Source organism: Trachurus japonicus, chromosome 10 (assembly GCF_045865225.1).
Source record: "Trachurus japonicus isolate A0001 chromosome 10, Traja_1.0".
NCBI classification, from domain to species: Eukaryota; Metazoa; Chordata; class Actinopteri; order Carangiformes; family Carangidae; genus Trachurus; species Trachurus japonicus.
Window position 1 is genome coordinate 1,053,041 of NC_140916.1, and position 61,635 is coordinate 1,114,675.

At 43.6% G+C, this 61,635-nt stretch overlaps 2 protein-coding genes across 2 annotated transcripts; one reads left to right on the plus strand and one right to left on the minus strand.

Moving 5' to 3' along the window:
• Positions 1 to 15,749: 15,749 nt before the first annotated feature.
• Positions 15,750 to 17,466, plus strand: LOC146979238 (E3 ubiquitin-protein ligase TRIM39-like). Its single transcript, XM_085788955.1, has one exon. It carries the CDS (start codon positions 15,750 to 15,752, stop codon positions 17,391 to 17,393), a length of 1,644 nt encoding a protein of 547 aa, XP_085645081.1. The 3' UTR covers positions 17,394 to 17,466.
• A 3,755-nt stretch (positions 17,467 to 21,221) lies between these two features.
• enpp6 (ectonucleotide pyrophosphatase/phosphodiesterase 6) lies at positions 21,222 to 48,126 on the minus strand. The gene is made up of 8 exons (XM_085788950.1): positions 47,877 to 48,126; positions 30,498 to 30,677; positions 28,382 to 28,493; positions 26,455 to 26,596; positions 26,171 to 26,350; positions 23,994 to 24,131; positions 23,590 to 23,713; positions 21,222 to 21,725 (listed from the first exon to the last, which is right to left on the minus strand). Exons 1-8 carry the CDS (start codon positions 48,121 to 48,123, stop codon positions 21,511 to 21,513), a joined length of 1,338 nt encoding a protein of 445 aa, XP_085645076.1. The 5' UTR covers positions 48,124 to 48,126; the 3' UTR covers positions 21,222 to 21,510.
• Positions 48,127 to 61,635: the final 13,509 nt, after the last annotated feature.

The window sequence follows — 61,635 nt, forward strand, 5'->3', positions numbered from 1 at the left end:
AATTGAGCTCTGCTACAAAAATCAAAAAACTACAATACCTATACTGGTATCAGAACATACACCGATTGCACTTTTGGGAAGAGATGCTTTGTGTAGATTGAATTGTATAATAAAATGTACTCCAGACGGCTGTCTGGTGGAAATGCCAAGTGATACTGCTCGTCAATTGTCAATGAAAACAGATGTTGAAGCTTCTTCAGTGTTTTGGATTGGAGATCTCAGTGCAGGACTTTTGGAGCCTGTTAAATTGTGGGAGAAGTTTATTGCAGCAAATATGTCTGATGCGAAGCTTCCAGAGTATCCGCTGCATTGTACATTGAAGTATTTTAAGGATGCTTCTCAGTCAGATTTTGAAAATTGGGTGAATCATCAACCAAAGCAAGTTGAACTCACTTCATGTTGTATCATTTTGGGCCCACAAGGAGCAGCTATGATGATTGATGTGAATGATTATGTGAGTAAAGAATTTGACATCAAGAAAAGTGTGCCGCATGTAACTTTGATGGTGTCTGAGGACTATGAACAGAAACATATAGGAGAAATGATGATTGAGGCAGGGAAAGCTGTTTTTGCTCCAACAAAAGAGAATCTTTCCATTTGGCGGAGTGAGGATCAGCGCTTTCTTAAAATTATGATTTCTGCTCAAGGTCATGGGCGACCACAAACTGTTCGAATGACACATGAAGTAATTTGCAGTGTTAAAGTGGACACAGATGTTATGAAAGAGGAGATGTTGCAGCAAGTACCTGAATGTTTGTGGTCTCGTTACAGCACTGATATAGGTCTTGTGAAGTCAGCTCAACCTGTTAAAGTGGAACTTAGACCAGGGACTAGACCTCCCTGGAAAAATCAGTATCCACTGAAAGAAGAAGCAGTTGAAGGAATTGAACCGCAAATTGAGGGACTTTTGAAAGCAGATGTTTTGAAGATAACTCAAAATCCTCAAAGTAATACACCATTGTTACCTGTGAAAAAGTCTGATAATTCTTATCGCATGGTACATGATTTGAGATTTGTAAATGAAGTGGTTGCTGATTTTCCAGCAGAAGTACCGGATCCGCACACTTTGTTGGCACAAATCCCTTCAACTGCTACACATTTTACAGTGTTGGATTTATGTGGTGCATTTTTCAGTGTTCCACTTGCCATAGAAAGTCAAGGCTTGTTTGGGTTTACATATAAGGGACAGTTCTATGAGTATAAAAGATTGCCACAAGGATTTAAACATAGTCCTCACATTTTCAATAAAGTATTGAAAGATGACCTAGTAGGACTGGATCAGAAATTGAAAAGTACAGTGGTACAATATGTGGATGATATTATAATTTGTTCACCTGATAAAGAAACATGCCATGATGATTCAATTAAACTGTTGCAGATTTTGGCAGAAAATGGTCACAAGGTTTCTCAGAAAAAACTGCAGTATTGTCAGGAGAAAGTAGTTTATTTGGGTCAAACAATAACACACGGACACAGAAGCATTTCTGACAGTCATTTACAAGCCATTCGAGAGGCTCCTAAACCCAGAACAGTAAGAGAAATGATGACATTTCTGGGTATTGCTGGATATTCTTCTGCATGGATAGAATATTATGCTAGTTTAACAGGGCCTTTGAGAGCTATGATTAAAGATACCGGAAGTGTTCAATTACACTGTAATCTTTCTTGGACACAGGATGGCCTTTTGGCTTTTGAAACAGTCAAACAGAGGTTACAGGAGGCTCCAGCCTTGACACTTCCGGATTATTCCAAGAATTTTCTGTTGTATGTGTCTACCTCAGTTGGGGGTAAATATGCATGTGCAGTTCTTTGTCAGCCAACAGGAACAGGGAAAAATCCTCAACCCATTTCCTATTATTCCACTGCCTACTCAGAAGTAGAGTTGGGATTGCCATTATGTTATAGAGCAATGGTAGGAGTTTCTTTGATGTATGATAAAGCATCTTCTGTAACAATGGGATATCCTGTGACAATTCTCACTCATCATAGTTTGAGAAATCTTCTGAACTATGGTAAATATACATTGACGATGCCTAGGCTTAGAGACTATCATAGACTTTTAGAGCAGGAGGATGTTACATTAGTGAGGTGTGTTACAGTGAATCCGGCTGAAAATCTGCCAACTGCAGAAGATGGTGAACCGCATGACTGTGTTCGGGAGGCAGAGAGATATTCAAGGCTGAGGTCAGACTTGCAAGCCCTCCCACTGCGTGAGGCAGACTTGGAGTATTGGACTGATGGATCTTGTTACCGTGTGGGGGATAAATTGAGTGCTGGTTATGCAGTAGTCAAAGCCCAGGGGACAGAATTTGTGATTGAAAAGGCTGAAGTGGTTCCTCAACCTGCATCAGCACAGCTTGCTGAACTTGTAGGATTAACTGAAGCATGTATGTTGGCAGAAGGTAAACGTGTGACAATTTACACGGATTCTGCCTATGCTCATAATGTGTGTCATTTGTTTGGATCAGTGTGGAAAAATCGAGGTTTTAAGAAAACTGATGGTTCCCCAATCCAGCATCATGCTCAGATTATGAAACTTTTGCATGCTATGATGAAACCGAAAGAAATTGCAATAGCAAAATGTGCAGCACACAAACATGACATGTCAAGAGTCACTCAAGGTAACAAAGCTGCTGATGAAGCTGCCAAAGCAGTAACAGGAGCAGACAAATTGGGCAAAGTTTTCTTGGTCACACATGAAGCAGATTTAGAAGATAAAATAACACTTACTGATGTGATCAAGATGCAGGAAGTAGTTTCTGCATTGGACAAACAATTATGGATAGACAGAGGTGCTACTCAAGATTCCACAGGTCTTTGGAGAAATCATGAAGGTCTGATAATAGCACCTCCTGACCTGTTGGGATTGATGATCCAAGAGGCACATGGATTGGCCCATGTTGCAAGGGGGGAGGTTAGGAGAAAGATCATGAAAGAGTATGGATTTTGGGCACCATGTCTATTAGAACAAATTGATCATGTTATAGGCAGATGTACTATTTGTCTGAAAAACAATGTTCGAAGAGGTGTTACAGTTCCACCAGGTTACATTCCAACGCCAAGGGGTCCAATGCGAGAGCTGGTAATGGATTTTGTTGATATGATAAAACCAGTTGGAGGTAAAAGGTATATGCTGGTAGTTGTGGACAGATTTTCCAGATGGCCAGAAGCCTGTCCAACCAAGCGAAAGGATGCTCAGTCAGTTGCCAAGTTTCTGTGCAGAGAGGTCATAAGCAGGTGGGGACTTCCTGATCGGATATCTTCAGATAATGGAAAGGAGTTTGTGGATAAAACTGTAAAGCTAATCTTGCAAAAGTTAGGAATTAAACAACGCCTCGGATCAGTTTACCACCCACAGAGTCAAGGAATTTGTGAAAAAATGAATGGTATTTTGAAAAATCGCATTGTCAAAATCTGTCAACACACGGGTCTAAATTGGATAGCAGCACTTCCATTAGCATTAATGGTATGCCGCTCCAGTGAATTGCGTGATTTGCATATGACGCCTCATGAGTTGGTTACAGGTAGACAGATGCCAACACCTTGCTTGCGTATGACTGGAAAAGGTCCAAGTCTGGGTCTTTTGGAAGATGAAATGCGAGCATATGTAACATATATGGCTACTCTCCATAAAAGAATATCCATGTATGTTTCCGACAGGCAGAGACAAGAGGAGGTGCAGGAGAGACTTGATGAGCAAAAAAGGAGCACGGTGCAACCTGGAGATAAGGTGTTTGTAAAGGTGTTTAGGAGAAAGTGGTATAACGAACGCCGTGAAGGACCATTTGAAGTTGTTCGCAGTACAGGAACTGCGGTTCAGGTTAAAGGGTCCCCAACTTGGTACCACCTGTCACACTGTGTTAAAGCACCCGTTGAAGAAACGCCACCCTTACAAAATGGAGGTGTTGAAGGCTCACATGAGCCAGATGAAGTGGTCCAGGATTTGGATGATGTTGATAATCTTGTGCATGATCCTGATGATGACACAGGTGACTTTCCAGTCAACGAGCAGGAGAAAAGATTTGAGGACATTGATTTCAGGCATGTCCCAGAAACAACAGAGCCAGCGGAGAGTGAAGCATCAGAGAATACAGAGAGATGTGATGCCACTCCAGGACAATTTGAACATTCAGCAAAACAAAGAAGTCCAAGGCCAGTCAGAAGAAAGGTCAAACCCAAACGGTATGACGATTAGAGTTGAAGTACCTTTAGGAGGGTCAGTCCGGCTTCCATGTAAGTGTGGACAGAAAACTCCTGAAGCTTCATTACAGTGGAGAAATAATCAGAATGAACAATTGATGTTAAAAGGTCCTAGAGTTGAAGCTGTACCTGTTAGTAACAGAAAGTATGTTTTGTTTAATGATATGGGCCTGACAAAAACTAAGGAAGAGTGTTCACTCTTTCTGAATTTTGCTGACTGGGTAGATCAAGGTTATTACACATGTAGTTATTTAGAACCTGAATTTGAATTTGTTCCACTTAAACAGCAGTGGAAATCTGGTTATGTGACTCGTAAAATAAAACTTGTAGTTGAACCATTAAAGTCGGATGAAGTATCAAAAGTGGTCAAGGTTAATCAGGAATTGACTACTGAAGTAACTACAACTAAAGTGACACATACTACATTAGGTTTGGAAACAACTAACAAGGCACACACATTGACTCCTACAACAGTTTTAGTTATAACTCCAGAGATAATAACTACAAAACCTATTTTCACTACCCTTGAAAATTCCAAAAGTAATGTGAAGATTGAAATAACTACCAAAGCTACAGAATCTCCAACTTCTGTAGTAACAACATTGAAACCTGATGTGACGACCTTTAAATCCCCTCAGGAGGAATATGTGACACCCAAGTCTGAGACTAATTTGCTGAGTTTGATTTCAGATAATATAGGTAATGAATTGTTGAATTCTGAAGAAGTATCAGAAGAAACAATAGAACAGTATCGTACATTACAGAAAAGAGAAGTTGAATGGAAGGCATATGGATTTGATGCCAAAGCCTTAGAAATTCCAGACCCATGGGCAGGTAAGAATTTGTGGTTTCAACAGCTGACCCATTCTATTAGATCAGTCAGAAGACTTGAGGGTCCATGTGTGGTAAAGATTCCAACACCAGGTACATGGCCTTCAATTTTAGAAGCAGTACCCGAACCATTGGCTCCTATTTGTCAATCTTATGCGTTATCATGGTTATTATATCAACAGCAATCAGCAGGAGATGTGGTCATGGGATTGTCCATGAATCTTTTTAAACCCCGACGTGAATGCTCCTGGTTGATTGATTTGCCATATTTGAGCCTATTTGGCCCAAATGAAGAAATAACGAAGGCTGTTCCTGAGGGAATGGGAGTAACCAGAGCAAAGGCTGAAAGTTGTTTTTGCTCAAATGATACCTTTAAGACTGCTGGGATGTTTATGGGTATATCAGATTGTAACAATTATATGATGCATTTTGGTAAAAGTGAACATAGAGCCCTAAATGATGAGTATTCAGTGACCTTTCATGCTCCAGATTCTGAAAGGAGTAGAACTCTAACTGTGAAAAATCAGACTTTGCCAGCGAATGTGACTATGGGAAATTTTAAAGATCTATGGTGGGTATGTGATGATAAAGCATATATCTTTCTGCCATATGGGTGGACAGGATGCTGTTACATGGCAAAACTGAAACTCCCATATGAAGTATTCACCATACATAAAGGGGAAGCGTCTGATGATCCACAATCTAATGCTGTTTCTGGCCAAAGAAAGAAAAGAGAATTGGCACAATTTCACAAAATGGAGGCCTATCATTTCCGAGTAAGTTTAGCAGAGAAATGGGGCATAGGTCTATTTCCATGGTATGGAGTGACATACTTAGCAGATCACATTGATAATATTACATACACCCTGCAGGGATTCGCAGATCAAACTGTGATAGGGTTTACAACTTTGACAAACACACAGAAAAGTCACAGACTGACATTGCTGAAGCATGACATGGCACTTGATTACATTTTGGCCAAACAGGGAGGCCTATGCATAGCTCTGAATTTTACTGGAGATGCTTGTTACACTCTGATTCCCGACAGCTCAGATAATATGACTAGTGTTATAGATGCACTGAAAAACATAAGAGATGCTTTTGGTGCTTCAGAAGGTGCTGGGAAATCTGCAAATTCTTGGCTGCAGGAGCAATTAGGACCTATGGGTGCAGTGTTAGCTCAAATTATGATAGCAGTAGTTGTAACACTGTGCTTGTTGTTTTGCTTCTGTACAATATTATTGACCTTTGCAAAGGCGATGATATTGAGGTGGGTTGGTGTAGTGTTACCAGGAGATCAGAACCAGATGTTACTGCGAGAAACTGATGTGAATAAAGATGGAAGAGAAGTGAGAGGAGAACTGATGGAGACATATCCATATTGAAATAATGGCAAATGAGACAATAATACATTTTGATGATAATACATGAGTGTGTTAATTTGTGACAATGTTTGAAATGTATTTGCTGTTGCAAAGATACTGGTTTGTTTTCTCTCTCCCTCCTAGAACATATAGGAGAGAGATCACTGTGAAAGTGCCAGGCTGTTCGGGGACCCAGATGTTCTGAGGAGATTCAGACATCCTCACATGAAGAATGTGAATGAAGTGAAGGGCCCTGAACATGGACACTTAAGTATTTTGACCACATTGAAGATTGACACTGTGGAAGAACTGCAGTGTAATTTGGTGTTTTTATTGTATGCATTTTTTGACATTAAAATTTCATGATGATATGTACTCACTACTGTATGTTTTTGCTAGTATGTGGATATTGAAGCCTCAGATGTTTTCTTTTCTTTTTGACGTTTAGGGAGAGTAATGTTAGGCAGGGACAGGTCCAATGGAGGATTCGATGGGTTGACCAGCCTGAAATTGGACACTGTTTTGATTTTATTTGTCTGAGGTTTTCATATGTATCTACTGAATTATTTCATATAAGTTTTAAGAATTTCTTCTTTTCTAATTGGTTTGGAGTGCTAAACAGTGGTTGCCTAAGGCAGAGGGACCGTGAGAGAATTTCCTGTCTTGATTGTTTGATGGAAACTTTAAGGAAGATTGGCTGCCTGGCAGGTTTTCGCTCTCACACTCCACAAATTGTTTTATTGCTAATGATTGTTTCATTATAGACATTATATAAGAGTGTCTGTTTGTTTCATTATGATAATCATTTGATTGTATGTTGTCTTTTATGTGTCGAGACTCTACGAGCCTCGAAGGGGGGAAATATGTAGTGTATTATACACCTTAACTTTCTTGCTTAAATATCTTGTATTATCTTATGTTCTTCTTATTGTGTGTGCTTTCTCTGAACTGAAGGAATGTGTCAACTGATGCTCTGCTTAATGGGTTCCAGATGCTGCCTAGAAGCAACTTTATCTGTTGGAAAGTTGATGATTGTTTTGTTTAGCCTAAAGGCTGAAACCTTAGGTCAGGGGTGTTTTCTTCCGTTGACCTATGGTGGCCCAAAGGTTATCAATTTGGTCAAGAGGTTAAATTCCAGAAAGTAAATAGTCCAGATCAAGGTAGTCTTTGTTGATTGGTTGCATTCCTTAGTTTGGAGAAGGTGGAGTGTTTGGAGTTAGAAACATATATAAGGTCAGAGTTTTGGGCCAGTCGAGAGAGATCTCATTTTGGCCAGAGATGCTCCAGGATTCGGCATTCTTTGTACACTGTTCTTCTTCTTGTTAATAAACTTCTTTTTGAATACAACCGAAGACGTGTCAGCGGTGAACCCTTCTTTTCATCAACACATCAATATACCACAAGGGGGAAAGGAAAACAAAATTAAGAGGGCTCTGTCAAACAAATCAATGATAAACTAATACAAATAAATTCCAAATGAAAACTAAATGAAGAAATTATACCATCAATCACATAACACATAACCAAAACAATATAACCAACCCTTGTCTACCTCCACATTCACACACACGCAGTCCAGGTGAGTGGCTGAAAGTCCAGGTAGAGCCCGTAGCAGCACACACGAGCGGCAGCCAAACACACACACATACACCAACCGGCACCACGCGCAGTAGCAGCGGGAGCAGGGTCAGTAACAGGAAGGAAGTCGGTCAGTAGGCCGACAGGACCCCGAACCAAGCCGAAGCAGCAAGGAGGGCAGAAACATAGTAGCAGCAGAAGCAGCGAAGCAGCGGTAGCATGTAGCCGTGGCTAAATGACGGATAGTGCTCTTCTTACTCAGCTTTAGCATCCAAAAACCCCGGTTCAGTCCGGTCACTCAACGTCCCCTCCAAAGAGGGAGAGGGGTGAAGAGGGTCGGCGTGGCGGGGGGAGTAGGCCACCACGCGCCATACAACCGGCCGGCTGTTAGAGGGAGAGGAGCGAAAAGAAACTTAGCACCTGGCTTACAGCGATTAAAAACAGAAACTCTCAGTGACTCACCTACGCGCCGGTCGGCGGCAGTTAACGACCCATTATGTCGCCTCGACCGCGGCGGAGATGCCGGATCTATTAAGGAGTTACGGTTTGAATTAAATTAAAACAACGCTCACAATGTACACAAACAGCACGCTAAAGTGTGCCTACCTGTGCTCTGCTGGGAGCAGCCATGCAACGACCTGTCAGTGGGCGGGCCGAAGAAGCAGGAAGCGAGAGGTCAGGAGGAGGGACACGGCCTACTTTTATACTCTAGGCTTGAGCAACGATTGGCTACAAGCTAAAAAGGAGTGTCGGTGTAGCAGAACCCTGTGTTCAATATAACAGTGGTGCCTCATATCACTACACAATGAACCCGTAATTTAAACAGGACTCGTGCTTTTTCTTTTAGAACAGCTTCTTGTTGGAAGGCGTCGGGTCTTCTGTCGTCTCATTATTGGGTTTTTCCCGGCCCGGCGACGTGTGTTGTTCACTCTTTTATGTTTGTGCCTGCCTGTCAATTGCGCAGCACCGGGAAGATGCACAAACGGAAGTGGCAACATTTTCAAAATAAAATGACCGGAAGTGTGAAATAGACGAAACAAACGATTTCATTTTTTTTTTTTTCATTTTCATTTCATCTTTCTGCGGCCCGGTACCAAATGATCCACGGTGGTTGGGGGACCACTGATCTACGGTATATGACCAAAAATGTTGATATTTAAAAACTCATATGATGTTTTCACTTTGATAAGGAGGGTTATATTGTGTATATGCAGCTTAAAAATGTTAGATTGAATTAATTTTAATTTCCAGGGTGGAACATGACAAAACCTTAAGATTTTGGAAAAATATGATGACTTTCTAGAGGTACATAGAAACTGTATGTAGGTATGTCTACTGGTTGATTCTCTCATCTACCAAATCAGTTTGAACTGAAAAATGTTGCAGTGTCAAATATTAATATGGGATTACAATGTCATTAATAAATTACAAAGCCTTTAATAAATTAGTTAATTTTTTAGTTGAGTCCCACCACTAATTTGATCTGATGTATTTCTACTGAGACAAGTCTGTGAAATGTTCTTCTTTGATCTTCTTTAATGTGTTTCTACATATTTAAATGTCTTGTTGGACTGATGTTAATTTCTCCTGAGTGGTTCCCAGTCTGTCTCTGCTGCTGGAACATCAGGAGATAAACAGCAGCTGTCACTCACACACTTGACTCCTCCCACCTGTCAGATGCAGCTCCACCTTTGCTCCGTGTTCACCAGAGAAACGCTGCTGTTTCACAACAAAAGCACAGACACACAGAGCTACAGAGGGAGGAGGAGGAGGAGCAACACAGGAAACAGGGAGAGGCTCAACGTCACAGTGCAGAAGTGAAACCTAAAGTGTGAGGGATCGAGGACTGAGAGGAGACAGAAAGTCAAAGTGAGTCCATCAGGAGTTTGTCAGCAACACAGCAGAGTCTCTACCAAACACTGGTGAGTACAGCTCATCATATTCACTGTGTGAGCAGCAGCTTTAACACTGAGCTTCATCTCTACTCAGCTGGAGCTTCACTCTCTTCATGTCACACTGACTCTAGTGAACTGACACTATAGTCCACTGTAACCCTCCTGTTGTCCTCCTGGATCAAGGAAGGAAGGACGAAAGGAAAGAAGGAAGGAATGAAGGGCAAGGGGAAAGAAGGAAGGAAAGATAGAAGGAGGGAGGAAACAGACTGGGTCAAGAGGGAAGGAAGAAGTAAGGACGAAGGGAAGGAAAGGAGGAAAAAAGGATTGTGGAAAGAAGTAAGGGAAAAGGGAAAGAAAGAAAGATGGAGGGAGGGAACAGATTCGTTCAAGGAAGGAAGAAGGGAGGAAAGAAGGAAGGGAAAAGGGAAAGAAAGAAAGATGGAGGGGGGGAACAGATCAGGTCAATTGGATCAAAAGAGGAAGGAAGAAGAAGAATTAAGGATGAGGGGAAGGAAGGAAAGAAGGAAGGGAAAAGGGAAGGATCGGGTCAATTTGACCCAGAAGGACAACAGGAGGGTCTCTGTGTCTCTGCTCAGGACTTTTATAACTCTCAGCTTCTCTCTACACTTCACCTCATTTCCTGGTTTTAGAGCCGTCAAGTTATCACTTGCTACAGCTGCATTACTCTCTACTTCCTGCTGCTCTTTCACAATAAGACCTTTTATTAATAACCTTTTATTTTGAAGCAGCCAGAGGAAATACAGTGTCCTTGTCACTAAGTGCAGCTTTCAAAACAGGAAATATCAGTTTATCAAACGTTTAATAGACAGACGAGTTGTTTCAAAACAAAAACAGTTCTACCTGCAGAGTTCTTCCTCTTATACACAATATATAAATTAAATGTCAGTGTGTGATTTTTATGAAGTATACATGTCTGTGTATATACAAACAAATATACACACACATACACATGCAAAAAAATAGTGGTTAATAAATCACAGTAAATAATATTAAACAATAGGATTTTTTGTGTAGCATTCAAAACAAGAAATATCAGATTATCAGGTGTTTAACTCATTGAGTGCCAACCACGTAATTTCTCGTTTTTCGTTCCCATGCGTTGAGTGCCAAAAACGAGATTTCTCGTTTTTTGCTTTTTTTTTTAATTATGAAACTAGACACTTAAACACACCTTATGTGTAAATTTGGGGACTCTACGACGAGCAGAACTGAAATAGATGACGATCAGAAACTCATGACAGCTCATGATCTGGAAGTTTTCATCATAACTCGGCTTCTGCAAACGGAGTTCTGCATGTGGATGCAGCAGCTGCTCTGCTCTCACCCGCGAGGCTCCAGCAGCTCGGAGCAGAAACAGGAAGCTCTCAGCCGACAGTCCCCCCCCCCCCCCCCCCGATGGTTGTTTTGTGAATAGAACAACAATTGTTGTTATCTTACACGAGCCCTTTGATCCAGAAATGCGAGTGTCAGAAGAGCGACAGGCACAAACAGAGCACCTTTCATAAAAGATCTATCTCCTCTTCTAGAAAAAAAGCAGGGATTTTGGTGAAACCCAGCCATGTTTAGCTTGACTTTTCTCAGGAACAGAGGCACGTAGAAACAAACGGTTTGTGGCCATTTGAAGCAGAAAGTTTCACCTTTCAAATGAGCCACAGTATGTGTTGGTGGCAATAATATAGAATACACTGTGGCTCTACAAAAATCGTCAAAAATGGTCTAAATTGCCGGTACACTTGACTAAAACTTTGGAAAGGAGCGTGGCACTCAATGAGTTAATAGACAGACCAAGTGTTTCAAAACTAAAAATGGTTCTTTCTGCAGCGTCATTACAACTTAAATATTAATTTAAGATATCAGAGAGTGATTTTTTATAAAGTAAATATCTGTGTGTATATACCAACACACACAAAATACATATGCAAAAAAATTTTTTTTAGTAAATATCATTAAATAATAGGAAACAATAGGATTTTTACATCCTATTATCTACACAGAACATTTTTTTGTTAATCATGTTTAAAAAATATGGATCAAATGATAATATTGAAGCAGCTTCTGCTTCTTCATTAACAGCTCAGGAGATCAGTGATTGGTTAGTCTGGTCTTAAAGAGGAACTAAACCCCTAAACCACTTTTTTCTGCTGAAAACAAATATATTTGGGTATAAGGTAGTGTTAGTTGATTCTGGTCCAACTTTTGACATTTTAGTCAAAATATTTCAATTTGGTGTATTTTGTAGTAAAAATGTAGAGTGACTGCCCTCTATGGGTTGAAACACGGCTATTACAATCTAATTTTTCTATTGGCTGAGATGGAGGCAGATGACGTTTTGGAGGCAGCTTTCGTCATCGGCCACTAGCTCCCCGACCAATCAGCACCGGCTGCTGCCTTCTGCTAACGGTTGCTAGGCGCACTAGCTGCTCTGCTGCGGCTAACGGCTGCTAACAGCTGCCTGGATGGGAATCGTTAGCGCGGCCGGCGCTAACGAGCCGTTAACGAGCTAACGAGCCGGCGGATCAGCTGTAGATGCTGTGTCACGGCTCTGGCGTCCTCTCCTAGTAGTGTACGCGCTACTAGTGCTGTTAGAGTAGCTCGTTAGTAGCTCGTTAGCGCTAGCAGAAGTGTCGATGTGTGTTTATTACTTTTTTTTCTCTTTTGTGTGATTTCGCGGGTGTGAATGGGGCGCAGGGGGGAGGGGGGATCGGAGAGTGCTCCTGGAGTCCCGCCCATAATCAAGGCATTTTTTGAATTTCAAGCTTAGAGCACATCATCCAAAACTGAGGGGTTTAGTTCCCCTTTAACTTCCTCTTCTCTGATAGGTTGTTTACATTTCATATTTATTGGTTTGGAAAAGCACAGAATGGAAAAACAGCACATTTTGTAAGACTCTGTGTGAAGGATTAATGTTTAATAGAGTCAGCCCTGCCCCCAAGTTAGAGAACCAGAGTCTTAAAGGTTGGAGATGGTTCTAGCAGGCCACATTTTAGAAACACACAATTCAAAAGTCTGTGCCCCTTTCCTCAGACTTCTCTGTGAAGCCACGCCTCCAGAGCGCAGGAACGCTCAGCGCTTGTTCAGCATTGGATTCATATCACAGTATTGGGTTGCACATGTAGTGGGGAACTCTTTGCCAGTTTTTCATGGTATGGGTAAGAAAACACCTGACATCATAATAATCCATCCAACACCCACCTTAGAGGGACATTCTGGCGTAAATTTAACCCATGGTCCAACGCACCGTAACACAGAGTTAGACCCCCCCTCGAGAGATGAAGTCTGCTAACCACTAGCTTCTCTAGTTGTAGCAACTTTAGCAATGGCCGCACCATAACAAACAGCGCAGTCTATTTCTCCATGCGCAAGCCGTGATCAAAAAATCACTCATAGCCACGAATAATGCTCAGAACAGCACCAAACGGGGGGGGGGGGGGTACAAACAGGGTCCCATCCCATAATACGAGGCATCAAACATCTGTTTGCTTTGCCTGATTTCTATTGAAAAGAGACAAAAACAGCTCACCCACTCTCCTCCAGTTATACGTCATGCAGCAACTTTCTGCGTCCAGGCACTGACAACACACGTCCCCCATTCCGAAGGACCGCCATTCTGACGGTGTCAATCACAGTGTTTTATTTTGAAAATTGACTGGATTCTCTCGTGTTTCTTTGTTTGATTTCCTGCCCGGCTTGACGCGATCGCTCACGGCAAATAGACCAGACGCTGAAATGATCGCTGCAGGGCGTGAGCCGGCCACGGAGGTGCGCGCTGCGGCTCGTCTGGTGTGAACAACACAATCAGCTAGTATAGGCGCCGGAAAGAAACTGGCTCAGCTTCTCTGCGGTTTGCGACTATTCGTGGCGCCTCCGCGTCCGGTGTCTCCCCGGCCGGTTAATAATGTACATAATGAGTGGGCTAATATACAAAACAAAAAGGGTACCAGCATGCGCCCTTCCCGGGATTTGCTCCCTGGTCACCCATGCCAAAGGCAACTGCCCACTGTACTATCACGGCAAGCACATCACATGCTTTACCCAGCACATTTAGGGTGCACTCACACTAGGGAATCGTACTGTGCCCAAGCACGATTGCCCCCCAAAGTCCAGATTTTATTGCTAGTGTGAGTGCAAGTGTTCCGTGCTTGAGTATGGTACACTTCCCTGGCCCGGTACTGTTGGGAGAGGTGTGCTTGAGCACAGTACATTCGATCACGAATGTGAGCACAAGCATGTAATGCGCTTTTGGTTCATTCTCCACCATCTTTCTGCAACCGCGTGTAAACAGCAGTCACTTAACGATTATGTTGTGCCATGAGTATGCCAACACTGCTAGCTAACATCGCTTTGAGTAAGCTTCAAGATAACCATGACAATCGGTCAAACAGACAGTTAATAAAGAACAGTGCCTTTCTTTCTGCAGTCAGGTTAAGCGCGCATCCGCCACGTTGGTAAAGAAATAACCCCTCTATATCAACGTGATGACGTATGTGTCGGAGGCAACCGTGCTTGAGCACGCTTGGGTTCGGGGTAGTGTGAGTGCGGGTCAGCGGGGGACAGGGGAGGGGGGGGCATTCGTGCTTCAGCACAGTACGGAACAACTGGCCCTAGTGTGAGTGCGCCCTTAATTACTACCTTTCGAAATGGCAGACCTTTTTTCAGGTTCGGAATGGCGCCCCTTTTTCAAAAATAATTAAGGGCCGGCATTCCGAAACATGAAAGTAAATGTTTGGGATGGTGCACTGGAACCAAATACGTCAGACTCCTCATGGCAGCACAAACATTCAGTTTAAGCGGCCATTGGCAGGCAGTGACCACACATGACCACTTGATTTCCCCAGCACCTCTGGAGAGAAAAGCTCTCCCTCTTTCACTTTTCTCCTCTATTTCCTTTAGCTCTTCAGCTCCAGTAAACTCGGTCTCAAACTGATAGGGGCGCCCATCGAAATGAAAACTGTTGTTGTTGTTCTCAAACTCTATAAACTCAGCCATGTTGTCCTTTCTGTGATGTCTGCTTGTTACTGCCATGGTTACAGGTAGTCAGCTGGCAATTACGGAGTGAAGTAGAGTCCCGCAGCTCAAGGATGAAAATGTGTGATTATTACTCCATACAATGCTGTCAAAGTTCCTTTGTATCTTGCCTATCAGTTTATAAAAGTTATTATTGAGTGTTCACAGGGAAATGAACTGAATTGGGCATTTCTAACTTTAGATATTTACAGGAGAAAATCACGTAAACAAGCGCAAAATTAGACGCGACATCAGGGCGACCGGAAGAGACAACATGGCTGAGCTTATGGAGTTTGAGAACAACGACGACTGGTTTCATTTCGATGGGTACCCCTATCAGTTTGAGACCGAGTTTACTGAAGACGAGCTAAAGGAAATGGAGGAGAAAAGTGAAAGAGGAAGAGCTGCCTGTGGAGTCTATGTGCTGGGCCTGGGGGTCATGTGTGTCACTGCCTGCCAATGGCTGCTGAAACCAGATGTTTGTGCTGCCAGTCAGACTCGGACGTGAGTTGTCAGTGCCTGGACGCTATTCTGGATGCGTAAAGTTGCTGCATAACGTATAACTGGGGGAGAGTGGGGGAATTGTGTTTTTGTCTCTTTTCAATAGAAACCAGGATGCCTCGTATTATGGGCTGGGATCCTGTTTGTACTGTTGATGACGTTTGGTGCTGTTCTGAGCATTATTTGTGGCAATGAGTGGCTTTTTGATTGTGGTTTGCGTGTGGAGAAATAGACTGCGCTGTTTGTTATCGTGTGTAAAAAATTGTGTAAAAAGTGTTCCAGAAAAAGATCGCCAAACCCACCTATACATGATTTTAAATGAATTTGTGTGTTTTGTCTCCCTCGGTGTGTAGACATGTCTGCTGCTGGTCACCTGAGGTCTGAAGATCAGTTCCTGTGCTCTATCTGTCTGGATGTCTTCACTGATCCAGTCGCCACATCATGTGGACACAACTTCTGTCAGAGCTGCATCACTCAGCACTGGGATGTTAATGACAGGTGTCAGTGTCCAATGTGTAAGAGAGTTTTTGAAACAAGGCCTCAGCTTGAGATCAACAGGTTCATCTCTGAGGTTGTTGCTCAGTTCAGACGTGAAGCTCAACAGAAAACCAGCAGCAGCAGCTCAGAGCAACAAGTTTCCAAACCAGGAGAAGTTCCCTGTGACGTCTGCACTGGAACCAGACTGAAGGCCCTGAAGTCCTGCCTGGTGTGTCTGGCCTCCTACTGTGAGACTCACCTGGAGCCTCATCTGACAGTGTCAGGTCTGAGGAGACATCAGCTGATGGAGCCTGTGGAGAACCTGGAGGACAGGATATGTAGGAAGCACGATAAACCTCTGGAGCTGTTCTGTCAGACCGACCAGACATGTATCTGCATGCTCTGCTCTGTTTTAGACCACAAGACTCATGAGTTTGTTCCTCTGAGAGAAGAATATGAAGGGACGAAGGCAGAGCTGCAGAAGACAGAGGCTGAAACTCAGCGCATGATCCTAAAGAGACGACTGAAGATTGAGGAGATCAAACAACCAGTGAAGATCAGTAAAGCTGCTGCAGACAGAGAGAAAGCAGAGGGTGTTAAGGTCTTCACTGCTCTGAAGGAGTCTGTTGACAGAGGCCTGAAGCAGCTCATCAAGGAGATTGAAGAGACACAAAAAAGCTCAGAGAAACAGGCTGAAGACTTCATCACAGAGCTGGAACAGGAAATCTCTGAGCTGGAGAAGAGAAGCACTGAGGTGGAGCAGCTCTCACTCTCTGAAGACCACCTCCACCTCCTCCAAAGCTTCCCATCCCTGAAAGCTGCTGCACCCACCAAGGACTGGACACAGGTCAGAGTCCGTCCACCATCATATGAGGGGACTGTGGGGAGAGCTGTGTCTCAGCTGGAGAAGACGCTCTGTGGACAGATGAGGAAGATGATGAAGGCTGAGATGAAGAGGGTCCAGCAGTTTGCAGTGGATGTGACTCTGGATCCTGATACAGCAAGTCCCTGGCTCATCCTGTCTGATGATGGAAAACAAGTTCATTATAGTGATGTGGGGAAGAATGTCCCAGACAACCCAGAGAGATTTTCCCATTATGTCTATGTCTTAGGAAAACAGAGTTTCTCTTCAGGCAGATTTTACTTTGAGGTTCAGGTCAAAGGAAAAACTGACTGGGTTGTGGGAGTGGCCAGAGAGTCGATTGATAGGAGGGGAGACATCACACGGAGTCCTCAGGATGGTTACTGGAGGATAAAGTTGACACATGGAAATGGATACATAGCTATTGAGGACTCCCCAGTCAATCTCAATCTGAGGTCTGGTCCTGAGAAGGTGGGGGTGTTTGTGGATTATGAGGAGGGTCTGGTCTCCTTTTATGACGTAGATGCTGCAGCTCTCATCTACTCCTTCACTGGCTGCTGCTTTACTGACAAACTACACCCACTCTCCAGTCCCTTTAATAATGATGGAGGTGAAAACTCTGCCCCTCTGATCATCTGTTCTGTCAATCAAACTGAGTAGACCAATGAAATGACTTATTTTGTTTCTGTCTCATGTTTATTCAAAATCAAACTTCTTGTTACTAAAGAAAACACTTCATTATGTTATTGTGTTGTATTATAAATATTTTTGTTGAAGCTGCAGTGAGGAGTGAAGCCTGATACGCTGAGTCACTGTTAATATATTATTATATAGAAGTTTGTTCAGTGATTCAAACCACTTTGATGTTTAATATTTTATCATGTTTCGATGAATATTGTTCGTAAAATGTCTGTAATAATTCCTTGAATGTGTTAACTCAACCAACCTGAAGAGAGAATTTAAATGGTCACTGTCATGGCCCTGAGTTTGCCGCGTGGCTCGGTTTTTAGTTGTTTTTGGTCTTTTGTCTCTTGTGTTCTTTGATTCTGTATTATTTTTTTAAGTTCTGTGTCATGGTATGTGTCTTTTGGTCCCTGTTGAGTTCCTGTTTTATTTTGTAGTTTTGTGTCGTGTCTTCCTGTGTGCTCCCCTTGTGATTACGTAATGTGTTTCACCTGTCTTGATTGCACCACCTGTGTCTTCCCTTGTGTATTTAGCCTCAGTGTCTCCCTTTGTCTGTGTTGGATCGTCTGCGTTGCTACCCTGTGTTCCCCAGTGTGCCCACTCCCTGATTTTGGTTTGAGTAAACAATAAATCCCTTTTTGTCACTGAAACTTGTCTCCACCTCTGTCTGCATTTGGGTCCTTCTCCACACATCCTGACAGAATGATCCAACCACTAATGGACCCAGCAGACAACTCCCCTCCACGGATGATGACTCTCTTTGAGTATTTTGCCCTCCTGGCAGTCCTCTCTGCAGGAGGGAGTCATCTGCCAACTCCCCTGGGCCCAGCAGAGGAGTCTCCTCTTGCCGCCATCAGAAGCCCAAGCCTCGTCCCCAGCAACCCCAGCCTCTCCTCCATCAACCCACCTGCCCAGCAAGACAAACCCATTCTGGGGGTCCCGTCTGGCACGGGGAGGACCCCTGTCAATTCAACGGGCTGACCGGGCAGCACTAGCCTCATCCAGGCCAGGCAGAGGCTCCTGGCCTGCTAGCGGTAAGCCGGTTAGCCACACACCCATTCCCTCTCCGGCTGAGCTGCAGCCATCTCCTGTTCCGGTTGGGCCGCAACCTTCTAGTTCACCTGTGGTTGGGCCGCAGCCTCCATGTCCCCTACCTGCGGTGAGGCAGTCGGCGGTCCAGCCACTCCTGTTCCGGCGTCGGGGGTCCCGGCAGACGCCACTCCTGTTCCTGTGTCACACGATGCAGCACCCAGCTCCCCTGTGGAGGTCAGGGCACCGAGGAGGAGACAAAGGCAGCGAGGACGCCGATCCTCAGCACCCCCCAGCTCTGGTGTGCCAGAGCTCGGGGTTTCCTGTCTCCCACCTGGTGGCGAGCAGTGTCAGGTTCCCAGGGCCCCCTGGCCGCCCTCCAGACCCCCATTCCCCTTCTCTACCTGTCATGTCCCCTGGCCTTGCCCCGAGTTCCCTCCTCCGGACCCCCTCCGCCCACCCTGATCGGTGCTGTTTGGGCTGTCTGGAAGCCAGCCCGTCATGGCCCTGAGTTTGCCGCCACGCAGTGGCTCGGTTTTTTGTTAATGTAGCTTCTTGTTTTGGACTCGTGGTTTCTTTAGCCCTGTTGTGTTCCTTGTCTTGTGTTAGTGTCATGTCCTTTTGTGGGTTCCCCGGTTTATTTCAAAATCTTTCTTTTTTTTTGTCTGAGTGGAAACCATATCCATAACTTAATACATTTTTTGTTTATATACTTTAGTGACTGTCACCTGCCCTCCCTGGAACGTAGCTTCCGATAGTTATACTTCTGTAGGTCAGGGAGGGGTGTGCTACACCATAGTGAAATGAAAAGGGGGAGGTGAAGGACTGTGAGAACAAAAAAATGAAGTGAGGAGTGGGGGAAGATAGATGTTGAGCTATACAGTAGATATAGTGCATGAAAGAAGGTGCGGGGAGGGTGTGCCTGTGTGCTTGTGGACACTGTTGACAGCCCAACAACTTTCTGACCGATAACCAACAGCCATTAACCGAATAAACCGATGAGATTACAATGCTTGCAGGGGCGATCGTTTTTTTTTTGTTTTTTTTGCCGTTAAATATCTCGTCAACTAAAATGAAAGATTTGAAAATGAATCCTTCATTGCACAAAAAAAGTGTGTGTCCGTGTTCTCAGGATTGGTGACACCCACATATGTGAGTGTGTAAAGTTGCTTCTCTCTATAGTACAAGATCACACTCCAGTGGTCATTGGAGAAACTGCAGTTTTTGACACTTGAGTATTGACTTTAATTTTTCAGCTCTGGAGTTGATATGTGGTAAATCCTAGAAAAACACTGCATGAACTGTGACAAATACATTCTAGTTAAAAAGACTAAAATTGAATCAAAGGTAACAGATTCAGAATCAAAGCACATTTATTCTAACATCACCTTTCACAAACCATAGGTCATTACAGTGATTTATCAGACACAGAGACATGAACATCAGATTTAAAACCATTTCCCCCTACAACATTTTAACAATCTAACAGAGCCTGAGTATAAAAAAGAAGAAAAGTGTCTGGAAGAAAGAAGCTTAAAAACATCTCCTACACATGATTGTGCTTTACTAATTAAAAATAAAGTATAGCTTATACCATTCCCTGTTATGCAAATTCCCACATGGAAATAAGGCAGAATCAGCCTCATTTACTGTATGAAGTTTCAAAAGGCTTTGCTGTGATATCCAAAATAATTCATTCATTCATTAAACATACACACAACCAGAGAATAGTAATGATTGATTGTTATAATTGTTCTGTATGATTTCCAATGAAGGTTCCATGGAAGCTGGAGATATGTGCAGGTAAAACACAGCATGAGTCCTGCTGCTCCGTTGTGTATGTAACTTCATGTTTTATTGTGACAATGAATGGTAATCATGTAAGGCCTTGACCTTACCCTGTAAAGTGCCTTAAAGGACAATTCCGGGCAAATTCAACTCGGGGGTGTATGTTCCTATCATTTTAGGTCTAACAGAAGGAAGGTGATTTTCAGTTTAATGTCAACTGTTTTGCGGTAGTTGTGTCTGTCCCCGCGTCGCCACGGCAGCAATGAATGGGAGCGGATGCAAGTTCTGCTGTTTCCATCCCTCAAAGCCACAGACAGCGTCAGATGGAGACTCAAACATGCAGCCAGAAGTTTATTTACTTCAAGCAAGCCGACATGTTTGTAAAACTAGACCAAATCAAAGTCTTGCGCGAGACCCAAGTTGATGCGCTCGGTGTGTTCAGGTGCAGTGGGAAAAGCTCCCGTTTGTGTCATAAACACAGGAATATCAACTCTTGACTTGCTCAAGTAAAAAAAAACTTCTCTGCGCATGTTTGAGTCTCCACCTGACGCTGTCTGTGGAAAAAAATGTACACTTGAAGCAAGTAAAGAGTTGATATTCCTGTGTTTATGACACAAACGGTAGCTTTTCCCACTGCACCTGAACACACCGAGCACGGCAACTGGGTCTCGCGAGACTCTGGGAGACTTTGAATTAGATCTAGTTTTACAAACATGTCGGCTTGTTGAAGTAAATAAACTTCTGGCTGCATGTTTGAGTCTCCATCTGACGCTGTCTGTGGCTTTGAGGGATGGAAACAGCCTAAACAGCACAACTTACATCCACTCCCATTCATTGCTGCCGTGGCGACGCGGGGACAGACCATAACTACCACAAAACAGGAGACATTAAACTGAAAATCTTCAGATTCCTTCTTTTAGACCTAAAATGATAGGAACATACACCCCCGAGTTGAATTTGCCCAGAATTGTCCTTTAAGATGATGTATGTTATGATTTAGCACCGTACAAATAAAACTGAATTCATCAAGTAGACATTCACAGGCAAATATGGAATTGAACAGTTGGTTAGATTTCACAGACGTGCATTTATTCCATTTACTCCAAATCTCAGAGGTGTCAAACTTCTGATGAGACAGGAAGGAGGAACAGAGGAAGTGTCGTTGATTTTCCCTCCTCACAGATTCATTCATTCACCCCTACGTGGTCTAAGTCCCTCTACAGGATCAATTCTCTCTCTACTCTCAGATGCCACAAACACTAGACCGGTCCGTGTGTTAGTCCCGTCGTGCCAGCAGTATTCCTACCAGCCCCATGCAGCCGGTCCAGAGGGCTGTGGACCGGGGCGGGGGACCGGCTGAGCCCTTCAGGAGGTATTCCACCCGAGACCAGGAGCCGTTGTTGGGCAGCGGTGTCACTCCCAGCGTCCGGCACATCACGTTATAGATGTCCACCGATCGGATCGGAGCTGCACGGAGATTTCGCTTGAAGTCTGGATGAAGTGGAGTAAAAACAATGATCAGATGTTATGATATTTGATTTGATTTGATTTTTATTTGTCTCAAACAAGCACAAAAAGACAAACAGTCGATGTAACAAGAAACAAAAACAATAATGATACTGTGCAAGTTTGAGAAGGGGCTGAAGGAAGCAAGGCTGATCAAGTTCAGCCCCCCCGCCACATTGTGATTCATGTCATACACCAGTAGTTCCATACCTTTTTAAAGATTAAAAACATATTACTTTAATATGAAATAAGACCATGATTATAAATAAAAAGAGTAAAATGATCTGTCCAGTTCTTTATAGCTGACCAAGAGTGTATGTTTGTACTTACTTTTAAATTGTTTTAAGTTATTGCACATTTTTATATCCTCATCTAGTCTATTCCACATTTTTACACCACAAAAATAGATGCTAAAACTTTTCAGGGTAGGTAGATGTCCTGATATTATACAACAGTTAGTTCCGACCGGTCCCAACCGAGCAATTTGATTGGACAAGAGACGTTCCATGAGTGCTGATATACAGTATAACAGCACTGGGACTTTTCACAGACGTTATCACTCCGCTGTTCAGCTGGACAGGAGCTAAGTCAGAGCCAGGCTCCCCATACAGGAGCTGCCTCATCTCTCTGCTGCTGCTACAGTTAGAAACCTGAACATTAAAACCTGGACCTGACCTGGTCCGTCTAATTGGAGATAAATCTCTACTAAACACGGCTGGAAAAAAATCACCGCGGGGGCAACTACGTTTTGACGGTGATGTGTTTTGATATTAGCGTTAGCTGTTGTTAGCCACGTAGCTCAGCTACTAAGCTTCAACTGTGTTTATAATGATTAGGCTACATAGCAGATAAACACATGTAATACGGTATCGATAACGTCTCTGTGTCTTCACGCTGGTCCTGTTGCTGCGCTGCTGATCAGACACGGGCTCAGAACCAGAACCAGCACTGAAGCAGCTCGGTGGAAAAGCTTGTAGCTAGTAGCAAGCTAGTATGAAATGTTTATGTGCTGCCTGGCAACAGCCTTGTCTCCCTTCCAGTTACAGAACTATTTCTGTTGGCGGAGCCAAATAAATAAACAAACAAATCATAATCTCTTGTAGTTTATTACTGTTCTAAAATGCGCTCGTAGCACTGTTGTATAAAAGCAATATCACACTGAGGTCGTGCTGTTGTACTGTATATCAGCACGGTGGGATTATCTGACCGAATCACAGCCGTGCTGATATACAGTACAACAGCACTCCCTCTACTGTGATATTGCTTAATTATGATTCACTACATTTAACTTTTCCACCAACATTTCTCCAGCAGCTCACTGGCTCAGTAGAGACCGCGGCCAACAGGAGAAGAGCGTGGACGCTGAGGGACGCTGTCAAACAAATCTGTTACTTGCTTGACAGATTAAAGGTGTCAATAAATTACCCAGAATGCACTTTAATAAAGGGGACACATTATGGAAATGTCACTTTCTGAAGGCTTTTGTCTTCTGGTCCCAAAATGTGAGAATTGACAATAAAATCTGTTGAAATCCATGTGGTTTTACAAGCTGTTCCCTCAGTTGTCTTTCAATGATGTAACTAGTTTTCTCATTTGCATAATCCCTCCTCTACCTGGTAGCAGTAGAAGGGGCGGGGCAAGCAGTGGCTCATTTGCATTTAAAGGGACAGACACTGAAAGCAGCCGTTTGTTGTTGTTTAGAGAGGATGTAAAGAGCTGTGATGTTTGATCCTTGGGGGATTCTGACTGAAGCATGTGACAGACATGTCTTTAAGACACCTGGGGACTATTTTAATTTGTGGAAAAGGGACAGAATATGTCTCCTTTAAAGATATGATGCGTGTGTTACCAGGTCCCGTTGCCAAGAAAAAGCCTCTCATGTCGAGGAACTCGTTGTCGTAACCATGCCAACCGTTCTGCCAACCCGAGGCCGGCCCAGAGCCATTCTGCCAGAACGGGAGATTCGACTTGTTCTGGAATTCACGCACAAACATAAACACACAAGAGATCCTGTTTTCATCCACGTGCATGAGATACATGAAGCTAAAACCAGCCCATAATGATCCATAAATAATGATGAAATAAGTTGGCAGCAAAAATGATTTTCAGGATTGTCAGCTCCCCTGTTGTTTACCTTCATCTAACCCTCGTCTCTGTGTTGACTTCTAGTTGAGCTGTTCTATGTTAGACAAGCATGAAGGGAAACACACTTGTCCTGGTCAATGTGACAACAGAAGTGATGTGATGCGTTACCTCGGTGATGAACCAGCCCGGCTCGGCGACCAGCGTCAGGTGGGAGACGAACCTCCCTCCTTTATAATGGAAACGCTCGGGGATCTCCTGTTTCTTATACACACGCATGTTAGGGACCCGCAACAGTGCATCATACACCTGGAATAACACACACACACACACACACACACACACACACACACACACACACACACACACACACACAGACACACACACACACACACACACAGACACACACACACACACACACACAGACACACACACACACACACACACACACACAGACACGATGAGAACCTGTCCTTTAAACTGCACATTGATAAACTCGTTTCTAAACTGAAACTGAAATGAGGTTTCTTTTTTAGGAATAAATCATGTTTTTCATTCCAAGTCAGAAAACACTTGATCAACTCAACTGTTTTACCCTTGTTGGACCACGGAGACCTGCTGCTTTTTATCAACGCACCTGATCAGGTTTTAAAGAAACTGGATACTGTATATCACTGTGCTCTGCGTTTTATTACTTGGTTGCTAGGGATGTCCCGATCCGATATTGATATCGGATTTATGTCCGATATCAGCCAAAAAAACGAATATCGGATTATATCGGACTGCATCTAAAATCTCCGATATAAACGCTCCGATAAAAGCAGTCCATTATTCCGCTCCAGCACTTCTGTCCCATATGAATAGGTGACTCTCGTTCACACTCCAACACAGTAGGTGGCGCTAACGCACCTTAATGTTGGTGCGCCGCCTGCCAGAGAAGAAGAGCGCCCCTCCAGCATGCAGAGATCACATGATCACAACAACAACAGCGTGTGTGCAATTGTAGCAGGGAGAAGTGATGTCGGCCGCATGTAGGCTACACACACACACACACACACACACACACACACGGACCGGTCGCGCTTGCCCGCTAATAAACGGTAAATGTGCTAGGGGTCGGTGGTCAAAGACCAGCTGGTCCACATGTTGTGCCGTGTTAACAGGCTAAAGCCAGAATTAAATTAACGATGCTAATTTCTGTTAGCCCGTCTATGGCGTTTTACATTATACGTTAGCATTAAGCTAGCGGGCTTTATGCTTAGTTACTGGCTGTGTGTTTTGAACGTTGTTTCAAACTATGTGGGTTTGATTAAACATCTTTGATGCTTAATATATTGCTTTACTCCTCTTTTTATTTTATGTAGCCTATGCCATTTTTACTGTAAGGCAGGCTATAATCTTCAATTTGGAGTGACAAATAAAACCTTGAAGCAAGAAGATTTTGCCTTTTGTTTGACATTGATGTACCTACAGTAATTCAGTAACAGTTGTAAATAAGGTTTATTTTTTAATATTTTACAGTTCAAAAGTAAGCTCACTACTGTCTGTCCCTTAGAAGAACATGACAGCAGCAGCCTGTCAGTCAGCAACAGGACGATCTCCTTTGTATTAGAATTTGAAAAATATAAATAATCGTTTTTTTTTCACCACCCCTAATATCGGATCAATATCGGTATCGGGCCGATATTGAAGGCTGCAATATCGGTATCGTATCGGAAGTGAAAAAGTGGTATCGGGACATCCCTACCGGTTGCAGCTATCGTGTACATCACTGTTCCTTATATGCCGTCGCACATTGTCCATCTTTGTGTGTCCTTAGACTCTCTCATTGGTTGACTTTCATTTATAAATCTGTTCTTGGACTTTTGCCGACATATTGTGTGTACACGAAACCTCAGCCGATGTGGCCTCAGCGTTCTCAGGACATTATACAGATGAAGGTCCCGAGAGTCAGAACTGAACTGGGCAAAAAGGCTTTTAAATGTTTTAACCCCGTCAACCTGGAACGATGTGCAGATAGAAGGACTAGAAACTGACTCATCTTGTAACTCTGGGTGAATTCAGGTCAGTTATAAAGACAGAGAACTGAGCTCAGGATTGTGTGTGATTGCGTTGTTTAATCATGTTTTCCTGAAATGTGTGATTGTATTTTATTTGAGTCTTGTGTGATGTGCAACTGAGCTGTTTGTGTTGGCCAGGTCACTCTTGGAAAAGAGGTTTTAAATCTCAATGAGTTTTTTACCTGGTTAAATAAAAGAGATTGATTGATTGATTGATTGATTGATTGATTGATTGATTGATTGGTTGATTGGTTGATTGGTTGATTGGTTGGTTGGTCCTGGTCTCACCTTCTGGGAGCTGCTGTCTTTGGTCCACAGATTGACCACCGGTCCCCTGTCCATCATCTTGAGGACGTCTGACATGTTGATGAACTTGTTCAGCTCTATCACCTTCTCCATCCAGTGGATGTTGGTCATCCCGTGGTCTGAGAACAGCACGATGTTCAGCTGCTCCGCCATCTTCTTCTCCTGCAAACAGAAACAGAAACAACCACAAACAGATAAACACACACGGTGCATGACAGAGGAAGTGGAGCTGTAATAACAACACAACAACACAATAACACACTCACTTTGACTTTCCTGTTGAGCGTCTGCAAGGCTCCATCCAGCTGCTGCACAGCTGTTCTGACCTGTTGAGAGTCTGGACCAAAGTGATGGCCCTCCACATCCACTTTCTCATAATATATGGCTGCCATGTCTGCTTGGCTTTTGCTGTAAATACATTCCAATATGTTTTGCACAATTTGTTGGGCAGTGATTTCTAAGAACATTCCTTAAAAAAACAAAAACAAAATATATATAACTAAATATTAGTGCTGTCAAAGTTAACGCGTTAATTTTGGACATTCATTTTAAACATTTAACGCGTTAAAAAAAATAAAAATTTACGCAATTAACGCAGTTTTGTTTACTTCCGGTGGTGGCTGACCCGTTACGTGTGCAGCAGGCAAAGCATGTACTGGCTGTAGCGCCGTTGTTCTTCACTTTATTCAGTTTTAAGATTTTTTCATGCAAGTAAGTAACTGTTTAGATGACCAATATGTGGAGCCCATTAACTTAACCGCAGGCCTTTAGAGCTTCACCGCCGGCTGCTTTCATTCTTTTTAGATTAGTTATTGAATGTTTGTTTAGTTGTTGATTAGTTTGTTTGAATGAAAAGTGAAGCTTCAGGTGTGAATTGGACAGAAGAGCAGCGTTGCCTTGGAGATGTAGGCAGGAAAAACAAAATATGTTGGCGCATGCCCATAAGTGGTCTTGATGGTTTTGATATTCAACCTGCACTTCAACACATGGAGCCTGGGATGTTTTGTTATTATTTCTGTTGGAGAATATAAGCAAGTGGCCTTTTTTGTGCCAAATTTGTTCTTCACAGGAGAGAAACTGTGTTTAAAGTTTAAAGAAAGCCATTAAAATAGTCTTTGAATTTAAATAGAGTTGTTTGTGTTTATTCTACATTAATTTGATGATTATACATGAATACATTTTCATTATAAGCTCTGGTCGTAAGAGGACAAATTTATGCATTTATTCGTTGATAAATTAATCGCGATTAATCTAGATTAATTACAGAAAATTGTGAGATTAATTAGTTAATTTTTTTTAAATCTATTGACAGCCCTACTAAATATTATATCTGTAAGTACAGATAAACCTCAATACAATATGACAATATTTCTTTAATGGCTGTTCCAGAGACAGATTTCTTTGGATAAAGCAGCTATTAAACCGTCATTGGTAATAATCTTTGTAACCGCCATCCCAGACACTGAACTAAGCACAGAGACTCCACACAACAGGAACAAACACTCGACTGAAATTTAGCAAGTGATCTCAGGCTGATGGGAAATGTGTTTGCTAAGGGCTGCTAAGAAAATAAATATGTGATGTTAACAAAAAACTATACCGAACATGTATGAATTGAGTTGGGTTTTAATGAATTTTTAAAGGGACAACCAGGAGTTTCTATTTGGTTATAAAAAGTCTGATATTAATGTGGATGAATCTCCGTTACCACTTGTTAATGGTCCATTCTAGATAAATCTATGGTTTTGTCTCTATGGTTATTTTGTTATTATTAGTGGTGGTGGAAATGCTGGGCGAGCCGACCAGCGTTTCTTTACTTTCGGTTTCGTGGCGAGTCATGAGAATAACGCCGCCGTATGAATCTCCGTTTATGGTGGGAACTACGACGGTATGTGATCGTCTTCCAACCTCTGACTTTAATTCTTGATGAATGAAAACATGAGTCTGTCTTGACCCGGTCAAAGAATTTCACGGCGCGGAGGCTCATAAATGTAGTGTGGAAACACTTCACTTTAACAAAACTCCTGGTTGTCCCTTTAATTCTAAAAAAGAACAAGGAAGTTGACGCTTCACTGTGGTGTTTGTGAAGCGTTCATTGATGTTGTGGTATGTGTTATTCTCCTGAGCGTCTCTGCTGCTCTGACAGGACAAACAGCTGAGGCTGCAGGTCAGGCAGACCGGCTGTGTCGTTACCTCAGGACGTTGAGAGCCTTCTCTATCGCGTCTGTGAGGTTCTTCTCTGATGGGCTGCTGACGTAGACTTCACAGAAAGATGGACGGACACCCAGGATCTCTACCTCACAGCCTGAGGACACACACACACACACACACACGGATAAACATAGGGATGTAAACTTACTGCATTATTTACTGACAAGTTCTTTGGAAGCTTTTCTTCATTTTCCAAAATGTGCCTCCGTGTTAGAAGCTGATCCCCCGGTACCAAGATTTTGTGAAAAATATTCCAGTTTTAAAATTGACTGAAACCTTCCTTATGTGAGCAAATCATGTTGTGTGTCTGTGTAATGTGAGTTCTTCCAGACTTTCAGATTTTTCCATTAGTCATTTTTGATGTACTGTATATAAAAATGTGCTTAGTCACTGTTTCATCACTCTCTACAGGAAGCATTTCAGTGCTCCAATGTTTTATAGGAATAAAAGAGACATTTTAACCTTAGTCTAAAGATACAGTGCAGTAATATTTCAAATTAGTCAGCTGCCCTCTGTCAGCTCCATAACCCCCACCACCTTTTCACAGACAAGCAGTCAGTGGACAGCCCATTGTTCACTTTTTAAGGGATACAGTAGTTCAACATTTTGGCAAATTCGCCTATCACCATAAAGTCATAGCAGTAGGTTCATTACCTTGAATTGTCGGTGCAAGCTGTTTTTAGATCGGCGTGGCAGAGACGTGAGCTGCTCAGTACTTTCACATTTCCCCCATCAAACTCATCAAATACACAATCTAAACTGCAAAACGCTCTGGTGGACAAGTTGTGACCTGCACATTCACCACATTCACTATGAACCAGTGTTGTTTTCGTTAACGATGACGATGACGAAATATTTTCGTTGACGCCCCTTTTTTTCATGACGATAACGAGACGGTGAGGAGACGAACATGGCTCTCTGATGACGAAAACATGACCAGACGTGTGTGAGTTTTCGTTGACGAGACGAGAACGGACGTAAATGTTAGTGGTAGGACTGGGCTAAATTCCATATTATGGATTGTCATTAGGCTACTTCACATGATTTAGCAACGGCTCAGTCAAAAGTAGAACAACGCTGCTGAAACGAGCCGCGCTGCGCCGCCGCCCGGTGCTTGTGATCAGAGCGGCAGAGAGCAGCAGGCAGTGATCAGCTGCTCTGGTGACCGCGGTGCAGCGGCTCCGCGGCGCTGATGGTCAGACGTTCAAAATGCACGACATTTCTGCTTATTGTGCGTATAACCTGTCAATTAAAAATCAACAAGTGTCTGCAACGATGCTGCATCCCATCCTTGTGGTCACACCACCACCTGGCATGCAGCGCACATTCTGCTCAACACACCTGCCGTCACTTGACCAGAAGATACATGGACGCATTTTAAATATAATCCAGCAGAAAAAAAACTGAAGGCACTACTGTTACCACTTTATCTGTGTAGGCTAATGCATAATCCTTAGAGTATTTGCCATTGGGTGGAAACATTATGTGTAAAACCATTCCTTTATTGAATTAATTTGTTAAGACTTTTTTTTTTTTTTTACTAAAACTGACTAAAACTAGACGAAAACCTTGTTGAGTTTTCGTCGACTAAAACTAGACTAAAACTATCACATATAGAAATGACTAAAATTGACTAAAACTAATAAGTATTTTCGTCAAAAAGACTAAGACTAAAGACTAAGACTAAATCTAAAATGCCTGCAAAAAACAACACTGCTATGAACTACAACTGGAAATCATACCCAGACACGGCTGCTGGGCCGAGTGATGCAAAAAGTATTTGCCTCATGTGTCGTAATGTTACATAATCATATGTTATTATCTCATAGCGTGGTGAATGTGCAGGTCACAACTTGTCCACCAGAGCGTTGTGGAGTTGTTGGATTGTGTATTTAGTTTGATGAGGGAAATGTGAAAGTACTGAGCAGCTCACGTTCTAAAAACAGCTTGCACCGACACTTAAAGGGAATGAACCTACTGCTATGACTATAGGGATCATTGCAGTAGTCAAATTTGCCAAAATGTTGAAATATCCCTTTAGAGACGTAGCTACCGGCCACGAAAAAAGAAAGCAAGACCTAAACTCAGCCGTGCTCACCAGGCCAGTAGTACATGTAGACCTTCTTCCCCAGCTTCTGCAGCGTGACCCACAGCGGCTCCGACCCGTTCCACCACAGAGGCAGCCGGCTGTCGGCGTTCAGCCCGATCAGGAACTCCTTCTGAGAGTCCTCGTCCCACATGAAGTTCCCCGTCATCTGGTGGGTGTCACAGTGACGGCCTGCAACAAACCGACACACACAACATCACAACAACAGTTAGCAGGAAGTCTGAGAGAGCAAGTTTAAAGGGATAGCAGCATTTTTTTAAAGTGTGGTTGTATGATCTCCAAATATCCCCTAAGTACTTTAATTGCAGTAGAAGACTCTCTGCACTCCTCCCGTTAGCAACGCCAGCCCATAATAGCCCTGCCCAGAGATTTACAACATACAGTGTTGTGAACAGACCCAAAGAAACGGCCTATTTTCACGGCCTAAAAGAGGTTTTACCTGAAAAAATAACACACAGTTCCATTGTTCACTATAATATAATTTTTTCCAGCCCTTCAAAGTGGCCAGTCCCAATACACCCCCCCGCCCTACTTTTTAGCCCTATCCCTAAATTTTGCGCGTTCCTGTGAGGGTAGTGATGTCCCAATTACTCTTTGCATGTAGGGGTAGTGGACATAACGTATGAATCTAGCCCTTCAGAGCGAGGTATTTCAGATGCTGACTCGCCCAGGTTGGGCCAGAGAAAATTTCCCAGAATCAGGTGGCAGTAGCATTAGTTTGTTAGAATGAAAAGTGAAGCTTCATGTGTGTGTTGGACAGCAGAGCAGCGCTGCCTCGGGGCTCTGGATGTACAGAAATCACCACATTTACATCAATAAAGTAATCTTTTACAATGAACCGATCAGTCTGCATTACATTTTCTTTTCTTTTATTAAGTTATATAACATGGCAGCATTTTTAATTTGTCATGATGAATGACAAAAAAAACAGTTGCAACCGTTAACTCCATGTTGCTGCTGGGTTTGTTGTTATGGTGCGACGTGTGTGCAAACGTAACTACGCAGTCGCTTACATGCCCGAACGTAAACTATGCAGTGACATAGCAAGTGGAGTCCCAATTCCTAGGGAAGATTACAAAGCTGTAGCCCTTGTGGCTTCACATTGTAGTTTTAGGAAGGAAATATTCAGTTTTATGTTCTTTCAGTTTGTAGACGTTCAGAGCCACAGACGGACACAAAATCATTTGAAAGCAAAACAGAGTCAGCATCAGGCAGGACCGGCTGGATGAGTGTGTGTGTGTGTGTGTGTGTGTGTATATATATGTGCATGTGCCTGTGTGTGTGTGCATGTGTGTGTGTATCTCTAGCCAGTCATCCTTTCAAAAGAAGCTCCATAAAAAAACACACACATCAGCACATCACGAGGAGGCTGCAGAGCTCACAGCCCATTGGTCGGGACGGCCTGTTGTTGTAGGGCTTAGAACGAGAGGGCACTGACACACACACACACACACACACACACACACAGACACACAGACAGACAGACAGACAGACAGACAGACACACAGACAGACACACACACAGCAACCAACTAGTGAAAACAGCCGATAAGTTGTGAGGTTTTTTCCTCCATGACATATTTTTAATTCCAGAAAAACCAAAACATCCTGATCCGTCTCACTGGATGACAAAGGAGAACTTTTTAAAGGTTTGGGTCAGATCATGTTGGACTGTGTGAGTCCATCAGGACCAGACCCGGTCCTTCAGGCCCTGTGAGTCAGCTCCATTCATGCTGATGTCATGGACCTTCTGATAGAACATCTACACAACTGGCTCTGTCATCCACACTAACACTGATTCACTGATTATGTTTAAATGTGTTATTCAAATATGTTCCACCGTATATTTTTTCATTTTTCTTCCAACATTTTTACCAGCTCTTAGTCCACATGAGGGGGAGTAGATAATGAGTGAAAATTCAATTTTGGGTGAACTATCCCTTTAAATGAAAAAAAAAATAAAATAAAAATTAATAAATAAAAAAGGGGGTCTGGGTCTGTGATTGGCAGGAGTCTGGACACGTGCAACGATGCAGGACATCTGAGACAATCATTGTGTCTTTGTCCAGTCGTTCTGTCCCACCAGCAGGTGGCGGTGCTGCACCACAAAGCTGCTACAGCACAAGAGACAGAGAAGAACTGCTTGTTGACGGATGGGCTGTCCCATTCCTCCACACTTGGCTCAGTGCGCTTGGTTACGCACACACTTTGGTGATGGCCGAACGTATATTTACATATAGTGTGCAAGCATGGATTAAGTGGCCAAGCGTGTGGGGGGAGATTTAAAAGCAATTGGGACAAACTTGACAAGTGCAGCCTGTGCCGTTGCGCACACTAGCACAACTACTACACACTCACACAGTACGGCAACAACAGTTTTAATCAACAGCACTGCTGGATCAGTCTCATCTACTCCTAAAGTGTCTCTATGCGCAAGATTCAGATCATAACTGTGTAAGTCCAACTCTGTAAGTAAATAAAACAAACAAGAAAAACAAAAAAATAAAAGCATGAACAGAGCTGATGAATATAAAATATGACATTAAAAAGTCAGAATTATGAGATAGAAAGTTAATTTCATTTTATTGAGATTAATTCAATCACATTTCCTAAACGGGCTTGTGGCTGCCGGTGACGGCGGACTTCACCGTGGTGCATTGTGGGATTTATACTTGGCCAAACACCGCTGGGATGCGGTCTCACCTCTAGTGTGGGTAAAGTACAAATCAACACGCTGAACTTTCAGTCGTTGGAGAAACGGGACACACTGAACTGACACTAAGAACATGAACGCACACGCCAAGCGCCTAAGTGTGTAAGTGTGATGGAGTGTGCATATTGGGACAGGCCCTAAATCACAGCACAAACTTCACCCTGTGACTGTGACGCAGCTGTGGGCGGAGCTTGTACCAACCCGTGATGTCATCAGGGCAGCAGATCCCTTCAACTAACCGACACTAAACAAAGCATCACACCTACATATCTATAGGAGAGGAATAATGTATATTTATTCTGTTTCCTTTTTTTCTTATCCCTTCCTACCAACTTTTTTCATTATTATATTGTTAATAATAATCATGTCTATTGTTCTGTCTACATCTGTTTGTTTGTATGAAGAGAGAGAAAACACTATTCCCAGTCAGAGCTAGAAATAATCACCAGAACAACAGTGGAACATTATCTCTATAAACCTAAACCAGACGACCATGCCGGTGTAGAATACCACTTATGACTGGGCTCACTACAATGACTTTGTAGCTTGATTACATTCAGGTAATACACCTACTTAGTAAGCTTTATGATTTGAGTCAGAATATTAGATGATATCTGTAGCCATCATTTCTATAATATTAACTTTTTCTACTGCCTTCTATACTTCTCTTGCCCTGACCAGTGACCACCCACCATGACCTCATCCTATATTTGTCTTTACTGCACTTCCCCCTCTGCTCCTGTCATGGTTACTAATTCATTCATTAATTATGGTGCTTATAATTATTATTATGGTGCGTTCAAGGCAACCCATAACTTGTGTTTTTCCGACCTGTGAAGTGGTACCAGTTCGATCTGGTACGAGTTCACGGGTCAGAAGTTACGAGTGGCCGTTATAGTGACTTTCACCGGTAAAACAGGTCGGAGAAACACCAGTGGGTTGCCTGGAACGCTACAAAGTCGTAAGTCGTGACTTGAAGCTGTAATTTACGGTTTCAAAAGCCTGCCTGGAACGCAGCATTAGCCAAAACCACCGGATCGCTTACTTCTGCTTTAAGTGATTACATCCAGCAACAACCGCAGTGAGTCACTGTTAATGGTAAACACATTGAAGCTCACCACTGAAATGAGTTTTAAATGGGGTTTTTCCTGCTGTTTCTGCTGCTTTGGATGTTTTCTGTCAGTTCAAAGACAGTAAACAACCTTTAACGCTGCTGATTCTCTCTCTCTCTCAGTATCTGTGTAATAAAAATGTCCATAGAACTGAATTACATTTGTACGTTGATCTTTGTTGAGTCGACCTGTTTTATGACACATTACATTAAGTTGTAAAACACAGCTTATCAAAGTATCGAGGAACATGAATTTATTGACTTTAATCTGAACTGAGCCTTGAACCTTGTGAAGTTTAATATGAACCATGTTATCTGAGTTAATGCAGCAGCTCTACTTCATCATGTAGTCTGATCAAACTAGACACAGGTCTATCAGTCTCAAACACACCTGGCAGCTTTGTGTACTGCAAGGCCTTAAAGGGATAGTTCAACATTTAGTCAAATTGGCCCATTGCCATAATCCCTATAGTCATAGCAGTAGGTTCGTTACCTTTAATTGTCGGTGCAAGCTGTTTTTAGAACGGCGGAGCAGAGCCGTGAGCTGCTCAGAGCTACGCTACGGAGGCTCATTATGGGATTTCTTGGTTTCCCTCATCAAACTCATCAAATACACAATCCAACAACTCCACAACGCTCTGGTGGACAAGTTGTGAGCTGCACATTCACCACACTATGAGATAATAACACAACGTTACCACACAGAGTTGTTTTAGAGGGAAATTCATGCTAAACCGCTGATGCACGTTACCTTCAGGGACAGTTTTTCATCAACAGTCTCTGTATTTACCTTAACATTTCTAACTCAGATCAGACCATGGGCTTCTTCTTTCTTTCTTTCTTTTTTTTTTTGTGGGGATAAAAAAATGAATGACCAGAGGGGGAGGATATCGAAAGCAAAGAGTTCACCACGGGCCTTTTTTGGCCACGGGCCCTAATGCAACAGCATTACTTGCATTAATGGTACTTCACCACTGATGAAGAACCTCTACAGCGACTCTAAAGTCATGTAAGAGGCTGCTCTGATTCACATGAACACACAGATACACAGAGCAGCTGCTGGAAATGTTCTAGGAGCAACAGTGTATCTTGCACAGCGGCGGCTCAGCTGACTGACATTAACACAGAGACACTCCGTGACCATGACCTTGATCTTGGGACTAATCTGGATAATAACCTGCAAAAGAAAGGCCAGCAACGACTGTCTCGTTTGAGGAAACTTTCCAAGTTTCAGATTGATACATAAGTCCCTGATGATTTTATCCAACAAATCACATGTTGAATCTGTGCCGACCTTTTCTCTCCTCTGCTGGTTCAGAAACCTCAACATCAAGTCAAAAACTGCACTAAGCAGAGTGATAAAAACAAGCAACAAGTAAGATTTTGGGAGTCCAACAGCGTAGCCTACTTACAGATAATTAGGAAGGCTAATGCCATTCTTTCTGATAGCTCCCGTCCCTTACACTCTGAGTTCCAGCTTTTGCCTTCTGGCTCCCGACTCAGACTTCCTCGTATAAAAAGTAACAGGTACAAGCTCCTTGATCCCTACAGACATCTCATCTCCCTTTGGGATTCTGTACAGGGTAGGAGTCGTACCTGACTGTTTGACTGATATTCTGTGGCTCTGTTTCTCTGTTTCTTGTTTCTTGTGATGTTGATGATGATGTAGATATGGATGATACGCACTGATTGCACTTTTCCGGTCATTTATGGGCTTTTTTAGTCGTGCCACTGTTGTTGTTTCAACACACTGTATTTTACCCCCCCCCCTTTTAACGCTAGAACTGCCAAGAGGTCATTTTGACCTCCATAGTCGCTGCTAACCAAGATCAACAGAACAGTGTGTGTCTATAAAAATTTTCAAAATTGTTACAAATTTCTGAATTCATGTCTATTTCTCATGAGAGCAAGGGACTGTCATTGTTTGGTCCAATGTTTATGAATAATGTTCATTTGTTATCTGTTTGACACCTGTTTTAACTGTTTGACAGCTTTCTAATATCTGAACTCGTGTTGTGTTGTGGGATGAGGTCAAAATTACCAACTAACTAAATAACTAACTATCTAACTATCTAACTGACAAACTGAGTGACTAAATGGACATTATTTAGCCCAGATTGCAATGATTGGAAAATCTATTTTATACATTTTTATATACACACACTGTTCGAAAAAGTGAAAATTAATGAGTCGTCTATATTGGTTGCCTAGCAACGACTATTGTTATTTTTTGTAAAGTATGTGTGTGTACATGAATGTGAAGCATTACTATGAAGTGTTTTGAACTGTGTGTCTGGCTGATTATATAATGTATATGGATGTATAAATGCAGTCCATTTACCATTTTTGTATTAGAATGAATGAAGGTCAAAATGACCTCTTGGCGGTTCTAGGTAAAATCACTATTTTTTTTGTCCTCTTTTATACTAGAATCATGAAAACGCATAAGATGATGTAGAACACACTTTTAGGAAAAGTCATCGACTGGGAGACACAGGGTTTTTACACAAACAGAGTTATGTGCATTTTAAGAAGCGAGAGGTCAAAATGACCTCACGGCGGTTCTAGTGTTAATTGTGTGTCTTGTATCTGTGTTCTTTGTACTCACTGCAACAATAATTGCCTTACGGGAACACAAATAACAGCCTTGAACCTTGACCTCTACATAGTGCCTGTGACCACGAGGCTGCAGGTGAACTAGAGTCTTGGTTTCTGCTCTGGTCCAGACCGTCTGCTGCTCTGTCCAGTAGTGATTCTGCCTTGTCAGCATTCTGCATGTTCGCTCACAAGGAAGGACAGAGTCGTCCAGCACAATCAGTGTCACCTCAATTCACAGTCCAACAAAGTGAATCCACGCTGCCTCACATTTCTGTCTGTGTGTGAGGCAGCAGCTTCAGTTCTCCCTCTGCTCAGCTCTTCTTTTGTCTCTCTCTGTCTCTTTCACTCCCTCTCTCTGGAGGCTCACTGACAGGGTGGGAGTCTTTGGCAATCTCATGATTCAGAATTTTGTTCTTAATTTGCTCGCCTGGTTAAATAAAGGTTAAATAAATAAATAAATAAATTTGCTCGGATTCAGATTTGTTTTTGTCCTGATTCAGATCAGCATCATTAAATATTAAAGGGATAGTAGCATTTTTTAAAAGTGGGGTTGTATGATCTACAAATAGCTAATAAAGTACTTTAATTGCAGTAGAAGACTCTCTGCACTCCTCCCGTTAGCAACGCCAGCCCATAATAGCCCTGCCCAGAGATTTACAACATACATTGTTGTGAACAGACCCAAAGAAACGGCCTATTTTCACGGCCTAAAAGAGGTTTTACCTGAAAAAAAATACACAGTTCCATTGTTCACTATAATATAATTTTTTCCAGCCCTTCAAAGTGCAGGAAAAACACAGTTTTTATTTGGACCTGTATGTTGTAAATCTCTGGGCAGGGCTATTATGGGCTGGCGTTGCTAACAGGAGGAGTGCAGAGAGTCTTCTACTGCAATTGAAGTACTTAGGGGCTATTTGGAGATCATACAACCACACTTAAAAAATGCTACTATCCCTTTAATGCACATGGAATACACTATTCCAAGCATGTGTGTTTTGGGAAAAGGATTTGGGGATTTCAAACTGCCAAGTCGTCCACATGAGTCACATTGTGGGATTATCTTTTGTGACATTCAGAAAAGAAAAAAAGAAGAAAAATGGAAAATAATAAATTAATAGAAACATGACACGACAAGTGACATTTTGGAAACCAGATATTTAGAGAGGTAAAACCTTGAAAATGAATGATAAGAAAAAAATAATAGTAATGTTACAGTAACTACTGTTGTTGCAGTTTTCTGATTTGTTTTTGTCCCTAAGGACCTGACAGGACCTGAACTGGCAACCAGCTCCACGGCCGCTAGCTTGTTAACGGCTGAGGACTGGGCCCAGTCTGTTTCCAATGAGTGAGCTAACACACTGGACTCCAGCCTGTGTTGTGTTGTGACATAGTGACCCCCCCCCAGCCCCCCCTCCCCCCCTCCCCCTGCTCATGCGCTGAATAAGACTGCACTGCACAAAGCCGCAGCTGTGTCAACAATGTCCGTGTCCACTTGAGTGACACCTTATAAGGGGGGGGGGGGGAGGGGGGGCTCTGCAGGCTGTCTTAGAACCAGCTGAGTCATCCTTTGGGTTGTGACTAATCCCTCAACAACTACAGCTATGCTGAAGTTTCCACCTCACAGACCCAGCAAAGGGGGGGGGGGGGGGTCTTTGTTTTTGGTCTGCAGCTTTAGTCTGAATGATAAGTGATAATACCTGACGAGGCCAAGAACAGTTGATCTCACCAACCTTGTTCTCTGGCTTCTTACAATAGGAAAATTCCAGAGTGATGACCACACCACACCACATCATCACATCACACGATGGAGAGTCCTTGACACAGATGTCATTTCTCCGTTCTGAGCCCAGCTTGTTTCAGCTATTGTTGTTCTCATTGCACAAAAGTAGAATAAAGAAATCCAGGATAACTGAGTAAGCGCGGCTTGACTGAGTCTGATCGGCGCATCGTCAGTAGACCACAGAGACTGATCACAGATTCACCGATGAGAGGACAGGTGTGGCTGCTTTCCTCCAATCAACAGGAACTTAATGCTGATGTCAGGTGACTCAAAAAAAAAGCACCATAGCTGTTGTAAAGCTCAGAGAGAGGCAGCAGACAACTGCGGACTGAAACTATAAACTATAAGCACAACTCAAGTTCCTTTCACAAACCAACAGTTGTGCACTTTGCCTAAATGATGAGCAGTGGGAGTTGATTCATTGCACAAATTCCTTATAATCTTAAGTACATAACAAGTAATACAAGTTCATACAGCAAAAGTGGCCAAAAGTGCAACAGGTGAAAATGAATTACTGGTAAATATAAAAACATCATGCAGTCTTAGTGTTGGGCGATTTTGACATTCTCAGATCGTCCCAATCGCCCTCCCGGGGGGGGGGGTGCGTGTGAGTTTCGCTTTTACCGTGCACCGCTGTCATGCTGTCATGCATGCGCGCTTCTCTCTGTGTGTGTGTGTGAGGGCTAATAACGGAGAAAGAGCGCTATGATCAATGAACGGAACGATATTGCGTTGCCGAAAGCCGAAAAATCTATTCGTGGCGGACGTAATTTATTTGTGGCCTATCAGTGAACACCTCGTCGGGCTGTAACATACAGGGCTGGCGTCGGCAGCCTAGTCACAGCCACAACACCAGCTAAACGTGTTTCCTCTGATTTGAGGCGGAGTGGCCACCCTGTTTACCACAGAGATGTTGTGTGCGGTCATATGACTACCTGGCTCCGTCTGATTGGACGTCGCCAGTGGCTGCATTTGATTGGTGAAACACTATCATTTGACAGAGTATCTGTTGGAAGCAGCGAGAGGAGCGGCTTCATTAAAACAAAGACAGATGGCGCATTAGATCAATAAAAAAAGTAGCGAGTATGTGTGTGTGTAAAATCGGCAAGAAAACAAAACATCGCCGATCGTCCTTCCAATCGCCAATCGGTACAACCCTATGCAGTCTGCTGCTTCAATTATTGCTTTTAACAATGTTCACATGAGGTGTATAAATTATTTGGAAGGTGGTTGCTCACACTCACTCAATTTTATTCTCATTTTCTTACCTCAACCAATATTTAGGCCAATATATTAACATTTTATAAAAAAGAAAAAGAAATCTATATGCCATTTTTGCTCCATTGCTTTTTATGAGAAGCCAGTGATGTATAGCTACTAGTGGTCATAGAAAATATCATAGATGGACACAGATTTATAAATGTATTTTGTTTGGTTATAAATCAGGCCAATATGTACATAAGAACATGGAATAACTGTCTGAAACACATTGATTTCTGATCTGATCTGCCACCTCTTTGTGAACAGCAGCATTTTGTGGGACCATTCAAACCCGTGTTAATACTAGTCTGGATACTAATGTTCTTCTACAAGATTCACTCCTGGTAACAGTAAAATAGCTCATTCTAAGCCAATTTACCGCAGTAATTATTCTCTAAATTATTAGAAAATGGGGTTAACAGCCAGTCATGCAAACTACCGTCAAATACCGTGAAACCGATATAATTATGAAAAATACCGTAATATAAATTTTTGGTCCAGCTCTAGCCCCACTCACCCCACAACACACACTCATACATGCACTCTGAGCGTGCCATTCATCAACCATGACAAAACTCGTTACTCTAAACAAAAAGCTCTCGTCCAACTGGAGAAGCCCCCACCAGAGGAAGGAGGAGGCAGGAAGGGTGGGGGGGGGGGGGGGCTGTGTGCTGGCTGGTTGGGCTGGGGACAATTAAAGGGATAGTTCACCCAAAAATCAAATTTCACTCATTAATTAATTAATAATTAATTATCTACTCACCCTCATGTCGACTAAGAGCTGTGAGAATTTTCAGAGTCCTCCGTGCCTTCTCTGAGTTACGGGGGGGTTCGTGCAGCAGTATTTGTCCATATAATGGTTGTCAATGGATACCAACTTTCTTCGTCCAAAAAGACACACCAAAAAACATACAAATACCTCCATACTGCTCGTCTGTAATGTCCCTCTTGTATTGAAGCCCCAACATGAGAAATTGTTCCGCCGGTGCACTGACACAGGAAGAGCAGTGAACTGAGACACTGGGAGCTTCCGCTACAAACAAGTTTAAAATATAGACTTGTTTAATTTTTTTTGGAACAATTTCTCATGGCGGGGCTTCAATACCAGAGGGACATTACAGACGAGCAGCATGGAGGTATTTGGATGTTTTTTGGTGTGTCTTTTTGGACGAAGAAAGTTGGTATCCATTGACAACCATTATATGGACAAATACTCTGCACCGAGACCCCCCCGTAACTCAGAGAAGGAACGGAGGACTCTGAAACTTCTCCCAGCTCATAGTCGATATGACGGTGAGTAGATAATGAGTGAAATTTGAATTTTGGGTGAACTATCCCTTTAAGTTAAACACTGAATTGAGAAAATAATCAGAAGATTAACCCAGAATGGAAATAAGGAGGAGTTATAATTGGATATAAATGATCCAATTAGAGCTTCAGCATGACTGTATTTACATGGCAGGAAGTTCAACACTTAGACACGTCCTTCATTCTCACCACAAAACACAGGAAACATGAGCAGCTATGAACCCTGTCACATCACTGGTTCCTCACGTTACACTCCAGCTTTATGGCTGCCATAAACACTCTGTCTCTCATGTGAGCCCATTAAATATGATCTAGTCCAACTTAAAGGGGAACTCTACAAGTCCACTCGCTCTTCTGCTGTTTCGGTTCCGCTCCTCTCGCCCATGTGCATCTGTTGACAACGAAGCCGGCGAAAAATCAATAAATGGAGCGGTGGAAAATGTCATGTAGGCATCACAATTACTCCGGAGCTTTTTAATTAAAGGACAATTCCGGGCAAATTCAACTCGGGGCTGTATGTTCCTAACATTTTAGGTCTAAAAGAATGAATCTGAAGATTTTCAGTTTAATGTCTCCTGTTTTGTGGTAGTTGTGTCTGTCCCCGCGTCGCCACGGCAGCAATGAATGGGAGCGGATGTAAGTTCTGCTGTTTAGGCTGTTTCCATCCCTCAAAGCCACAGACAGCGTCAGATGGAGACTCAAACATGCAGCCAGAAGTTTATTTACTTCAACAAGCCGACATGTTTGTAAAACTAGATCTAATTCAAAGTCTGGCGGAGTCGAGACCCAAGTTGCCGCTCGGTGTGTTCAGGTGCAGTGGGAGCTCCCGCTTGTGTCATAAACACAGAAATATCAACTCTTGACTTGCTTCAAGTGTACATTTTTTTCCACAGACAGCGTCAGGTGGAGACTCAAACATGCACCGAGAAGTTTTTATTACTTGAAGCAAGTAAAGAGTTGATATTCCTGTGTTTATGACACAAACGGGAGCTTTTCCCACTGCACCTGAACACACCGAGCGCATCAACTTGGGTCTCGCGCGAGACTCCGGGAGACTTTGAATTAGATCTAGTTTTACAAACATGTCGGCTTGTTGAAGTAAATAAACTTCTGGCTGCATGTTTGAGTCTCCATCTGACGCTGTCTGTGGCTTTGAGGGATGGAAACAGCCTAAACAGCAGAACTTACATCCGCTCCCATTCATTGCTGCCGTGGCGACGCGGGGACAGACACAACTACCGCAAAACAGGAGACATTAAACTAAAAATCTTCAGATTCATTCTTTTAGACCTAAAATGTTAGGAACATACAGCCCTGAGTTGAATTTGCCTGGAATTGTCCTTTAAGGTAAAAATGTAGCAGAGCCACAGGAGAAATCCTGCGTAGTTCCTCTTTAAAACAGAGCACGAACATGAATACACAGTGTGCAGAGGGGGGGGGGGGGTCTGTCAGCGTTGGGCCACTGCCAGAGTTCATGATGGCTCAACTTTTTAGAGCCGCCACTGTCTGACTCTGTCACCATGACAGTGACAGAAACTAGACAGCAGACGGGTGGGGGGGTGGGTTGGGGTGGGGGGGTCGCGGTTACTGTGTGTGAACTCATTCAGTGAATGACTGACCACAGTTTCACAGTCTATGGACGCGTACACAATGGATGCACACAGCATGTGAGACCCGACACCTCTGTAATTTACATGAAATGAAAAGATTTAGCAAAATGCTGCAGTCGGTTTTTTTTTTTTTTCATTTTCTTTTTTGGTTGCTGTTGTAGCACTTTGAGATTTCTTGTTAAATGTAAAGTGTGTTACAAAAAAAAGTGTTATTATTATCATCTGTAGTCCCACATCTAAATACAGACACAGAGCACAATCTAAAATACTGGAGAAGATAAATTGGCAGTGGACATCACAAAGACAATTACCACATTGTTAAATGACCCAGTCATGTGACGAGTGCAATGCGTAACCAAGGGGACGGGGTGTTCATTGTATCTGTGTACACTGGACAGCATGCTTCACTATGATGTCTATCACTACTACTACTACTACTACTACTACTACTATCATCATACTACTGCTGGTCAATGTGCAGGTCACAACTTGTCCATGAGAGTGTTTTTGAGTTGTTGGATTGTGTATTTAGTCTTGTTCTTCACCATGGCCCCCCGAGCACTGAGGTCTGCTAATCAGCTGCTCTTAACCACACCGAGAGCAAAACTAAAGACGAGAGGAGACAGAGCATTCTCTGTGGTGGAACAGCCTACGTCTGCATACTAGGACTGCACAAACACTCCAGCACTTCAAATCTCTTAAAAACTCATCTCTTTTCCTTGGCATTTTAGTTTTATATGTCTTCACTCTTGTTTTATTGTTTTATTACATGTTTTATTGTAGCTACATTACCTGTATCCCATCTAGTTTTATTGCCACTAGTTTTGCTTGTGTGTTTTATTGTACAGCACTTTGGACAACCTGGGTTGTATTTTTAAATGTGCTATATAAATAAATGTGTATTGTATTGTATTATATTGATGAGGGAAATGTGAAAATACCATGCGCCTCTGTTGCGTTACCTGAGCAGCTCATGTCTCTGCTCCACCGATCTAAAAACAGCTTGCACCGACAATTAAAGGTAACTAACCTACTCCTAAGACTAAAGGGATTATGGCAATAGGAGAATTTGCCAAAATGTTGAATTATCCCTTTAATGGTATTAACTTGGGACCGATATGGGGCATCGTTTAGCTCAGTTGGTAGAGCAGGTACTAGGGCTGGGACGATATGCTTTTCTCCCGATTCGATTCTTCTACGATTTTTTTGGATGGCGATTCGATTTAAATTGTGATTCTACGATATTGCCGATTCTCTTGATTTTTAGTCTTTAGCATTTTTAACATTTATCTGCACACAAATACTGTAGGAGCCTATAAATGAACATACTCCATTATAAAGTGAACTTAAACCCTTTTCAAAACCTGGACTCTCTGGATGTAAAAAAAAGGCGAACAAATGCACATTGCACAATATTTAAAAAATTCAAAAAAAAAATCAGTTTTTGAAAAAAAAAGTCGATTTAAAAATCGTCAAAAAGGATATTGCGATATTTATGTGAATCGATTTTTTCTCCCACCCCTAATCTCCACGACAGTTTTAGTCTCTCCCTGCTGGCTCTTTCTCTCTCTTGAACCACAGGTAGTTAGTTAGTTAGTTAGTTACATTACAAAACATCAACGGGACATGGTGTTCAGTGCCCCAATTGCATTAGGAATAAAGGAATTAAAAAAAAATATTAGGATTTGCCCTTGGCACTTTGTAACGTCTACCAGAGGGAAGACGTTCAAACTCTTTGCTGTTGGTTAGGAGTTGAGCCACACCTGGGCCTGGGGGGCTTCACCCCCTATGAATCCATGCACCGTTGGCTGTTGTTCCTCCAGCAGCATTACATGAACATGAAACATGTTTCATGCACTGGCAACAAGTAGCAGCAGGTCCTTGTTGTCACTGTTATTAGGTTTGATAGAGAACGTGATAAACAGGTCTGAGGAACTCCTTGCTTTAAAGTACCACCACAGTAAACATCCCATACTGGCTGATCCCAAGGACTGCATCATGGCTGGGTATTATGGCTAAGCTCAAGGCTCAAGGCTCAAGGCTCAAGGCTCAAGGCTCAAGGCTCAAGGCTGAAGGCTGAAGGCTGAAGGCTGAAGGCTGAAGGCTGAAGGCTGAAGGCTGAAGGCTGAAGGCTGAAGGCTCAAGGCTGAAGGCTGAAGGCTCGGAGATGGGACTATGAGGACAGACGTCCTCTAGCAGAGGGGACGGAGGCTCAGGTCCTGTAGTGATGCTGCTCATCTTCTATCACTGAACGGTGACCAGTGTCGTGCTGACGTCTGCCCCATTTCACCTGAATGCAACATCAACAATACGTTCAGATATGCAACCGCACCGCTAGATGGGGGGAATTCCTACGTATTAGACCTTTAAAAGAGACCAAACCTATGTGTTTTTTAATACGATAAAAAAACTGAAATTTTAACTCAATGTGATCAATTGTGAAAAGTGACAAGGAGCTTAAGACATGTACATACAGTAAATATTGACAGACCAACGGGTCCATTGTGTGTGTGTGTGTGTGTGTGTCTATCCACCTTTTTCCGAACGTCTAAAACGTAGCCTGTTTGCCGGTTTTGCTCTTCCGGTGGAATGTTATGTTTACGTTTCCATGGTTTCAGTAGTCGCGGTAAATGCATGGATTTTTTTTTTTCCCAATGAAAATCTATAAAACGCATGGATCATCACAGCAGCTTTTAACAGTGGATATCATATCACAAAAATTGACATCCGTGTTAACAGCCAGCGTTAATAGATCCATGCGTTTACCGCAACTATGACAACGACTGAAAACCATGGAAACGTAAACGTACAATTCCACCAAACCGGCAAAACTGGCTTCCGGGTTTGACCATAGATGACGTTCAGAAACTTGTGGATAGTAAAATAATGAGTTAAAACTCATTTGAAACTGTATGATCTTCAGCTGATGAACCTGTGGACCACTGACACTGTGACAGAGGACAAGAGTGGAGCAGTGTGATCTGTGTGATGGGGTCAGGCCGTGCTCACACTGCCAAGACAACGTGACACACGTACATCCCAGAACCACCTCTGAACGAGGTCTGAGATCACACCTCCAACAACAACAACAACAACAACAACAACAACAACAACAACATGTCCTAAATACGTCTTAGACCGACAGACACATCACAATACAGTAGTAGGCTATGATGGAGGTCAGCAGTCTTCACCATGATAGTGGAGCAGAGATGGACAGAGTACTCCACCCCAGTACTATACTACTGGTCAAAATGTACTCCGTTACAAGTAAAAGTAGCTCAGTCGACATGTTACTCCAGTAAGAGTAAAAAAGTACTTGCTTTTAAAGGTACTTCAGTATCCAAAAGTACATCTTTTAAATGTACTGTAAGTCAAAGTAAGAGTCAGAGTAAATGTCTTATTCCTCTAATAGTTTGTAAATGAATGTAAGCAGCTTTTAACTCTTGTTAGTGAGAATGAACTCTTTGCTGCTCAGCTGCACTGATGTGCTGCTTTTAGGGGTTAGGGTTTCCTTCACAGACAAACACAGCTTGTGTCCAATAGGAGTTTAGAAAAAGACCTGAAAGTAACCAGTACTTTTCAGCCTTCCTAGAAATTTCCAATTTCTGAAAAACATGAATTGCCCCCCCCACCCCCGCCCCCCAATAAAAATACCCCAAACTATTCAAAATTTAACAAATGTATTTTCAGACTTCACATTCTTCACATCTAAAAAGAAATGATTGAAATGGTGGAACAAATAATGTTTGACAAATCTATTTCTGACTCCACATCCCACCTCTGGTCTCTGGTCTCCTCCACTACGATGCAGATGAACGGGGAGTTTCTTACACAGATGTCGATGACATCAGCAGGTTTTAAAGAAACAACCCCCTCAATCTTAGGGCTTCATTTATTGATATTCATCCAGATCAATTAATCATGCATAAAGTAGTTCCATACACTGGGAGAAAAGGAAGATGGGGAGAAGAACTGGGGATCTGGGAAGGTCGGAGGGAAGTGAAAGATAAGAACGTGAGTATGTGCGGCTCGCCCAGCATTTCCACCACCACTAACAATAACAAAATAACCATAGAGACAAAACCATAGATTTATCTAAAATGGACCATTAACAAGTGGTAACGTAGATTCATCCACATTAATATGAGACTTTTTTATAACCAAATAGAAACTCCTCGTTGTCCCTTTAAAAGGGTTTTCCATGGAGTTTTTCCTCAGTGGATGTGAGGGTCTAAGGACAGAGGATGTTGTTATGATGGGATGTAAAGCCCTTTGAGACAAACTGTTAGTAAAAACGGGCTATAGCTACAAATAAAATTGCCTTGCCTGTGCAGTACTTTTTGAATGATATGCCGAGACTTTGCGGAGTTGTGATTTATAGCGGCATAGTATGAGTTGCATACGGGTAAAAAAAAAAATCACTTTTGTGCGCCCCCCCAATCCTGGCATCGGATGTGCCCCCCTGCCCTCACGTCAGTTGGTGCAGTCTGGGCTGCTGCAGGGTGGAGACAGACAGCAGCACTGACACTTTTCAACATTTTTTTTACTTTTTCCTCTGACCTTCATTCATATTCAACCAGGCATCGTGGCAATCTTCCTTTACCCTTCTGTCCAACATCTGGGCATCCATCTAATATCTTTATATTTAGAGGTCCAAAACTCTGGGATGGTTTAGATGTGGTTCTTACACATCCTTTAGAAAGTTACTGAAAAAACATCTCATGTCATAATCTTCAGTGTTATTTTTCTGCATCCTTCTTCCTTTCTTTTCTTGTTTGTGTTTCATAGTCTTTCTATGTTGCACTGTACATTTTATTGTTTATTTTGAATTTTCTTTGCTGTATTTCTGATTGTTTATCTTGAGTTGATGTAATTCTATGATGATGGGAGTGGAACTTTGTACAAGCCTCCTTCGTTCCCTCCTCACACTGTTTTATCTTGTGCTAAATAAATAAATAAATGAATAAGTCAAGCAGAGTGGACCTGACCTGTCATCAGTGAGTAGTAGTTGGGGTAGGACAGGCTGGGGAAGTCCGGCGTCATGTAGTCCACCTTCACGCCGCTCGCCACCAGCTCGCGGAAGCCGGGCAGCGCGTGCAGGTCGTCCATGTAGTCGTAGCGGAAGCCGTCGATGAGGAAGGCGAGCAGCGGCGTGGCCGCGAGACACCGCTGCCTCGCGCCCAGCAGCGCGAGCAGCAGCAGCAGCAGCAGCGCGAGGGAAGGAAGGGAGCGCATGGCTGTGTGGTGCTGTGGCCTCGTGCTCAGCCCTGTCCCCTCTGAGGGAGATGAGCTGTCCTCGCGGGGTTACAGTCTGCCTGCTGAGATGAATGACGCGCGCGCACGGTGCCGCGCGCAGAGGGGGCGTGGACCCAGATAGAGGCAAAGCAAAGCTGCAATAACACAACAGCGTGGAGGCCACGCCCCTTAGAAAAGATCTAGGAACGCTTTAAAGACTGTTTATTTATTTTTTAAAAGTACAGTAGCTTGTTCAAACTTTATATACAGCTCTGGAAAAAATGAAGAGACCACTCCCAAAATGATCAGTTTCTCTGGTTTTACTATTTATAGGGATGTGTTTGAGTAAAATTTAATTTTTTTTTTGTTTTTGTTTTATTCCATCAACTACCAACAACATTTCTCCCAAAATTGAAAAAAAAAATATTGTCATTTTGAGCTTTTATTGGCTAATGACTAAACTAGTCTAAACAACAAAAATATCGTCTTACTCAAAGTCAGACCTTGATTAATAATGATAATGCAAAAAAAAAAAACATGTTCATATTTATTCCTAAACAACACAGCAAGAATATTTTAACTCAGGAAGAGTTTATAAACCAGTTTTTGTGGGATAATGTCGATGTTTAATCCCAGCAGTGGTTTTTATTTAAAACCAGATGTGGTTCAGGTGACGACCTCATCAGTGTCTCATTAAGGAGAATGAGTTGTGTTTGTGTTTAAAAAAGAAAAGTAATTCTTTTCTTTTCCTGAGTTAAAATATTCTTGCTGTGTTCTTTAGGAATAAATTTTAACATGTTTTCTTTGCATTATTATTATTATTATTATTATTATTATTATTATTATTATTATTCTTCAAGGTCTGAAAAGACTTGATATTTTTTTTGTTTAGACTAGTTTAGTCATTAGCCAATAAAACCTCTAAATGACTTTTTTTTTTTTATTATTAATTTTTGGAGAAATGTTGTCAGTAGTTGATGGAATAAAACAAAAAAAAATTGAATTTTACTCAAACACATACCTATAAATAGTAAAAACGGGTGCCTTTGCGTCTACTCATCCCTCTTCCTTTTCTACCTTTGCGTTTAATAATAAAGCTAATAAAGATTGTCAGATTAATGCACATTAAAACTTAAATAATAATCATGGCATTAGGATGTGCATTAAAAACTACACCTACTGGTCTCACAGTGATTACTCTAACAACTTTTTTGAGAATAGGGTGCAGTTACCTTTAATGACCACTAAGTGGTGGCCTTGCACCATTTACCAGCGCTGTTGTAGTGCAGTGTCTTTTTTCTCTCTTTGCAGGAGTCAGTAGTTACAGAACAGAATAAGACAACAAACATAGTCATGGATAACATGATAAACATTGTGGGGTTTGGGGAGCACATATGTCTGATTATGGTATTATTAGTTGTTGACAGCAAGACTGAGAAAACCTCTTCATGTACTGACCTAACTGAAGTTGAAGTATGGATTTAAAATTAAAAGTATTTATATACTAGCTTCATCAATATTCAGTCTGCTATCTATACACAATGGTGACCTCCCCCAACAAATGCAGCAACTTGAGATCTTAACACATTGAAAGATAAAATAAAAAGAAGTACGTATATATTTTAGGAGGAATTGAATTGCAACAGTCTTCAAACTCTTCAAATCTTCTGCTTCTTTCAGCCTCTATAGCTTCAGCATACTTTCAGCTACAGACTTCATTCAACTTTTAAACTGTTCACAAACATTTAAACTATTCAGCTACTTCTCAGCTTATTGATATCTTCAACAGTTTCAGATATTTGGCAGTTTTAAAATCATTATAATTTCTGACAAAATTCAAATTTAACATGGGAGTCAATGGCACGGGATGTTCAGAGTTTGATTTGTTATTACTGTCACAGTAATAGAATCCGCCATATGCAGACCCACTTGAAAAAGAGCCAATCAAAAACAAAAAACAAAACAAAACCTACATATAGTTACTGCCATACACCGCGGAACCGGGGGGGCCAGGGGGGCCATGGCACGGGTAACTTTTGTGCTCTGATTATTTTATGAATAAAAGCTGTAGTAAAAAATTGCATCTGTGTTTTTAAGAGCCAATCACCACACACCTTCACTGCTGCCGATAAAAAAAACTGTCACCAAGTGCTTTTGATTTGAATTCGTGAGCCTATCAAGTGAATTGTTTATCAAAACGTCATGCGTGAGTGTCCTGAGCAAACGGCTGCTGGCACCTCCCAAACCGCTGGCTGCGTCTACAAAAATGAAGAGACAAAAGTCCATAGCTGATTTTTTTTTACAAATAAACAGAAAAAGCAAAATGTTCATCAAACTCCAGCTTCCACCGTGGCACTGGTCCCAACCAGGCCCGGCCCCTGGCATAAACCCTCTATGTGGTTGTTCAGGGCCACAGCCGTTAGGTGGGGGGCCACATGATCAGAAAGGTACCGGGGTTCATCAAGTCATTTAAACATCCTGAGGTCTGCACGTGCAGCTATGAGCTTTATATGTAATGTGAAGTCAATATTCAGCTTCTTTTATCTCACATTTGAGACATTTGGTGAAAATAGAACGGCAGAATGACAACATTTGTGCTCAAAAAACAATCTGACAAAATTTCATTTTAGACTTTCTACACTTATCTATTACTGTATTCATATCCTATTTCAAGCACCAAAACAGTTCATTCTCATGACTGAAGGAGTGTTTTCACAAGGGATTTGAAATGTTTCAAAAAGCAGACCTCAAATTTCCAGCATTTGGCCTAAATTATTTCTTTCTACAGTGTTCTAGGACAAACTGGCCTCAGTGTGCTTACAGCGGAGGTTCTAATATTTAGACATAAAACACTTGAGTATTGTTACATCTGCAAGTATCTTAAAAAGATACATTTAAGAAAATATGTAAAAGTTGAGAAAATGTCCTCAAACCTCAGAGGGATAAACACGTCTGTATTCAGTTTTAACCAGTGATTTGGTGTTTGCGCTTAAGAGTGCAGGGCCACAAACAAAAACCTTGTTTAGGGGGCCACCAACATCCTAGGGCCGGCCCTGGGTCCAACTGCATCATCTCCTCAAAGTCCAACACGGACCCCGCCGACCTGCCAACTCGCGGCTAGCTGCTCTCCTCCGGCTGCTTCAACACAAACTCCCCAGAGCCACTGCACAAGTCAGTGCTGCAGGGATCTGACTAAGCCACACCAACCACACCACCCTGCTGTGGTTGTGATAAAAACCAAAAAGCTACAGGGGACTGGGTCATCACAGCGAACACGATCCGTTCAGTATCAGTGGTTCAAAGATTTTAACTGGCTCACATTATGCGAAACAAGCGGGAAACTATACTGCACACAGTGTCGCTGCTGCACAAGCAAAGGCTTGGTGAGTAACAAAAAAACAGAGCCCGCTTTCTAGTGTTGTGACGTTCACGAACAAATCGATTCTATTGAACGGCTCGTGAACATGAACGATGGGAACCGAGTCACAGCAGCCACAAATACAAATTTCTAATTTGTAACTTGTATTTTGGTTTTTACAAATAAATGTGTATATGTGTATGTCATTTGGATAAACTAACCGCATATTGGGGATCTAAACAGTTACTTTATCGCATGAAAAAACATTAAAACTTAATAAAGTGACGCATTAACAGTGGGAATTAAAATAATTTCTCGAGATAAACCAATAGCAGTCTTCTTCGTTAGTTTTCATTCAGCTCCTCGCCAACACCGCCCCTCCTGGTGAGGAGAGCGGCCCTTTGTGAATCAGCAGCTGTGAGTTTGTGGATTCTGTGTGGATCTCGGCAGGATTGTCTCAGAAATACGTCATTGCGGAGAGAGATGCGTGTGTGTGATTGGTGATCCACAAATGCAGAGTTACACTTCACAAACAGAATTTTCGGTTTTACAAATGGCTTTTTTGTTTTTACAAATGGAAAATTATACATTTACAAATACACAATATATTTACAAATACACATTTATTTGTAAAAACCAAAATACAAGTTACAAATTAGAAATTTGTATTTGTGGATAGCAAAACACGTGTGCAAACCAAGGAACATTTGTAGATCACCTTCTGTGCGTTTACAGATATTAATGAGACAAAAATAACTCTATACAGCTGGGAAACGTTCTTTTTTTTTTCACATCTCTGTGTGTTCATAACAGTCAATTGAAGCTGCTCCATTGTCTACGTAAGTGGCGTGCAAACTCAGATATTAGTGGGATATCTAATTTTGTATTATTTTGTTCCAAATCTCACCCCATTACTTCCAAGATAAAATGAGTTACCACCAGGCTGGCTTCTTAAAACTTAATAAATATTTTAAAAAATCAGTCAAATGAGCCAGTTTTTTGAACGGCTCTTTGAAAGGAACGGCTCACCAAGATCCGGCTCCCCTCAAAGAGCCATAAATCCCATCTCTACCGCTTTCACCATTCATGGTTTTCAAAACTGGAAAAATGCTACACCTACATTTAAGGAACATGCCAGCAGCAAACATCCCAGAGAGTGTGTGGCTCAGTTTCAGGTGTTTGTGTCACAGCAGCCCAGTGTGGCCACACAGCTGGATACCCAGTTGCAAGAGAGCCAGAGGTTGAACAGAGAGATGCTACTCAAACAACTAACTTCTCTGAGTTTTTTGGCCGGCCAAGGTTTAGCCATAGACGGTAACGACCCCCCTAACCCTATTGCATATCCATAATAAAATGAGTATATCTCTGCAACCACAAGGTCTATTTGAATACTTTTGGTGTAAATAGTGAAAGGGAGAAAATTGAGGAATTGCTGAGATGTGTAAATTTCAGTATATCTGTTACTGGTGAAGAGTAAATGAAGATGACACACAGAAAAAAATTAATAAAATTAATATTCGCCTAAAAAAAAAATCATAATTTTCATGAGTGCCCTTAGAATAATGCTAATGAAGCTCAAACTCTCTATAAAATCATTGTACAACATATGAACATTGTCTCTGCAGTGGTTGATTCTGATTAATTGAAGCAGGACAAAATTATTGAGATTTTACTACAAAATATCCAGGCGAACTTTCCAAAATGTCCATTTTTGGCACAGCTTGGAACCACCTGCTACTATAAACTATTGTTTAATCTTTATTTTCACACAATTTGGATAAACTAACTGAAAATAAATCTACTGGAACCGATTGTAAATAACTAACATATTGGATTCAATCTCTCTGCGTCCTGCTGCACTCTGCAGCTTATTTGGGGGGGTTTGGCTTTCAGCCTCTATCTCTGCAGCGCATCGGTCGATTCGAGTGATTGACGGCTCATTCTGACCATTAGAGAGAGTAGAATGACGCTAGACCCACGTCGATGTGATTGGCCGCACTGGCAGCCATGAGCCAGAGCGGCGACAGCTTTTGATGTCGCCGCCAGCGCGGTCACGTGGTTCATGTAGCTCCCAATAGTTCCAAACGAGGCTGCCGCTGTCATGTTCTTCTATGGGACAGACAGCACTGAGCTTGCTTTTGGACAGTAAATATTAAAAAATAAACCGTACAAAGGTATATTTACAACAGTTACTGAATTACTGTATGTACATCAATGTCAGTTTTCAAACAAAAGGCAAAATCTTCTTGCTTCAAGGTTTTATTTAGTGAAGATTAGCCTGCCCTACAGTAAAAATGGCATAAGAAGAGGAGTAAAGCAATATATTAAGCGGGAATATATATATTTAAGCATCAAAGATGTTCAATCAAACCCACACAGTTTGAAACAACGTTCAAAACACACACAGCCAGTATCACAACTAAACATAAAGCCTGCTAGCTTAATGCTAACGTATAATGCAAAACCTCATAGACGGGCTAACAGAAATTAGCATCGATATCGCCATTTCGCGGCAACCGAGCCACAGCAGTAAAGCTGCCAAAACCTGGCTTTAGCGCTGTCAACACGTCACAGTTTTAATATTTTGTTCATGCAAGAAAGTCACCGTTTAATCAAGAGTCTGTGGTCAGTTCATTGTTAGGAACAGCCCCGACCGGGGACCATGGTAACGGTCGTCACAGCCCCGACCGGGGACCATGGTAACGGCTGTCACAGCAGCAGCAGCCGCTCTACTGAGCTGATGGGGCCGACCGTCCGTTCTCCCGTCGGAGAAAACGAGCCAAGTAACGTATCCGCATGCTTTTAGAAGTTTACTGCTGGCTGGTTAAATTATTTTGAAGAGATTAATGTTGGTCTCATTGATGAAATTTAACAACTGTGGCAGTGGCATTAGTTTGTTTGAATGAAAAGTGAGCAGGGCTGCTTCTGGGCTACGGACTGAAATCACCACAGTTACGTAAATAAATAAATGTTTTTCAATGAACCGATCAGTCTTATAATTTTTATTTTGTTAAGTCAACATGGTTACTGTACTTGGGAAAGATTATTACCACTTTATGCCTTAAAATTGGTCAGTATTTCATCAACGTAGCTCAGTAGTTTCTTGCTGTGCAGCCATAGAAACAGACGTGGTCCAGCGCCGCGGGAGGAATGTTTGGAACTATTGAGGGCTCCATAACCCGGAAGTCGGCCTGACATTTTTTACAACGGAGTCCTATGGGAGTGTCCCCGCTCTGTTATATCTATCGCTCTGCCATGAGCCAGCCATGAACCAATCAGAATCAGCAGATCCACGTGCAGGCCAACGTGGGGTTGTGTGGGCTCCGTGCAGGCTTCCCCCGGGTCCTAAAGCCGTCGGATTGCGGTCAGACTGATTCAGATGTAAACACTAGGCAGAGTTCAACTGGAAATATTGTGGATTTACCCATAACACAACCTTTTCACGGCAAAACAGCAAAGGTAAGAGCAAATGTACGACCATGTTTTGGCCACGCAGCGTCTGTGTTTGCTCGACTTTCCTCGTTGTTGGCTTCTCCCTCTGCCGTGCTGCTGCTAGCTGCTGTGTTAGCCGCGGTTGCTATGTAACGCCCCAATGTTAGTATCCGGCTCGTTCCTGATGTGCGGTGGCTGATGTGTTTTGCATAATGTACAGTTGTATACGAGCCAGAAATGTGGCGACTGGGTCCACACAGAGCTGCTTCATGAAGTTTGATGTCTAGTTGTTTGTTTGAGTAGTGTTTGGGTCATATAAACATGGTTTTTACACGTTGTAGCCCAGCTTCTGCTAATTTGACATATAATATGACTATATTCTTTCATAATTGTGCAGTGGGGGCTCTGTTATTGTTATGCATGTCTTCAAGTCCCCCAATTGGGCGACTCTGGATTTTAACGATGATCCATCTGACTTCACTTGATATTTTGGATATTACGCAATACTCGCGGATGAAACCAGAGACAACAAAGAACAGCTTGTAACTGTACTTTGCTGGGTGGATGACACATACACAGTGCGTGAAGATTTTGTGATTACAGAAAACAACACTTTGAGGTGTTGGACTTGCTCAATAATGAACTGAGTCGTCGTTTTGATCAGCGCGACTTCAGGGTTGTGATGGATATGGAAAAGCTGCTTGTCTCTCCTCTGGCAAACAGGTGACACTCCCGTCTTCTGTAACGTCCTTATACGCAGAGGATTTTGACTTCGACAGTCTGCGTGCACAGCTGAGCATGTTGCCAGACACCATAAAAACATCAGGGATTCAAACCAAGTCTGAAAAAACATCAGTAAGGCTTATAAGTGAAGCAATGAATGCTGTCCCTGTGGCCAGAGAACTACGGTCAGAAGTGCACAAACTGCTGAAACTGTTTTTCACCATCCCAGTCACTGCAGCATCAGCTGAAAGATCCTTCTCAACACTTCGCCGCATCAAAACATACCTGCGTTCAACTATGACACAGAGAAGGCTCAATGACTTGATGTGCAGCCACATACACAGGGATGTTCTGGCACAAGTGGACATGACTGCTATTGCCAAGGAATTCATCCAGAAAAATGGGCGACGCAGACTGGTCTTCAGGAAGTTCAAGGACCACTAATGTGAGTCAGTTTTGTAACATTTTGTTGTGTTGGTTACTTTTCATTAAGTGCGCAGCTGCGCTTGTTTTGTTGTTGGATACGTGTGTGTGTGTGTGTGTGTGTGTGTGAGTGTGCACGCGACGAGTGCCTGCGGCTCATGACTTGTAGTGAGAAATGATGTGGGCTTATTAGATTCAAGGCAGCAAGACGAGTTTTGGTTGTGGACTGACACTACTACGTTGTTTGTTATAGCCTGATGTGTATTAATTATGGTGTGAAGGCTTGGGATCAGAGGGGTTAATCAGAGTTTGCAACATGACCTAAACTGTAGATGCGGCTGTCTAGCATCTGAATAAAAAAAAGTGCTCTGCAACGTTGAACATCTGCAGGTATTGTGTAGGTAATGCATGTTTTTGCCTTTTGCTTTCAGAATGAAACGCATCAAGGATGTGACTGAAAAGAGGCCGGACAGCCCACCACTCCATATAAAAGTGGTGGGGGTCAAAGAGAAGGCTAAAGTCCTCAGGTGGACATTTGGAGAGGGGGAGGCTGTCCCCAACATCACAAAACATAACATGTTGGCAGCCATATCAGATGGGAAGACAGTCACAAAAGTTACCTTCTTCGAGGAATTCAAGCACCAAATTAAGGACAACACTTCATATATCATGAAGGGATACTCCCCCCGTACGACATCAACATTACGAGGGCCACAATATTCTTTGCCTGAAGACCATTTTAAAAGAGACAAGGAGCTCCTGGACCCCCCCTCCACTGTGACCCCACTGGATGAGGTGAGGGGGTCCATGGGGCTCCTAAAGGCCCCCACATACTCAGGCGTACTGTGCGCGTACCGTGAGCAGCGTGGACCGAGTCGTCGTCGGGTCATCGGGTCGGGGATCCGACGGGTTCCCCGCAAAAACGGTGTTCAACGGTGTACCGTGTCAGGCACGGGTGGAACTCAAATGAACGCAGGTGGGTACGCGGGTGAATGTGTGTCGGCCTACAGAGGAAAACTCACGCGCAGCTGCATGAACCAGCCTAGCAAATCATTTTTTTATCACACACGGCAACAACAGAGCATAGCAACCATCTTGATGTAAATAAACAATCTCTGGCCGCTCGTGTGACCGCTCACAGCTTTCCCTGGAGTTTAGCCTGTCATGGCTTGACTGCTCGGCTTCTGGGAGCATACGTCAGTCCGACTGCCCAAAAGTCCGACAGCTCATTTCTCCGACTACCCATTCTACAGTGTTAAGGTTAGGTTTAGGGTAAGGTTGAGGGTTAGGGCTACTTAAGTCGGAGAAATGGGAGGTCGGACTAATGGACGCAAAAATAAAGAAATGTATGGTCGGAGAAATGGGTAGTCGGACAGACGCCATGCGCCCCTCAGCTTACAAACACACCGATGGGATCAATGTAAAGGCTGAAGTGTCCTGCTTTCATTAAAAAAAAGAATTACGTCGCTATCATTCTCCATTCCGGAAATAGTATATTATTTATAGTATAGTATATAGTATATAGTAATAGCGAAAGAGTACGGCTTTTTTTCCCCTCTCTCTCTTTTTCTTTTTTAATTTTTCTAAAGAGTACGTATACTCCTCGCCGGTGATGACGGCGATCTCACGGCAGTGGGTCTTAATATTGACGGGCGGGTTGGATCCGGGTTGAAGTCAGAAATAATCCTGGGTGACGGGTCGGGACACGGGCTTAAAAACCCACGGGTGAGGCGGGCGCGGGTTTCCAAAACTGGACCCGTGCAGGACTCTGGCGTGGACTCCGCGGACGTTTGAGGTTTCATAGTCGGGCGTACGGCGTCACATTAAAAACAGGTCGATGTGAAGATTTCCCGCTGAGCTGTCTATTGTGTGACACTGAGTACGCGTACGCGGAGTCCACGCGGTCGTAAATATTGAGCTTTGCGCGGACGTCCGCAGACTCATGTACGCCCGAGTATGTGGGGGCCTTAACCCTTGTTGGGGAGGGAGTGGAGGTTGGTTATTTAATGTCTGAAATTTCTGACTAAAGGCCCCCCACATACTCGGGCGTACATAAGTCCGTGGACATCCGCGCAAAATCCGCACAAAATATATATTTTTTTCAATATTTTTTTATTGTTTACTGCTGTGGATAACTGATGTACTATATTAAAAAAAAATTTTGTCACCACTTTCAGGACGGTTTAGGCACCTCCTTGATCTTTGTTTTCTACTTTAAATTACATTGCATTATGACAGTGATGCCTGATGCTTCTGCCATGTGATTTTCCTAGTGAACATATGTTATTTGGTGATCTTGTAGACTGTTTGTTCAGTCCCAGTATGTGTAATAGCTCCTGTCTTCTATACTTTTTTCATCACATGACATGTCAGGAAGAAGAAAACAGCAAGGAAGTGTACGTCGCCCGGACTGGCGTTACCGGGGCCCCACCCTGGAGCCAGGCCTGGGGTCGGGGCTCGCAGGCGAGCGTCTGGTGGCCGGGTCTTGGCCCACGGGACCCGGCCGGGCGCAGCCCGAACGAGCGACGTGGGCCCGCCCTCCCGTAGGCCCACCACCCGCGGGAGGGTTCATAGGGGGCAGGTGCCGTGTGTTTTGGGTGGCAGCCGTGGGCGGGGGCCCCGGCGACCCAATCCCCGGACGACAACTCTGGCTTTAGGGACATGGAATGTCACCTCGCTGGGGGGGAAAGAGCCTGAGCTCGTGCGGGAGGCTGAGAGGTACCGACTAGAGATAGTCGGGCTCACCTCCACGCACAGCCTGGGCTCTGGAACCCAACTCCTTGAGAGAGGTTGGACTCTCTTCCACTCTGGAGTTGCCCATGGTGAGAGGCGGCGAGCTGGTGTGGGCTTGCTCATAGCTCCCCAGCTCAGCCGCCATGTGTTGGAGTTCTCCCCACTTAACGAGAGGGTCGCTTCCCTGCGCCTTCGGGTCGGGGATAGGTCTCTCACTGTCGTTTCGGCCTACGGGCCGAACGGCCGTGGCAGAGTACCCGGCCTTCCTGGAGGCCCTGGGAGGGGTGCTGGAAAGTGCCCCAACTGGGGACTCCATCGTTCTGTTGGGGGACTTCAACGCTCACGTGGGCAGCGACAGTGTTACCTGGAGAGGTGTGATTGGGAGGAACGGCCTCCCCGATCTGAACCCGAGCGGTGTTTTGTTATTGGACTTCTGTGCTAGCCACGGTCTGTCCATAACAAACACCATGTTCGAGCATAAGGGTGTCCATCAGTGCACGTGGCACCAGGACACCCTAGGCCGGAGGTCAATGATCGACTTTGTAGTCGTGTCATCTGACCTCCGGCCGTATGTCTTGGACACTCGGGTGAAGAGAGGGGCTGAGCTGTCAACTGATCACCACCTGGTGGTGAGTTGGATCCGCTGGCAGGGGAGGAAGCTGGTCAGACTTGGCAGACCCAAGCGTATCGTGAGGGTCTGCTGGGAACGTCTAGCAGAATCCCCTGTCAGGGAGGTCTTCAACTCCCACCTCCGGGAGAGCTTTGACCGGATTCCGAGGGAGGCTGGAGACATTGAGTCCGAATGGACCATGTTCTCTACTTCCATTGTTGACGCGGCCGTCTGGAGCTGCGGCCGTAAGGTCTCCGGCGCCTGTCGCGGCGGCAATCCCCGAACTCGGTGGTGGACACCGGAAGTAAGGGATGCCGTCAAGCTGAAGAAGGAGTCCTACCGAGCCTGGCTAGCTCGGGGGACCCCCGAGGCAGCTGACGGGTACCGGCAGGCCAAGCGGACGGCGGCCCGGGCGGTCACGGAAGCAAAAACTCGGGTCTGGGAAAAGTTCGGGGAGGCCATGGAGGAGGACTACCGGTCGGCCTCGAGGAAATTCTGGCAAACCATCCGGCGCCTCAGGAGGGGGAAGCAGTGCTCCGCCAACACTGTTTACAGTGGAGGAGGGGAGCTGTTGACCTCGACGGGGGATATCGTCGGGCGGTGGAAGGAATACTTCGAGGATCTCCTCAATCCCACTGACACGCCTTCCGTCGAGGAAGCAGAGGCTGAGGATTCAGAGGTTGATTCATTCATCACCCAAGCTGAAGTCACTGAGGTAGTCCGGAAGCTCCTCAGTGGCAAGGCACCGGGGGTGGATGAGATCCGCCCTGAGTACCTCAAGTCTCTGGATGTTGCGGGGCTGTCGTGGCTGACACGCCTCTGCAGCATCGCGTGGCAGTCGGGGACAGTGCCTCTGGACTGGCAGACCGGGGTGGTGGTCCCTCTCTTCAAAAAGGGGGACCGGAGGGTGTGTTCCAACTACCGGGGGATCACACTCCTCAGCCTCCCGGGGAAAGTCTATTCCAGGGTGCTGGAGAGGAGAATTCGGCCGATAGTCGAACCTCGGATTCAGGAGGAACAATGCGGTTTTCGCCCTGGCCGTGGAACGCTGGACCAGCTCTACACCCTCCGCAGGGTGCTCGAGGGTGCATGGGAGTTTGCCCAACCAGTCCACATGTGTTTTGTGGACTTGGAGAAGGCTTTCGACCGTGTCCCACGTGGCATCCTGTGGGAGGTGCTCCGAGAGTATGGGGTCGGAGGCCCTCTGCTGAGGGCTGTACGGTCCCTGTATGACCGGAGCAGGAGCTTGGTTCGCATTGCCGGCAGTAAGTCAGACCTGTTCCCGGTGCGTGTTGGACTCCGGCAGGGCTGCCCTTTGTCACCGGTTCTGTTCATTATTTTTATGGACAGAATTTCTAGGCGCAGCCAAGTGCCGGAGGGGGTACGGTTCGGGAGCCACTTGATTTCATCTCTGCTTTTTGCAGATGATGTGGTCTTGTTGGCTCCCTCGAGCCAGGACCTTCAGCATGCACTGGGGCGGTTTGCAGCCGAGTGTGAAGCAGCTGGGATGAGAATCAGCACCTCTAAGTCCGAGGCCATGGTTCTCGACCGGAAAAAAGGTGGCTTGCACCCTCCAGGTCGGGGGAGAGTTCCTGCCTCAGGTGGAGGAGTTTAAGTATCTTGGGGTCTTGTTCACGAGTGATGGGAGAACGGAGCGCGAGATCGACAGGCGGATCGGTGCGGCGGCCACAGTAATGCGGTCATTGTATCGGTCCGTCGTGGTGAAGAGGGAGCTGAGCCGAAAGGCAAAGCTCTCGATTAACCGGTCGATCTACGTTCCCACCCTCACCTATGGTCATGAACTCTGGGTCATGACCGAAAGAACTGGATCCCGGATACAAGCGGCCGAAATGAGTTTCCTCCGCAGGGTGGCGGGGCGCTCCCTTAGAGATAGGGTGAGGAGCTCTGTCACCCGGGAGGAGCTCGGAGTAGAGCCGCTGCTCCTCCACATCGAGAGGAGCCAGCTGAGGTGGCTCGGGCACCTGTATAGGATGCCCCCTGGACGCCTCCCTCGTGAGGTGTTCCGGGCATGTCCCACCGGGAGGAGGCCCCGAGGAAGACCCAGGACACGCTGGAGTGACTACGTCACTCGGCTGGCCTGGGAACGCCTTGGGGTCCCCCCGGAAGAGCTGGAGGAAGTGTCCGGGGAGAGGGAAGTCTGGGGATCCCTGCTCCGACTGCTGCCCCCGCGACCCGGACTCGGATAAGCGGCGGACAATGGATGGATGGATGG

Coding starts and splice junctions, on each gene's coding strand:
- LOC146979238 (XM_085788955.1), top strand. CDS start 15,750: ATGTCTGCTGCTGGTCACCTGAGGTCTGAAGATCAGTTCCTGTGCTCT.
- enpp6 (XM_085788950.1), bottom strand. CDS start 48,123: ATGCGCTCCCTTCCTTCCCTCGCGCTGCTGCTGCTGCTGCTGCTCGCG. Junction 28,494..30,497: donor CTACATGTACTACTGGCCTG/GTGAGCACGGCT, acceptor GTGTGTCCTCAG/GCTGTGAGGTAGAGATCCTG. Junction 26,597..28,381: donor AAGGCTCTCAACGTCCTGAG/GTAACGACACAG, acceptor ATGTATTTACAG/CAAAAGCCAAGCAGACATGG.